The sequence below is a fragment of the Brugia malayi genome, assembly GCF_000002995.4.
Source record: "Brugia malayi strain FR3 genome assembly, contig: Bm_v4_Chr4_scaffold_001, whole genome shotgun sequence".
Classification (NCBI taxonomy): Eukaryota; Metazoa; Nematoda; class Chromadorea; order Rhabditida; family Onchocercidae; genus Brugia; species Brugia malayi.
The window spans coordinates 10456028-10508871 of record NW_025062478.1 but is presented as its reverse complement, the minus strand read 5'-3'; the positions used below and the strand labels follow the sequence as shown (position 1 = coordinate 10508871).

The window sequence follows — 52844 nt, the reverse complement described above, 5'->3', positions numbered from 1 at the left end:
TTGGTGATGCGCGTCAGAGGCTTTTAACGATCCGTCTTTCATTCTCTTTCTTTTATTAAATGAATATCAACATAGAGTGTAATAAAAATTCACTTTGCTTATTTCTGGATATATTTTTCAATTATACTAATGATTTTATGCATGATAGTTCCCTATATTATAATCAATCTATGTTACTTGTTCGAATGACGAACTATTCGTTACCAATGAAAATTCGAAATTTCCCTGAACTTAAAAATCATATAAAAATTAAACTTAGAAATCATAAAAAAGTATCTATAGATAATTTTTTTTTTAAAAAAAGAAAATGAAATTTTTGGAAAATCATTTTTTTTTTTCAAAAAAAAACTTTAGTGAATTAAAGTAAACATAATAGATTAATAGTTTTTGTTTTCTTCCAGACAAAAAAAAAAGGAGACAAAAGAAACGCCCAATAAAAGAAGATTTTTATTTCGGATACTAATGCAACAAGTAATTTTACTCAGGAACTAATGCAGCAGATCTTTTTACTTCGGGAATTAATGCATGTGAAACGGTTTTAACATCAACTGGATGAAATAACTCCCACAAAAAAAATAATATGATAATAACAATCATTGTTTAATCCTTTATACTGAATTGTTTCATTTAAGCTGATATATTGCATTGTTGAAAATAATTTATGCAAAGCATTTGTGACAATGTTTGCAATTTTATTTCATTTTGTTTCAATTTTTCCACATTTTCCAATCTTTGGGAATATTAATGAGAGGGCAAAACTACATCGCTGCATCTCTTAATATTGATTTATAAGTGCTAAATGATTTCAACAAATTTTTGTAATCTTTGGCTTCGACTTCATTTTCAAATTTGCTATGTATGCATGCAAATTAAGCTTATTAAATTTCTTTGCATCATGTAATGTGTGAAAGTAGTTGTGAAATGAGTACTAATTGATATTTCTGATACTTATCAACCTTTCAAATTTCAACCATAGTAAAATTAAAAAAGAAAAAAACGGTGGTCTTTTTTCCTAAAGTTCTAAGTCAATCATTAATTCGATGTAGCCTGTCAGTGCTACTCATTAAATATTAGTATTTTAATTGGAATTAGAATTAGCGGTTGAACCCCAGTAACAAATCGATAGATCAATTGGCTGATTGGAACAATAAAAAGCAAATGAGGAGGATGTTTGGTCTGATACAAATTCACCTGTTCACGATGAATCGGAGTGTAGCATTAGATTAATTAATGAAGCGCTTGGGAAGTTTGTGTGCAGTGCATAGCTAATCTATCTGATCGTAAATGATTTAACGAAATTAAAATTCGTCATTTTATTGATTAGTAGATTTGTAACAGTGAAATTCAAGTTAATTCAATATAAACAGATTTGAAGTATGAGGAAAAAAAGTAGCGCAAAAGCAGAAAAAACCGCAAAATTAGCCTTCGAGGTATAAATAATAGCAAATTTTATTTTTCTTCTTGTTCATTCTCATTTTGCTAGTAAATTATGAGAAAGCAAAAATGAGAAATTTTCATGTAGAATAATATATTGATATAAATTTGATATGCATACAGTTCAAATCAGACTTCAAAAATTATTCCATTACCTCAAAATTATCTCGGATCTCTAAATGGACCAAAAAGGAAAGACAATAGCTCGGTATTGATATAGATTAGATAATTTGCTTATTATTCGGCAGCGATAATGCCATGAAAGATGGTGGACGTTGGAAATGTTATCGCTTGAAAATGTTTGATTTTCGAAAATGATTTTACTGGTTACCGTGGTGTAGCGAGAAAGAAGTGAGATTGTCTCCCAATTTCAGGAGAGCATTTCACACATTTAATTTTAATGGTTTAATAAAAGCATTTTCAGAAGAAGTTGAAGATAAAAAGTTGAAGCGTTTTCATTGATTACAAGGGTTACAATTATTATATTTCTTATTATAGCTTAGTCTTCAAATCACTTTTCATTTATAATCTCTTTTTATTTTCCATTTAATTCAAGTTTATCAACTAACTTCATTTTGCAATTTACATTATATAATACTACCATAAAAGAAATAAAGCTTTTGCTAAAATGAAAAAATCTATAATAACATTAGTTAATACCCCTTTTGTATTCTTTGTTGAATCATTTACAATATTATCACTTTGTTTATTTTCTCGATGAATTACGGCTGCAGTTTTCTTCCATGTATCTTCACATATTAGATTAATAGATAACAGATTAGCGAAAACCGGATCAACTACTAATAAGAATAAACACAAAACTTTTTAATAACAAGATAATTAGTGAATGATATTCCGTTCACCAACAGTTTCTTTTTTTTTCATAGAGATAAAGATAATTCACACCAAAATGACCACGGTCTTTTTTTAGTTTCATTATGGTTGAAATTTGAAAGATTAATAAGTGTTAGAAATCATCAATTGATACTCATTTGACAGCTACCTTCATCACATTATATGTTGCAAAATATTTTAATAAGCTTAATTTATACATGTACATAGCAAATTTGACAAAACAAATTTGAAAATGAAGTCCAAACCAAAGATTAGAAAGATTTGCTGAAATCATTGAAAATGTAAAAAAATTGAAGCAGAATGGAATAAAATTGTGCAAAAAATATCACAACTGCTTTGCATAAATTATTTGCAACAATGCGATATAGCAACTGAAATGGAATTATTTAGTGTATAGGATTAAATAGTGACTGCCATTATCATATCACTGTACGCATTTTTTATATCCTATTGTTATTACTATACCTGTGTTATTATACGTGGACATAGGTTATCAATCTACGTACTTTGCCACTCCCATCTGAATAAGCATTTATACATACAATTCTCCAACAATACCTAAACAGAAGTAATCAGGTAGCCCAGTCAAACTCTCCTACAAATTTCATTCAGTAAGTTCTGTTTCACTTATTTCGATAGTTACCACTTTTCAAACTTTTGAATTATGATAGGGATTTTGGATTCGATGATAAATTTTTAATTAATCTAATATATTTAGAAAAGCATTTACTTGAAGAAATTTCTCCTTTTCGCATTTTTCAGAATTGGCAAGAAGTTATTCATTGACATGCATTTCATCTATTTTTTTTTCTTCTTAAAACTGAGCAATATTCAAACCATCGTAAGTCCATTTAAAGTTTAAAAATACAATGTAGCGCTGCGATTTAAAATTCTACACGGTATCAGATTGATAATTTCATATCATTTGAGGTAGCGCAAACGGATCAAACAGAACCGTTGGATTTATCAATATCAAAAGTGAAAGTGAAGGGGGATGGATTACAAGGCTTATCAATGGAAAGAAAGGGTGAAGAAGAAATTGGATTGCAAGTGTTGCAAACAAAGCTCTTGGATTTATCGGCTCCAAAAGCAAAAAAGGAAGGAAATAGGGCACAAAGTTTATCAGTGGAGGGAGTGAGTGATGAACGAATAAAACCACTGTTACGGCTCGTTCCAATCGAAACAGTAGTGAAACTATCAAGGCAAGAAGGAAGGGCGAGAACGAAGAAGCGTTGTGATATATGTCGAAAGGAAGTATCAAACATGAAAGAACATATGATGACTCATACAGGTGAGAAGCCGTACAGCTGTTCAATATGCAGAAAGAATTTCGCTCAGTTGTGGAATTTAAAAAGACATATGATGACTCATACCGGTGAGAAGCCGTACAGTTGTTCAATATGCAAAAAGAATTTCACTAACACCGCTAGTATGAAGCAGCACATGATAACTCATACCGGTGAGAAGCCGTACAGTTGTTCAATATGCAAGAAGAATTTCGCTCAGTCCGGGGATATGAAAAAACATATGATGACTCATACCGGCGAAAAGCCGTACAGTTGCCCGACATGCAAAAAAAATTTCACTGACTCCAGTAATATGAAAAAACATATGATGACTCATACCCGTGAGAAGCCGTACAGTTGTTCATTATGCAAAATGAATTTTACTCAGTTCAGTAATCTGAAAGAACATATGATGTTTCATGCCGATGAGAAGCCGTACAGTTGTTCAATATGCAAAAAGAATTTCACTCAGCTCGGGGATATGAAAAAACATATGATGATTCATACCGGTGAAAAGCCGTACAGTTGTCCAACATGCAGGAAAAGTTTCACACATAAACACCATTTGCAGTCTCACATGGGAACTCATGACGTGAATAGACCAGTCTATCACTGTACTGTATGCAGTAAAGATTTTCAGACTAAAGCCGGCTTGAAATTTCACATGCAGAATCATTAAACCTTACGCACTTTAAAGAAAAGAAATGCGCTTTGCTATTTCTGTTATTGTTAATTACTTATATTTTCTATTGGTCAAATTCTAGTTACATATTCCTTTTTTTGTTGACAAGTTATTGTTGGTTTCTTTGAAGCAATGTGTTGCAATACCTTTCTTTGCTTTGATTATGCTTGGAATTTAACGAGTTAATGAGTATTGGAAGTTATCAATTGATATTCATTTGACAGCTATTTTCATCACATGGTGTTATATATGATGACTGTAAGATTTTTACATTTTACACAGATAACACAACTAATTTAAAAATTATTCTAAAAATCAAGTCCAAACGAAATATTTGATGAAGCATTTAACATTTAAAAATCATTATTATCAATTATAGGAGCAGTGTAGTTTCCTCCTCTCGTTAATATTCCTAAATATTTGAAAATGTGAAAAAATTGAAGCGAAATGAAATAAAATTGCAAAAAATGTCACAATTGCTTTGCATAAATTATTTTCAATAACACAATACAGCAGCTGAAAAGAAACTATTCAGTATAAAGGACTAAACATTAACCACTGTTATCATTTTATTTTACACTACAGTATAATCTATTATTATTATGCATAGTTACTATGCATATTTTATTATAAGTTGACGCAAAAACAATACACGTAGTTTGCCACTCCCATCTGAATGAGCATTTATACAAACGATTCTCTAACAATAGCTAAGCGAACGTAATCGGGTAGTCTCTGTCAAACTCTCCTACAAATTTCATTCAGTATATTTTGTTCCATTTATTTCGATTGAAGATGTTACCACTTTTCAAACTTTTTAGTTATGATAAGGATTTTGGGATTCGATTATAAATTTATAAATAATCTAATATATTTGGAATAGCATTTACTTGATGAAATTTCTCCTTTGCGTAGTCAAATGAGTACCAATTGATATTTCTAACAATTATCAACCTTTCAAATTTAAACCAACATGTTTCCTTATATAACTCTTCAAGTGTTTCATCCATTCGAAGCATTTATTAGTTGCCAACCAATTATTCGGTCATTTCACAATAGAAATATCAGAGCTTATTTCTATTTAGCATCATTAAAAGTTACGCTTTACCTTTTATTTTAAATTAAATACGCATTGCTATTCCTGTTATTATTGATTATTTATATTTTTCATCAGCAAATTCTTCTGTCATTTGTCTTTATTTGTTAAATAATTCTCTCTCACTATTATTGTTGTTATAGTTGCGTTAATCTTGGTCATATAAATTTTTATCATTTTTCATGTCATTTTTCTTGTTAAGATCAATCAAAATCTCCTTAAAATAGCGCCCAACGTGCATGATATAATTGGCAAACTTTAATAATATAGTAGCATCACTTTAACTCAGTTTACATACAGTACATTCTTTCTGAAAAATGAACTAATCAAGTATCATCTCACAGATCTTGTATAAACGAAGCGTCTCGCTTGCTTTATTTCACTATAAAAAACATTCAGAAAATTAAGTAACCATACATAAAACAAGTACAAAATGAGAAAGAAAACAAACAATGAAAGTAATATAACGGGCGTTCATGTGAACACACGCTTGAAATCATGGCAGAAATAACAAAAGATACAAATAAATAGTAAATATAGCAGCCATCATACTTTTTTACTCATGTGAAGGAATTTTATGAACAAAAGTCTGTGTTCATAATTTTGCAGTGAATTAAACCCAGCCATGATATTGCTAATTTACTTAGCAATTATACATTAATGAACTTAATTAGTGACATAGGCTTAGGAAAAAAATATGTAATCAATAAGAGTAACAGAATTTTCTTATAGAAGAACAACAAACAATTCAAGCCAAAATTTAAATATTTACACTTACATCCAGACTAGCAACTTCTCCCAAAATAATTAAATTTACAAATCTTCTACGACAAATTTGATGCCACAAGCCAGGAAAAGGAATATAATTACAATAGCCTTTACTATTATTGATGGCTTGGAAATAAATTGAAAAGGTGTGATTCATGAAGGAAACAGTTACATGGTAAACTGCTTTATTAGCATGAGGCTCTATACTGCTGTAGCTTCGTCCTGAATAACATCATATTGTAGGCGATATGTATTTGAAATTTATAAAAGTTTGCTTTCTTTACAGGTGCATGAAATTCAGTTCTTTCTAGTTCAAGATGCTTCAAACATTTATATTTTCTGAAAGGTCCATTCTAGTGTTTAATTAACATGCAAAAATGTTTTCAGTTTTCAGTCTTCTTATATAGCAAGCAATATGCGTAAAAAAGTATATGATTTACAATAAGAAAGAGTAACCAGTCTAACAAAAAGCTTGATTAGACAGTAACAAAAAAAAAAAAAAAAAAAAAAAAAAAACTGATTAGTTTACAAGCAAATTTAATTACTAGTTGACAAACCGCAAAGGATATTATTAAGCAAAGGTTGTTAACTTCGTAGATTCAAGGATAATTCACAATTAGTGGCGACACAATAATGAGATCAACTAAATGAGCAGATACTGTGTAAACAATATGTAAAAGATTTAAGACTAAACATAGGGTTGAAAACAAAAAGAGTTATAAGCTTTATTTGCAAGATTTCATAGAACATATTACTTACTCATATAATATTTTAGAGTCTCACGATATTAAAATTACTATGAACACTTCCCTACGGGAAAGTGCCTAGTAATTTTACCAAGAATCAGGAGAATTCAACTTCAGTTCTTCTCTATCAAGTTACTGTGCTAACTGCTTCTGCTAATAAAGGAATTATTATATTTTTTTGTTACCCCAAACATTTAAATCCAACAAATCTCTTCGAGATCAGCAGCCTCTCTCAAAATAATTGAATTTATAAATCTTCCACGACAGCCAACTGTTATTGGACGGAACCAACGTTGTTCCTAACTGGTAGGACTTTACCGCCTTTTTTTTAGTTTTATTATGCTTGGAATTTGAAGGGTTAATGAATATTAGAAATCATCAAATGTAATCATTTGATTTGAAGCTATCGTCATCACATGGTGTTATATACGATGACTGTAAAAATTTTTAATATGCTTAATTTACACAGATGACACAAAGCAAATTTGAAAATAAACTTTAAAAATGAAATCCAAACGAAATATTTGATGAAAAATTTAACATTCATAAATCAATATTATCAATTACAAGAGTTGCAGCAACGTAGTTTTCCCTCTCGTTAATATTCCCAAAGACTGGAAAATGTGGAAAAATTGAAACAAAAGGAAATAATATTGCAAAAAATGTCACAATTGCTATACATAAATTATTTTCAACAGTATAATATAGCAACTGAAATGAAATTATTCAGTGTAAAGGATCAAACACTGATTGCTATTATCATATCATTATACGTAATATTTTATATTCTATTATTATTATCCCCATATTGTTTATTACACGCGGACGTAAGTTATTAATAATATACGTAGTTTGCCACCTCCATCTGAATGAGCATTTATACATGCGATTATTTAACAATATCTAACAGAAGTAACAGAAGGCCTCTGTCAAACTCTCTTCCACAAATTTCTTTCATTTATTTTGTTCTCTTTTCAGAGCTCTGATTAGAATTTTGGGACTCGATGATAATCTAGAAAAGCATTTATTTGGGCAAATTTTTCCTTCGGCATTTGTCAATGAGCAATTGCCTAGTAAATTTGAATGTTTTCAGAATTGGCAACAAATTATTCTCGTTGGCAGTTGGCATGCATTTCATCTATTTCTTCTTCTTCTTTTTGCAACTGAACAATATTCAAACAACCGTAAGCCCATTTAAAGTTTAAAAAATAGAACATAGCGTTGCGATACCATGGAGATTTAAATTTTTACCCGGTATGAGATTGATAATTGCATATCATTTGAGGTAGCGCAAACGGATCAAACAGAACCATTGGATTTATCAATATCAAAAGTGAAAGAGAAAGGCAATGCATTACAAGGCTTATCAATGGAAAGAAAGTGTGAAGAAGAAATTGGACTGCAATTGCTTCAAACAAAAACATTGTATTCAACCGCTTCAAAAGTCAGTGATGAACGAATTCCAATCGAAACAGTCATGAAAGTAATGGAAATGTCAAAGCAGGAAAGTAGAACGAAAAAGAAGCAACGCCACGATGTACACCAAAAGCAAGAACATACGATGACTCATACCGATGAGAAGCCGTACAGTTGTCCGACATGCAAAAAGAACTTTACTCAGTTCAGTAATATGAAAAAACATATGATGACTCATACCGGTGAGAAGCCGTGCAGTTGTCCAATGTGCAAAAAGAATTTTACTCAGTTCAGTAATATGAAAAAACATATGATGACTCATACCGGTGAGAAAGCGTACAGTTGTTCAATATGCAAAAAGAATTTCACTCAGTTCAGTAATATGAAAAAACATATGATGACTCATACCGGTGAGAAGCCGTACAGTTGTTCAATATGCAAAAAGAATTTCACTCAGTTCGGGGATATGAAAAAACATGTGATGACTCATACCGGTGAGAAGCCGTACAGTTGTTCAATATGCAAGAAGAATTTCACTCAATTCGGGGATATGAAAAAACATATGATGACTCATACCGGTGAAAAGCCGTACAGTTGTCCGACATGCAAAAAGAACTTCACTGAGTCCGGCAATATGAAAAGGCATGTGATGAGTCATACGGGTGAAAAACCATACAGTTGCCCGATAGAAGTTCGCACCGAATCAGTAATTTTTTTTAACCTCTGATTTGCAACTTTGGGAAATTTTTATTTTTTATATCACTTTTCCTGTTAAGATCAAGCAAAATCTCCTTAAAATAGCGTCCAACATAAATTATATAATTGATAAACTTTAATAACATGACAGCATCACATAATCCAATTCAAATATAATCAAGTATCATCTCATAGATCTTGTACAAGCGAAGCGTCTCGCTTGCTTTATTTCACTATAAAAAAATATAGGAAATTAAGGAACCATAGATGAAACAAATTCAAAGATGAAATAAAATTGCAAAAAATGTCACAATTGCTTTGCATAAATTATTTTCAGCAGTATAATATAGCAGCTGAAATGAAATTATTCAGTGTAAAGGATCAAACACTGATTGCTATTATTATATCATTAAATGTAATAATTTATATTCTATTACTATTAGCCCCATATTGTTTGTTGCACGCGGAACAAAGTTATCAATATACATAGTTGCCACCTCCATCTGAATGAGCATTTATACATGCGATTATTTAACAATATCTAACAGAAGTAACAGAAGGCCTCTGTCAAACTCTCTTCCACAAATTTCTTTCATTTATTTTGTTCTCTTTTTAGAGTTTTGACTTATGAGAAAGATTTGGAACTCGATAATAATTTAGAAAAGCATTTATTTGGGCAAATTTTTCCTTCGGCATTTGTCAATGAGCAATTGCCTAGTAAATTTGAATGTTTTCAGAATTGGCAACAAATTATTCTCGTTGGCAGTTGGCATGCATTTCATCTATTTCTTCTTCTTCTTTTTGCAACTGAACAATATTCAAACAACCGTAAGCCCATTTAAAGTTTAAAAAATAGAACATAGCGTTGCGATACCATGGAGATTTAAATTTTTACCCGGTATGAGATTGATAATTGCATATCATTTGAGGTAGCGCAAACGGATCAAACAGAACCATTGGATTTATCAATATCAAAAGTGAAAGAGAAAGGCAATGCATTACAAGGCTTATCAATGGAAAGAAAGTGTGAAGAAGAAATTGGACTGCAATTGCTTCAAACAAAAACATTGTATTCAACCGCTTCAAAAGTCAGTGATGAACGAATTCCAATCGAAACAGTCATGAAAGTAATGGAAATGTCAAAGCAGGAAAGTAGAACGAAAAAGAAGCAACGCCACGATGTACACCAAAAGCAAGAACATACGATGACTCATACCGATGAGAAGCCGTACAGTTGTCCGACATGCAAAAAGAACTTCACTGAGTCCGGCAATATGAAAAGGCATGTGATGAGTCATACGGGTGAAAAACCATACAGTTGTCCGATATGCGGGAAAAGTTCCACTCATCCCGGTAATATGAAAAAACATATGATGACTCATACCGGTGAGAAGCCGTGCAGTTGTCCGATTTGCAAGAAGAATTTCACTGATTCCAGTAATATGAAAAGACATATGATGACTCATACCGGTGAGAAGCCGTACAGTTGTTCAATATGCAAAAAGAATTTCACTCAGTTCGGGGATATGAAAAAACATATGATGACTCATACCGGTGAGAAGCCGTACAGTTGTTCAATATGCAAGAAGAATTTCACTCAATTCGGGGATATGAAAAAACATATGATGACTCATACCGGTGAAAAGCCGTACAGTTTTCCAGTATGCAAAAAGAGCTTCATTGAGTCCGGCAATAGAAAAAGGCATATGATGACACATGCCGGTAGAAAACCGTACAGTTGTTCAGTATGCAAAAAGAATTTCACTCAGTTCAGTAATATGAAAAAACATATGATGACTCATACCGGTGAGAAGCCGTACAGTTGTTCAATATGCAAAAAGAATTTCACTCAATTCGGGGATATGAAAAAGCATATGATGACTCATACCGGTGAAAAGCCGTACAGTTGTCCAGTATGCAAAAAGAGCTTCATTGAGTCCGGCAATAGAAAAAGGCATATGATGACACATGCCGGTAGAAAACCGTACAGTTGTTCAGTATGCAAAAAGAATTTCACTCAGTTCGGGGATGTGAAAAAACATATGATGACTCATACCGGTGAGAAACCATACAATTGTCCGATATGCAAAAGGAATTTCACTAACTCCGCTAATATTAAGCAACACATGCTGACTCATGCCGGTCAAAAGCCGTACAGTTGTCCAACATGCAAAAAAAATTTTACTCAGTTCAGTAATATGAAAAAACATGTGATGATTCATACCGGTGAGAAGCCGTACAGTTGTTCAATATGCAAAAAGAATTTTACTCAATTGGGAAATATGAAAATACATATGATGATTCATACCGGTGAGAAGCCGTACAGTTGTTCAATATGCAAGAAAAGTTTCACTCAGTTCGGGGATATGAAAAAACATATGCTGATTCATACCGGTGAAAAGCCGTACAATTGTCCAATATGCAGAAAAAGTTTCACACAAAAATACAATTTGCAGTCTCACATGCTAACTCATGATATAAACAGACCAGTCTACCACTGTACTGTATGCAGTAAAGATTTTCAGACTAAATGCGGATTGAAATTACACATGCGGGATCATTAAAGGTTGCGCTTTACTCTTTATTTTATTTTATAAAAAATACGCATTGCTATTTCTGCTGCTATTGATTATTTATATTTTTCATCAGTCAATTTTTCTATCACTTCTTTATTTGTTAGATAACTCTTTATCTCTCGCTGTTATTGTTGTTATAGTTCCGCGTCTTGGTCATATATGTATATTTGTTTTTGTTAGAATAAATAAGTTCCCTAACCGTTCCTACGTGGTACCTTGTATGCTATGCATGAAGAACTTGGAAATTAATATTGCTGTTGTTAAATTATTAATGAAATTAAATTGCTTACTCGATTATTGCATAAACAACATGGATACCATAAAGTTAACTACGCAATTTGCAATGAAAACTTCATCCATTCATTTCATTTGTCGATTCGCATTCAGAATTCTGTTTCAGTTACTCTATTTGCGTTCAAAATTCCATTCACTAAAAATATTTGATAATCTAACCCAGTAGTGAATCCATCAGTGAATAACAGCATTAGCTAGTAAAGTTTTTTGAATTAAACCCGACTTGAAACCACATATGCGGAATCGTTAAAGCGTGCAGGTTAAATAGAAATAAGCTCTGATATTTCTATTGTGAAATGACCGAATAATTGGTTGGCAACTAATAAATGCTTCGAATGGATGAAACACTTGAAGAGTTATATAAGGAAACATTGTGCCATAAAGATCAAATATGTCTGTGCAACTATTTCTGCTGGAGCAAAATATTCATAATGTTAATAATTCTCACATTGCATAATCCTACTAATACAAATCGTAAAAACTTTTCTTTATTAAATAATATTGGATTTCATTGAATATAACCACAAAATCCTGACTTGACATAAGTGATCTTTTGAGTTAAATTTACTTCAATTTCCATAATTGACCTTTTTTCTTTCATTCTGCATTTATGACTATCATCATTTATTGCGTGACGAAAATTTTTGTGACATAAAAAAGGAATGTAATTAAAGGAGTGATTAGCTCTATAGCGCAACAGACTTGTTTTGATGAGTAAATAAGGTTTGTGTAGGTTGAATAAAACTTGTGAAATTACTGCTAATATTTATTTCAAATTTGAGCACGAAAAAATAACTTATCGAAACATTTCAGTGAAGAAGATGAAATATCACTATTCATTTTTTCATTATCCTTTAAGTATATAATTAAAAATCTTGTTGTCATTGAGGTTGCAACGGATTAAAGATTTCTATCTTTTTAGATTGAAGTAAACTTGAACACTCTTTCGTCGATTGAATTAAAAAGAAATCTTTTTCAGAGAAAGTGCATTAAATTATATATTTTGGAAATTTTTGTATTTAAATTAACAATTTAATTAGCTTCGAATAAATGAACGAAAATTTTGAAGTAATTATTTTTTATTCTTTTCATTTCATTACCTTTAAATTTCAATGCCTTTAAACATCTTTGCATATCACATTTGACATTGAAAAAAGCAGAAAATTGCCAATTTCATTTTATAATTTATTTCTACTGGAAATATAGAAATTGTAATATCATGTTAATCATTAGAGATCATAGCTTTTTGGATATTACCAGAAGCGATAACTTTGTGCGCTTTAGTAAATTTTATGTACCTAATTATTTAAATCAAATAAAAAATAAAAAAGAAAATGGTGAATAACCTTCTTTTTTATTTATATATAAATTCATAAATAAGAATGAAATAATTGTTGTGGAAGCAAAATTTTACGGAAGATTTGATAATTTAATTTATTATTGGAAAATTTTTCTAAGAAAGAATTTAAAATATGGTTTTAAAATGAAAACACTTCTTAATAACAAATGTCAATTGGAGTCAGTAATCAAATTCATTTTATTAGTTGCTAAGAAATGTAGTGCTACTGAGTTATCAGATTATATATTTTGTTAAAGGTTAAACATTTCGCTAAGTTTTTCCAAATTTAGCAACTCTTTACATCGTTTTTCTATCAGATTAAAAGAAATGTGACTAATTCTTTAGAACTTAAAAAATAAAGAAATCATGAATGCCTACACTTTTGAAACCGGTTGGATCTGATTGGGATATGTGCGAAGGTTGTTTCGCTTACATGCCTTTTTTAGGTAAGTTTTCCTTAATATCTTCAATTTCGTCGATTCCTAAGTGAAAATTTCATTTATATTTTCATCGTTTTTTTTTTTTTTTAATAGATTTTATTATATTAATTGTTTTCTTACTAGGCATTAAATAATGGATGAATTAATTCATTTTTAAAAAGTCTGTTAAATCGCCTGTGACTGTAACGATTTACTAGCCAGCCGGTAGTCGATATTTGATAGAAAATATATGAATTACAGTTGATCGAATTAAATATCATTTTTAGTCATTAACTTATTCAATCATTGATAACGAATAGTTCGACACTCGAATAAGTAAGAAAAAAAGGAAGTTGACTGTAATGTTGCAAATTATTATGCATAAAATCACTAGTATAAAATATATTTAAAGATCAAATCCAGAAATAACTAAATTAATTTCGTGCTACACTGCATGCCAATATCAGAAAGAGGATGAAAAACGAATTGTTAAAAGCATTGTTTTGTACTTAGTTCAGGATGTGATGTTTGGATAATTATTTATACTTAACATGTCGATTGGAATAATGTTAAATCACGGTTTGAATTTGCCAAAGTGATGCTTGAAATAAACGACTGCTCACATTTGACTTATTCTTTTTTGTAAGTTATTTGAATTTGTTTAAATTTCAATTAAAGAAGATGACGAGGAAATATGCGAAATATGTATAAGTTATATCTTGTTACCATCCTTATTTATCAGAACAAATTGAAGCCTGTCCTCTCTGTACTTCTTATATATACCTTTAATTTTGAAAGAGTTTTACAATGAGGGATTTCAGATAATTCCAGTCCGAGCTTGTCGTGTGGAGCCTTTGGGCAACTCTAGTGGTTACATAGCCATGGATGGCAAACCGATTATTCCCATTCAGCATTTCAAGTGATGCAACCAGGCATTGTGGAACGTTATTGGACGGAACCGACGTTGCTGATTACTGATAGGACTTTACTATCGTCTTTTTTTTTTCAGTTGGTATTCATTTGATTGTTAAGTTTGTCACATTATATGTTATATACGATGACCGTAAAAAATTTTAATAAGCATAATTTAAGCCTAACACAAAGCAAATTTGAAAATTAAGTTTAAAAATGAAGTCCGAGCGAAAGACTGGATGAATTTGTAAATCAGTATTACCAATTATAGGAGATGCAACAAAATGTAGCAGTTTTCACTCACGCTAATATTCCCAAAGATGCAGCAGTCTTCCACTCACGTTAATATTCCCAAAGATTTGAAAATCTGGGAACATTGAAATGAAATGAAATAAAATTGCAAAAAATGTCACAAAAAATGCAACTGCTTTGCATAAATTATTTATAACAACCAATGCAGAAGCTGAAAAGAAATCATTGAGTATAAAGGATTAAACAATGACTGCTATTGTCATTTTACTATACACTAATATATATTCTATTATTATAACTATAAATATGTTATTATACGCGGACGTAAGTTATCAATACACGTATAGTTTGCCACTCCCATCTGAATGAGAACTTATACATGCGATTATCTAACAATACCCAACAGAATTGATCGGTTGGCTTCTGTCAGACTCTCCTACAGTTTTCATTCAGGATGTTCTGTTTCATTCATTTCGATAGCAGATGCTACCACTTTTCAAACTTTTGAGTTATGACAAGGATTTTGGAATTAGATGACAAATTTGTAAATAATCTAATATATTTAGAAAAGCATTTACTTGAAGAAATATCTCCTTTGCTCATTTGTCAAACAGCAGCGATATTATTCTTTAGAAGCAACCGTCAGTAAATTTAAATGTTTTTCAGAATTAACAACAAATTATTCTCATTGACATGCGTTTCATCTATTTATTCTTCTTCGTCTTCCAACTGAGCAATATTCAAACAACCGTAAGTACTTAAATTTAAAAATACAGCATAGCGCTACAATACCGTCGGGATTTAAAATTTTACACAGTGTGAAATTGATAATATCATATCATTTGAGGCAGCGCAAACGGATCAAACAGAACCATTGGATTTATCAATATCAAAAGAAAAAAGAGATGCATTACAAGGCTTATCAATGGAAAGAAAGGATGAAGAGGAAATTGAACTGCAATTGCTTCAAACAAAACCATTGGATTTAACCGCTTCAAAAGTCAGTGATGAACGAATTCCAATCGAAACAGTCATGAAAGTAATGGAACTATCAAAGGAAGAAAGAAGGGCGGGAAGGAAACAGCATTGCAATATATGTCAAAAGGAAGTAACACATATGAAAGGACATTTGATAACTCATACCGGTGAGAAGCCGTGCAGTTGTCCGATATGCAAAAAGAATTTCACTGACTCCAGTAATATGAATAAACATATGATGATTCATACCGGTGAAAAGCTGTACAGTTGCCCGACATGCAAAAAGAATTTCACTGACTCCTACAATATAAATAGACATATGATGACTCATACCCGTGAGAAGCCGTACAGTTGTTCATTATGTAAGAAGAATTTTACTCAGTTCAGTTATATGAAAAAGCATATGATGTTTCATGCCAATGAGAAGCCGTACAGTTGTTCAATATGCAAAAAGAATTTCACTCAGTTCGTGGATATGAAAAGACATATGATGATTCATACCGGTGAAAAGCCGTACAGTTGTCCGATATGCAGGAAAAGTTTCACTGAACCCGGTAATATGAAAAAACATATGATGATTCATACCGGTGAAAAGCCGTACAGTTGTCCAACATGCAGGAAAAGTTTCACTCAGTTCGGGGATATGAAAAAACATATGATGATTCATACCGGTGAAAAGCCGTACAGTTGTCCAACATGCAGGAAAAGTTTTACACAAAAACACCATCTACAGTTTCACATGGTAACTCATGACATGAATAGACCTGTTTACCACTGTACTGTATGCAGTAAAGATTTTCAGACAAAAAACGGCTTGAAATTTCACATGCAGAATCATTAAACCTTATATATATATTTTTAACCTAATTGATTATTTTATTTGCACATGAACTGCCCACATTCTGTGGTGGACATTTGACAATTTATGCAGAAAAAAAATTTTTTTTAAATTTCACTTTGGAGCAATATTTTAATGCATAAATTAACGAGGTTAAAATTAGTGATGATTTCAATTAATTTTTGACATTGAAATTAATTTTAATTACAAATTTGAATATGGATCCATATATCGAATTTGTATAATCTTTTTTAAATATGGAAAATAGGTAGTAATTGTAACATAGCTAAAAGATATGGGAGAAAAAGGTGTGGAAGTGTTTGACACATTACGAGAGAAAGTGTTTGCCGAGCTTGTAGAGGAAGGAGCTAATACCAAATTTGCCTCTCTCAAACGGTAATATAAAGATATGCACACATAGTAGTAATTATTACATACTCCGCATACTTCGAGTTTTTCTCAATTCGTTTTTGACTTCAAAATTAATTTTAATTATAAATTTATATATGGAACTTTATGAAAATTTGGCAATTTCAAATAGTTTTAGCAGATTAAATAAGGAAATAAATTTTAATTTTGCTAAATTATGCTTTAATTAAATGCCAGCAATATTAGAAAACTGTAACACACTTTAAAAAATATATGTTTTGAACTTATTTTAGTTGCATTGTACATGATCTGCTCAAATTCGGTCATGGCTTTCATCTGGTATTTAGTAGATTATAAGGGTTATTATAATTATTGTATTTTTTTATCAAAGCCTAGTCTTCAAATCACTTTTCATTTATAATCTCTTTGTATTTCCATTTAATTCAAGATTGACAACTAACTTTCTGTAGTTTTTGCAATTTACATTATATAATACTACCATAAAAGAAATAAAGCTTTTGATAAAATGAAAAAATTTGTAATAACATTAGTTAATACCTTTTTTGTATTCTTTGTTGAATCATTTACAATATTATCATTTCATAAACAATAAACAATCAGTTGTTTATTTTCGCCATGAATTACAACATCTGGTTTCCTTTGAGGTATCTTCACATATTAGATTAATAGATGACAGATTAATATGATCAAAAAAAAAAATATGATCAAATAGTCATCATTAATTTTCTTCCTCTAAACATTATTCATTATCACATTATCACTGTCATCATCACTATAGATATGTGTTAGAAATATCAATTGGTACTCATTTGACAGCTACCTTCATCACATCATATGTAGCAAAAAAATTTAATAAGCTTAATTTACACATGTACATAGCAAATTTGACAAAACAAATTTGAAAATGAAGTCCAAACCAAAGATTAGAAAGATTTGCTGAAATCATTGAAAATGTAAAAAAATTGAAGCAGAATGGAATAAAATTGTGCAAAAAATATCACAACTGCTTTGCATAAATTATTTGCAACAATGCGATATAGCAACTGAAATGGAATTATTTAGTGTATAGGATTAAATAGTGACTGCCATTATCATATCACTGTACGTATTTTTTATATCCTATTGTTATTACTATACCTGTGTTATTATACGTGGACATAGGTTATCAATCTACGTACTTTGCCACTCCCATCTGAATAAGCATTTATACATACAATTCTCCAACAATACCTAAACAGAAGTAATCAGGTAGCCCTGTCAAACTCTCCTACAAATTTCATTCAGTAAGTTCTGTTTCACTTATTTCGATAGTTACCACTTTTCAAACTTTTGAATTATGATAGGGATTTTGGATTCGATGATAAATTTTTAATTAATCTAATATATTTAGAAAAGCATTTACTTGAAGAAATTTCTCCTTTTCGCATTTTTCAGAATTGGCAAGAAGTTATTCATTGACATGCATTTCATCTATTTTTTTTTCTTCTTAAAACTGAGCAATATTCAAACCATCGTAAGTCCATTTAAAGTTTAAAAATACAATGTAGCGCTGCGATTTAAAATTTTACACGGTATCAGATTGATAATTTCATATCATTTGAGGTAGCGCAAACGGATCAAACAGAACCGTTGGATTTATCAATATCAAAAGTGAAAGTGAAGGGGGATGGATTACAAGGCTTATCAATGGAAAGAAAGGGTGAAGAAGAGATTGGATTACAAGTGCTTCAAACAAAGCCCTTGGATTTAACCGCTTCAAAAGTCAGTGATGAACGAATACCAATCGAAACAGTCATGAAAGTAATGAAAATATCAAAGCAGGAAAGTAGAACGAAAAAGAAGCAACGCCACGATGTACACCAAAAGCAAGAACATACGATGACTCATACCGATGAGAAGCCGTACAGTTGTCCGACATGCAAAAAGAACTTTACTCAGTTCAGTAATATGAATAAACATATGATGTTTCATGCCAATGAGAAGCCGTACAGTTGTTCAATATGCAAAAAGAATTTCACTCAGTTCGGGGATATGAAAAGACATATGATGATTCATACCGGTGAAAAGCCGTACAGTTGTCCGATATGCAGGAAAAGTTTCACTGAACCCGGTAATATGAAAAAACATATAATGATTCATACCGGTGAAAAGCCGTACAGTTGTCCGATATGCGGAAAAAGTTACACTCGAAGATACACTTTGCAGTCTCACATGGTAACTCATGACATGGATAGACCTGTTTACCACTGTACTGTATGCAGTAAAGATTTTCAGACTAAAACCAGTTTGAAATTTCACATGCGGAATCATTAAACCCTGCGCACTTTAAAGAAAAGAAATGCGCTTTGCTATTTCTGTTGCTGTTGATTATTTATATTTTGTATTGATCAAATTCTACTTATATATTCCTTTTTTTGTTGACAAGTTGCAGTTAGTTTTTTTAATCATTTTGTATATTATGGTCATTTCCTTCACTGTTTTGATTCCTGTAACGCATTTCTCAACATTAGCTTCATCCATTGATTTCATTTGTATATGACCATATGTGCTATGCACGAGATATTTGCAAATAAGTATCGATATTGTTAAATTACTAATAAAATGAAGTTGCTCATATGTATTCCTCCCTCGATTATAGCATAAATAAAATGGAAATAAATTTTTGGAAAGAAAAGAATCATCTTAATCACAACATATCACTTTATAAAGTTATATGATTATGCGATTTGCAGTAAATACATCAGATTCATATCATTTACATTCTTGGCTGCATCTCACTTATATATTATTTGCTTTTATTTATTCGTTGTTTGTTGCATAGTGTAAAAATTTAGTATTTTTATGTAAGATCTGCTATCAGGAAGTTCTTTTATGATTTCCAATATGCTGCAAATATATGAAATTGAGAAACAATGAATAATTTGCTTATTATTCGGCAGCGATAATGCCATGAAAGATGTCATCGCTTAAAAATGTTTGATTTTTGAAAATGATTTTACTGGTTTATTCATTCCATTACATTTCCGTTTATTCCTTTTTCCTCATATTTAGCTTCGACCACTACCAAGTCGATCGTTCAAGTAGCTAACGACTGGGTTCTTTCAAAAATGAAATACTATGACGACAGGAGTAGAAAACGTTTTGTATAAACCAGTAATATATTTCTATGCGATAGAAAAGTTAATCAGGTTATACGAAAATAAAATTATTTTAAGCTGCGATTTAAAATTTTACACGGTATCAGATTGATAATTTCATATCATTTGAGGTAGCGCAAACGGATCAAACAGAACCGTTGGATTTATCAGTATCAAAAGTGAAAGTGAAGGGGGATGGATTACAAGGCTTATCAATGGAAAGAAAGGGTGAAGAAGAAATTGGATTGCAAGTGTTGCAAACAAAGCTCTTGGATTTATCGGCTCCAAAAGCAAAAAAGGAAGGAAATAGGGCACAAAGTTTATCAGTGGAGGGAGTGAGTGATGAACGAATAAAACCACTGTTACGGCTCGTTCCAATCGAAACAGTAGTGAAACTATCAAGGCAAGAAGGAAGGGCGAGAACGAAGAAGCGTTGTGATATATGTCGAAAGGAAGTATCAAACATGAAAGAACATATGATGACTCATACAGGTGAGAAGCCGTACAGCTGTTCAATATGCAGAAAGAATTTCGCTCAGTTGTGGAATTTAAAAAGACATATGATGACTCATACCGGTGAGAAGCCGTACAGTTGTTCAATATGCAAAAAGAATTTCACTAACACCGCTAGTATGAAGCAGCACATGATAACTCATACCGGTGAGAAGCCGTACAGTTGTTCAATATGCAAGAAGAATTTCGCTCAGTCCGGGGATATGAAAAAACATATGATGACTCATACCGGCGAAAAGCCGTACAGTTGCCCGACATGCAAAAAAAAATTCACTGACTCCAGTAATATGAAAAAACATATGATGACTCATACCCGTGAGAAGCCGTACAGTTGTTCATTATGCAAAATGAATTTTACTCAGTTCAGTAATCTGAAAGAACATATGATGTTTCATGCCGATGAGAAGCCGTACAGTTGTTCAATATGCAAAAAGAATTTCACTCAGCTCGGGGATATGAAAAAACATATGATGATCCACAACGGTGAAAAGCTGCACAGTTGCCCGATATGCAGGAAAAGTTTCACACATAAACACCATTTGCAGTCTCACATGGGAACTCATGACGTGAATAGACCAGTCTATCACTGTACTGTATGCAGTAAAGATTTTCAGACTAAAGCCGGCTTGAAATTTCACATGCGGAATCATTAAACCTTGCGCACTTTAAAGAAGAGAAATTCGCTTTGCTATTTCTATTTTTGTTGATTATTTATCTTTTCTGTTGATCAAATTGTAGTTATATATTCGTTTTTTGTTGAGAAGATATTGTTGATATCTTTTATCTTATATGCATATTAAGATCATTTCCTTCACTGTTTTGTTTCCTGTAACGCATTTGTCAACATTAGCTTCATCCAATGATTTCATTTGTTTCAATTTTTCCACATTTTCAAATATTTGGGATTATTAGCAAGAATGGAAAATTACACCGCTGCATCTCTTATAATTGATAAGATTGATTTATAAATGCTAAATAATTTCAGCTTCAAATTTGCTTTGTGCTGTATGTAAATTAGGTTATTAAATTCTTTTTACGGTTATCATATTTAACACCATGTGATGTAGATAGCTGTCAAATGAATTCTAATTGATGATTTCCAGTACTTATAAACTTTTCAAATGCCAACCGTAATGAAACTATGAAGGAAAAAGGACGATGGCAAAGGTCCTATCATTTACTGATAGTAATCAGCAACGTTAGTTCCGTCCAATAACGTTGCACAATGTGGTTGGCATCATTTGAAATGCTGAACGGGATGTTATCGATTTGATATCTATGCTATGTAGCCAACAGAATTGCCTAATGGCTTTACACGAAAAAGTCGGACTGGAATTATCTGCAATTCCTCATTGTAGAATTTAAGAGAGACAGGCTTCAATTTGTTCTTATAAACAAGGATGGTGGCAAGATATATTTTATAAATTTTTATCATACGTCCTTTTCATTTCTTTAATTGAAATTTAACAAATTCAAATAACCTGCAAAAGAGAATAAGTCAAATGTAGGCAGTCGTTGATTCCAAGCATCATTTTGACAAATTCAAACCGTGATTTAACATTTTTTCTAGTCGACATATATTAAATATAGGAAGTCATCGTCCAAACGAGCACATAGAAAGTGAGGCACATCAATTCCTGAACTAAGTATAAAACAGTGCTTTTAACGATTCTTCTTTCATCCTCTTTCCGACATGGAATATCGACATATAGTGTAAACGATATATAATTCAATCAACTGAAATTTATCTGCATTATTTTGGCTAATAAATTGTTACAGTCAGTGAACAAACGATTTAGCAGACTTTTTAAAATGGTTTAATCTATCATGATTTAATGCTTAGTAAAAAAAATCTATTCCATGAAAAAATTATAAAAATACAAATGAACTTTCCATTTGGAAAACTTTTGATTTCGGAATTTGAAAATTGAAAATATTAAGGAAAAACTTACCCAAATGAGAAAGGTTTGTAAACGAAACAACTTTCGCACACATCCCAGTCAGATCCAACCGGTTTCAAAAGTGTAGGCATCCATGATTTCTTTATTTTTTAAGTTCTAAAGAATTAGTCACATTTATTTTAATCTGTTTAAAAGAAATTTTTTTTTTTTACATTTATAGTAAGCAAGCTGTTGCGTTTCCTTTTTGATCCATTTAGAGATCCGAGATAATTTTAAGGTAATAGAATAATTTTTGAAGCCTGATTTGAATAGTTCTTACCTTTCAACAAACTCTTTAACTTTGAATGATATTTGTCTCTGTGTAAATTATTTGCCACTTTGCATTTAACTGATTCCATCACTGCGTTTTAAGTAAAAAAAGAGGACAAGGAATTATTTCCATCGTACGACTTTTCTAGTTGCAACTAAGTCCACAATTTCATAAATTTACAGCATGTTGGAGATCATAAGGACCTTCCTGACAACAGATTTTGCATAAAAATACTTCTAATCAACCCTATACTATGCAGCAAACAATGAATAAATAAAAGCAAATAATGTATAAGTGAGATGCAGCCAAGAATGTAAATGATATGAATCTGATTTACTGCAAATCGCATAATCATATAACTTTATGAAGTGATATGTTGTGATTAAGATGATTCTTTTCTTTCCCAAAAATTTATTTCTATTTTATTCATACAATAATCGAGGGAGGAAAACATATGAGCAATTTCATTTTATTAGTAATGTAACAACATCGATACTTATTTGCAAATATCTCGTGCATAGCACACATGGCTACTTGCAAATGAAATCATTGGATGAAGCTAATGTTGAGAAATGCGTTACAGGAAACAAAACAGTGAAGGAAATGACCTTAATATGCATATAAGATAAAAGATACCGACAGCAACTTGTCAACAAAAAAAAGGAATATGTAACTAGAATTTGATCAATCCAAAATATAAATAATCAACGACAACAGAAATAGCAAAGCATTTCTTTTTTTAAAGGTGTGCAAGGTTTAATGATTCTGCATGTGAAATTTCAAGCCGTTTTTTGTCTGAAAATCTTTACTGCATACAGTACAGTGGTAAACAGGTCTATTCATGTCATGAGTTACCATGTGAAACTGTAGATGGTGTTTTTGTGTAAAACTTTTCCTGCATGTTGGACAACTGTACGGCTTTTCACCGGTATGAATCATCATATGTTTTTTCATATCCCCGAACTGAGTGAAACTTTTCCTGCATATCGGACAACTGTACGGCTTTTCACCGGTATGAATCATCATATGTCTTTTCATATCCCCGAACTGAGTGAAATTCTTTTTGCATATTGAACAACTGTACGGCTTCTCATTGGCATGAAACATCATATGTTTATTCATATAACTGGGGTTAGTGAAATTTTTTTTGCACATTGGACAACTGCACGGTTTCTCACCGGTATGAGTCATCATATGCCTTTTCATATTACCGGGATGAGTGGAACTTTTCCCGCATATCGGACAACTGTATGGTTTTTCACCCGTATGACTCATCACATGCCTTTTCATATTGCCGGACTCAGTGAAGTTCTTTTTGCATGTCGGACAACTGTACGGCTTCTCATCGGTATGAGTCATCGTATGTTCTTGCTTTTGGTGTACATCGTGGCGTTGCTTCTTTTTCGTTCTACTTTCCTGCTTTGATATTTTCATTACTTTCATGACTGTTTCGATTGGTATTCGTTCATCACTGACTTTTGAAGCGGTTAAATCCAAGGGCTTTGTTTGAAGCACTTGTAATCCAATCTCTTCTTCACCCTTTCTTTCCATTGATAAGCCTTGTAATCCATCCCCCTTCACTTTCACTTTTGATATTGATAAATCCAACGGTTCTGTTTGATCCGTTTGCGCTACCTCAAATGATATGAAATTATCAATCTGATACCGTGTAAAATTTTAAATCGCAGCGCTACATTGTATTTTTAAACTTTAAATGGACTTACGATGGTTTGAATATTGCTCAGTTTTAAGAAGAAAAAAAAATAGATGAAATGCATGTCAATGAATAACTTCTTTCCAATTCTGAAAAATGCGAAAAGGAGAAATTTCTTCAAGTAAATGCTTTTCTAAATATATTAGATTAATTAAAAATTTATCATCGAATCCAAAATCCCTATCATAATTCAAAAGTTTGAAAAGTGGTAACTATCGAAATAAGTGAAACAGAACTTACTGAATGAAATTTGTAGGAGAGTTTGACAGGGCTACCTGATTACTTCTGTTTAGGTATTGTTGGAGAATTGTATGTATAAATGCTTATTCAGATGGGAGTGGCAAAGTACGTAGATTGATAACCTATGTCCACGTATAATAACACAGGTATAGTAATAACAATAGGATATAAAAAATACGTACAGTGATATGATAATGGCAGTCACTATTTAATCCTATACACTAAATAATTCCATTTCAGTTGCTATATCGCATTGTTGCAAATAATTTATGCAAAGCAGTTGTGATATTTTTTGCACAATTTTATTCCATTCTGCTTCAATTTTTTTACATTTTCAATGATTTCAGCAAATCTTTCTAATCTTTGGTTTGGACTTCATTTTCAAATTTGTTTTGTCAAATTTGCTATGTACATGTGTAAATTAAGCTTATTAAATTTTTTTGCTACATATGATGTGATGAAGGTAGCTGTCAAATGAGTACCAATTGATATTTCTAACACATATCTATAGTGATGATGACAGTGATAATGTCGCGGATTTTAATATCGCGATCTAAAAATATGAGTTGCAAATTGTAGTAAAGATATCTACGTAATTTCCGCAAACAATGCTTATACTTCGGACTCTTTGTTTCCAAATTTATGCTTCTACATATTGAAACAATTTACATCGTTCTTTGTTAGCAATCCTTACAATCATGAGGATATCTACATTGTTCTTTGTTAGCTATCATAATCATGCGGTTATCTAATAAGCTCTTTATTAGCAACTGGTGCCCATGCAAGCACCTCCTCTCCTTTGTTTGGATCATTGTCTAACATCAATGTAGATTTTATAACCATACTATTGTCAATTAGATCAGTTTTAAAATCATCCAATCCTCCGAATCAGTTTATTCAATTGTTGCCCAAATATTTAGCTGGCATCCAACACATCTCCCTGACATCAAACTTCTCCCCCGAATAACAATTTAACCAAATCATAAAGGTTGTTTCCAAAAACATTTTTGCTTCCACTACAATTTTGGTGCCACGAGCCGGGACATGTCCGACAGTATAAGAAAAGGAAGCGAATTATCGAAGTCGAGAACTCTAGAACTTCTTAAAGAAGCAAGTGAACTCGATCTGACCTCCCCGTCTCAAACACTATCACGAGGGGAACTTCAGCATCAATACGAAATTAAATTGCGAATCGTCAAGGAGAAGATCGCACATCTCGAATATTATGCTGGGTTACTCGAAACAGCTAATCAAAATTGGCTGGATAATATTCAGAGCTTGACAATAGCAACGAGGAGAAAGGAAGAGGAGACGAAATACGCCAATATGGTTGACGATCCACAAGGTATTTTAAGTTTAATCACTAGAACAAGAGAAACTATTATTACCCTTAAAATACATACTGATGAATATTGCTCGGTACTACAACATTTAAAACAAGAAGAGGTCAAAGAATCATTTCCAAAGAATAGTATGATTCACACAAATCAAGCAGAAATAAAACTTCCTCAATTACCACTAATAACGTTTAGTGGGGATCCAAAATTGTGGAGGCAATTTTGGTGTAGTTTCAAGGCAGCAGTCCATGAGCAAAGCATCCCAGATATTCAAAAGTTAAACTATCTGATATCATGTCTTAAAGGAGATGCTTTGTTATCTGTAAGAGGTTATGATATAGCGCCAGAAAACTACGATGTTATAATAGGTTTACTAAAAGAGAAATATGGTAAACCTTTCCTTATAAAGAAATCACTCTACAACGAGTTGAATACCATCAAAAAAAATGACCGAGAGTGGAAAGCAACCATAGAAGCCATGGAGAGAACATTTCGACAACTGGAAGCTATAGGTGAAAATTTAGAGCATTCAAGCATCGAAATTACAATTGAAAATAAACTACCAGCGTGGATAATTGATAAATTATACCAATTGAAAGAGGATTCGACGAGTTGGTCAGTTAAGGATATCCGGCAGTACCTGACAAAACTAGTTCTAAGAAATGAAGAAGTTGCTAGAAGTCAAGCAGACACAAGGGAGAAGAAAACAAACAAAAATAATGTTAGAGGCGAAACGTCAGCTTTCGCCACAATCAACCAAACAAAGGGAGATAATACAATCAAATCAAAAAAGGTTCCAGGAAAAATTTCTATAAATGGGGAAAGGAAACCATGCGTATTTTGCAATAAGGACCACTGGAACAATGAATGTAACATCTATCCCACTCTCAAACTCCGGATGGAACGTTTGAGAGAAATCACTGCATGTTTCAAATGTTTACGAAAAGGACATGCAACAAGTGATTGTAAAAAAGGGAAACCTTTGTGTTTCCATTGTAAAAGTCCACACAATACAGCACTGTGTCCCAACAACTACAAGGAACTCACGCAAGCAGTGGATTCCAACAAAGAAAGGTTGGGTTCAGTCACAATCGCTAACTCCATTACCGAAAAAGGAAATCAATGGAAAAAGCGAACCTTACTGTTATGTAAGGAAATAAATGTAACCAATCCAAATCGCCCAAAAATCCAACAAAAGGCTTTAATTCTATTCGATATTGGTTCTCAATTATCGTTCATATCAAAGGATTTGGCTTATCGATTGAATCTACAAGAAACTAACGAGATGGAAATAAAAATTGCTTCATTTGGTGATAAGACGCCAAAAACGTGTATCACTACTAAAACTGAAATCGGAGTAAAAATTGGAAATAAAGAAATAATCCGATTAGATGTAATAACAGTTAACCACTTGACGAATGAATTGCAAGTAGTTAATCTAAACAAAAAGGAATTGTTGATGATAGACAAACGAAATCAGTTTAGTAATTTCAAAAACAAATGGAAACAACCGGACATACTCATAGGTGCGGATCACTTCTTCAAGTTTATCCAGTTTGACCAAGCAGAGAACTTAAAATCAGGATTTTCATTGATCCATACAAAGGTTGGACCTATAATAGCTGGAAGTGGGTATATAAATGAAATACACGACAGTATTTCAGAAACCACATCAGTAAGTCCGATTTCTCAAGTCAATGCCGTCAATATTCCAGACTTAGATCACTTTTGGAAACTGGAAATAATGGGTATACAAGACAAAATAAACTCTGACAATGATGAAAAAGCATTGCAGCAATTTAAACAAACTATCACTAGGGACAAGGGAAGATATCAAGTTTGTTGGCCTTGGAAAGATTCAAAGAACAAACTAAGCGATAATTTCGGACTTTGCCTTGGAAGATTAAAGTCGTTAATTAGGAGGCTTCAAATGAAACCTCAATTACTAAGTCGATACAATCAAACTATTGAAGAACAACTCAATTCCAATATAATTGAGAAAGTGTCATCGGAAATGAATGAAGTTGGTATTATTCATTATCTGCCTCATCACGAAGTAATAACACCAAATAAAACCACGACAAATCTGAGGATAGTTTATGATGCATCAGCTCATTGTAAAGGAATGAAAAGTTTAAATGATGTTTTATATCGGGGACCAATAACACTCCCTGATTTGGTTGGAGTTTTGCTACGTTTCCGTACAATGAAAAATGTAATAATAGCAGACGTAGAAAAGGCGTTCTTGCAAATAGAATTGCATCCAACAGATAGAAACTGCACTCGATTTCTTTGGTTGAAAGACATTCGAAGTCCAGTTAACGAAGAAAACGTAAGTTGTTACCGTTTCCAACGAGTTCCATTTGGAATTGTATCATCTCCATTTTTATTGTCCGCTACACTCAATTATCATTTGGAAACTTGTAAAAGCAAAATCGCACTCGAGTTAAGGAAAAATCTCTATGTCGATAACATTATAATACCAACCAAAGGAACCAACGAAGCTCTTTCCAATTATAAGGAAATTAAAATTATATTCAATGAAGCATCAATGAATGTACGGGAATTTCTCTCTAACGACCAAGAAGTCAATGAAAAACTTCCGGTACAAGATCGAGCAGAGGTAAGTTCAATTAAAAAAATTCTAGGTCTCAATTGGTACCACAAACAAGATATCATTCAAGTAACGTTAAAACCATGGTTTGGTAAGAAATTAACTAAAAGAATTGTATTGCAATTCGTAGCCTCACAATATGACCCACTAGGATTCATAGTTCCTATACTGATAAGATTCAAATTGTTTCTCCAAACTTTGTGGAAAAAGAACCTTTCATGGGATCAAACTATAAGTGAGGAAGATGAAACCACGTGGAAATTACTCACGAACGAATGGCCAAAGAAACTAAAGGATCTACCAAGATTCACAACAAATTGTTCCAAGCAAGTACAATTTCATGTTTTTACTGACGCATCAACTGCTGCATACTCAGCAGCTTTATACATTCGAACTCAAGAAAGAGAAGTATTCTTAGTGTTTGCTAAATCCCGAATTGCGCCAATTAAAGGAATGTCAATACCTCGATTAGAATTACTGGCAATACTCATCGGAGTGAGAATGGTACAATTCGTATTAAAACAAAAAGAGCTTGAGGACGTGATAACAATTTTATGGTCCGATTCTCAATGTGCGCTTCATTGGGTTCACAATAGTTCCCGTTTACTACCAACGTTCATACAAAATAGGGTAGAAGAAATACGAAAGGCGAAAATCCATTTTAGATATATCCCAAGTGAACAAAACCCAGCTGATATAGCTACAAAAGGAATCTCTCCGAATAAACTAAAAGGATATGATCTTTGGTGGAAAGGACCAAAGTGGTTAACAGAAAACGAATCAAAATGGCCACAGTGGAAATACAATTACAATGAGGATTACCAGGATGAAGAAATTGTGGCCCACATCACAGAACCAATTATCATAAACAAACATTTCGGAATCTTAGATGCTAGTCGTTTTAGCAAATGGTCAAGATTAATAAGAACAACTGGTTGGGTTCTGAAATTCATAAGATTAACAATGAAAAGGGAAATTCCTTGGCTAAAGATGGCAACGAAAGAAAAGAATATATTGACAACACAGGATTACGAGTTGTCAGAAATTGTGCTATTCAAACAAGCACAGTCAGAAGGAGTTACCAAAGATGAAATAATCAAATGGAATTTGTTCTATGATAACGAACTATGGAGATACAAAAGCCGCGTAGTTAACTCTGAAATGAAAGAGAGTAACTTACACCCAATATATCTCCCGAGACACAACACCATAACTGAACTCTTTATTCAGCAACGACATGAACAACTGTATCATGCTGGAATTGCTCATACACTCTCAAATCTGAGATCGACGATATGGATCCCAAAAGGTAGAACGGAAGTCAAACGAATCTTGAATAAGTGCATGAAGTGCAGACGCTGGACAACTAAACCATTCAAATTACCAACTATGGCTGATCTTCCAGCATCTCGGACCACAAGATCAAGACCCTTTGCGCGAGTAGGACTAGACTATTTAGGTCCTGTGAATATCAGGAGTGATAATGGGCTAACAAAAAGATGGGTAGCACTATTCACATGTTTCACAACAAGAGCTGTACATCTAGAAGTAGTAGAAACTCTTTCAGCCGAAAGCTTTTTACATGTTTTCAGAAGATTTACAGCAAGACGAGGCTTTCCAGAATTAATCTTAAGCGACAACGCTGGTCAATTCCAGTTAATTTTTAAAATCATTGTGAAACAACAATTAAATGAATTCCTAGCGGAAAGGAAAATGATCTGGAAAAATATAATACCAAAGGCGCCTTGGAACGGAGGAGTATATGAGCGACTTATTGGGTTAACAAAAAGGGCAATGAAAAGAGCCATCGGCAGAAAGTTATTATGGGAACGGGAATTGATTACGCTAGTAGCGGAAGTGGAAAGTATTTTGAATACTCGACCACTAACTTACGTAAATTTTGATGATTGTATCATATTGCGTCCAATTGACTTTATACTACCGAATGCGCATCTAATCATGCCTGCTAAAAACAAGAATGAAATGGATGATTTTATCCCTCATAAATTGGATTCGAGAGAAAAACTCATTCAATACTGGTCAAATACACTAAAGGCCCTCGATGCCTTCTGGGAAATATGGAAAGAGGAATATTTAAATACTCTTAAAGAAAGAGCACAAAGGGAACACTCTTCTCCGAGAGATGTAGTAAAAAGAACTCCCCACGAGGGAGAAATTGTGTTACTAAATGAACCAGAAATTCCCCGTGGCATGTGGAAACTAGCCAGAATAAGAGAAATCAAAACAGGAAAGGATGGAGAAGTGAGAAGTGTCTCGATAGAATTACCGAAAGGAAAAATACTCAACAGACCGGTGAATATGTTATACCCACTGGAAGTCAAAGGTGAGGAAATTGACCCTCAACCAACAATGTTTAACAAATCAGTGCAAAATGTCAATGAACAAGAACCAATTGCTCTACGAACTAGAAGCGCTATAAGGCGAAGCAATCAACCAAAGCTGTCCAACGAACTAAAGCATTTAGCTCCTTCGGTCGGGAGTGTCGCGGATTTTAATATCGCGATCTAAAAATATGAGTTGCAAATTGTAGTAAAGATATCTACGTAATTTCCGCAAACAATGCTTATACTTCGGACTCTTTGTTTCCAAATTTATGCTTCTACATATTGAAACAATTTACATCGTTCTTTGTTAGCAATCCTTACAATCATGAGGATATCTACATTGTTCTTTGTTAGCTATCATAATCATGCGGTTATCTAATAAGCTCTTTATTAGCAACTGGTGCCCATGCAAGCACCTCCTCTCCTTTGTTTGGATCATTGTCTAACATCAATGTAGATTTTATAACCATACTATTGTCAATTAGATCAGTTTTAAAATCATCCAATCCTCCGAATCAGTTTATTCAATTGTTGCCCAAATATTTAGCTGGCATCCAACACATCTCCCTGACATCAAACTTCTCCCCCGAATAACAATTTAACCAAATCATAAAGGTTGTTTCCAAAAACATTTTTGCTTCCACTACAGATAATGTGATAATGAATAATGTTTAGAGGAAGAAAATTAATGATGACTATTTGATCATATTTTTTTTTGATCATATTAATCTGTCATCTATTAATCTAATATGTGAAGATACCTCAAAGGAAACCAGATGTTGTAATTCATGGCGAAAATAAACAACTGATTGTTTATTGTTTATGAAATGATAATATTGTAAATGATTCAACAAAGAATACAAAAAAGGTATTAACTAATGTTATTACAAATTTTTTCATTTTATCAAAAGCTTTATTTCTTTTATGGTAGTATTATATAATGTAAATTGCAAAAACTACAGAAAGTTAGTTGTCAATCTTGAATTAAATGGAAATACAAAGAGATTATAAATGAAAAGTGATTTGAAGACTAGGCTTTGATAAAAAAATACAATAATTATAATAACCCTTATAATCTACTAAATACCAGATGAAAGCCATGACCGAATTTGAGCAGATCATGTACAATGCAACTAAAATAAGTTCAAAACATATATTTTTTAAAGTGTGTTACAGTTTTCTAATATTGCTGGCATTTAATTAAAGCATAATTTAGCAAAATTAAAATTTATTTCCTTATTTAATCTGCTAAAACAATTTGAAATTGCCAAATTTTCATAAAGTTCCATATATAAATTTATAATTAAAATTAATTTTGAAGTCAAAAACGAATTGAGAAAAACTCCAAGTATGCGGAGTATGTAATAATTACTACTATGTGTGCATATCTTTATATTACCGTTTGAGAGAGGCAAATTTGGTATTAGCTCCTTCCTCTACAAGCTCGGCAAACACTTTCTCTCGTAATGTGTCAAACACTTCCACACCTTTTTCTCCCATATCTTTTAGCTATGTTACAATTACTACCTATTTTCCATATTTAAAAAAGATTATACAAATTCGATATATGGATCCATATTCAAATTTGTAATTAAAATTAATTTCAATGTCAAAAATTAATTGAAATCATCACTAATTTTAACCTCGTTAATTTATGCATTAAAATATTGCTCCAAAGTGAAATTTAAAAAAAATTTTTTTTCTGCATAAATTGTCAAATGTCCACCACAGAATGTGGGCAGTTCATGTGCAAATAAAATAATCAATTAGGTTAAAAATATATTTATTTTTAAATGAATTAGCAGTTCCTAACATTGTTGGCGTTTAATTAGAGCATAATTTAGAAAAATTAAAATTTATTTCCTTATTAAATTTGCTAAAACTATTTGAAATTGCCAAATTTTCATAAAGTTCCATATATAAATTTATAATTAAAATTAATTTTGAAGTCAAAAACGAATTGAGAAATTGAAACTATACTGCAAAAAAGAGGCAGATAAATGGGAATCGACTTATCCACTACCAAAATCGCTATTACAGACATTCCCAATGAAACCAACTGTTTGTTTTCCCCCTATAGCTATATCCCGATAACAAGATTCGTAATATGTTATAAATTTGTAACCTATATTACTAATCTCTATGTGGCCATTTCCTTACATATAAAAAAGTGTAATGGATTCCCCACAACTTTCACATATCGCTGGTTTAGTGGTGAAAGGTGCTCGACAGTTCTTAATCAATCCATGAGCCCGCCAAATCCGCCACACAAAAGCCAAAACGTACGTGACAAAGATGCACACTAGTGCATAATAATTTGCAGTTGCCAGAAGATTATGGGAGACAGATAGGCATGGACAACACTGATCAATTTCTTGGCGATTATGGAAAGCTATTTTTATGATTTGCAGTAGAACTTGCAACTGATCAATATGAAGTGAAGTCTAAGCGACATCTGTAGTGAATAAAGTTAGCCATGAAGATGGTATCTTCATTGATTACAAACAAACAAAGTGATAGATGGACTGCCTGTAAAAGTAACATTTTTTTCATAACAAGAAGTTAGCAGACCACTTTTAAATTTCCACGTATAATTGAAATGATTGTCTCAATTGTTTGCAGATGCTTTTTAACCTGTCATTGACCTATTATCATGTATTTATCTCATAATCACTTTATCATTTGGTATCATTAAAGTTTCCTCATTGATATATATGCCCATTTCTTAGAAAATAGCTAAAGTGCACTGTTCATCAATTTCATCCGATGATTACCATTTGAAATTTTCTATATTTTCCAGAAAATATTATTTTGTAAATCATTATTTGAAATTCATTATCAATGAACTTCTTAGTTCTAGAAGTCTTGGAAAAATGAAGGAAACTAACAAGAACAATAAAAATGAGACTCCCTTGCAATGATTTTTGTGTTATTTCTTCCAAACTGCAAGAAACATCTCGTAATAAGCACATGTAAATCTAAAAATTATACTAGTTTAAAATAATTTTATTTTCGTATAGCCTGATTAACTTTTCTATTGCATAGAAATATATTACTGGTTTATACAAAACGTTTTCTACTCCTGTCGTCATAGTATTTCATTTTTGAAAGAACCCAGTCGTTAGCTACTTGAACGATCGACTTGGTAGTGGTCGAAGCTAAATATGAGGAAAAAGGAATAAACGGAAATGTAATGGAATGAATAAACCAGTAAAATCATTTTCAAAAATCAAACATTTTTAAGCGATGACATCTTTCATGGCATTATCGCTGCCGAATAATAAGCAAATTATCTAATCTATATCAATACCGAGCTTTGCATTTCCTTTTTGGTTCATTTAGAGATCCAAGATAATTTTGAGGTAATGGAATAATTTCTGAAGCCTGATTTGAACAGTTCTTACCTTCCAACAAATCTGTTAACTTTAATGATATTTCTCTCTGTGTAAGTTGTTTACCTCTTTGCATTTAACTGACTCCATCAAAAAGTATGCTAATCTGCAAGTTTTAAGTAAAAAAAAGAGAAAAAGGAATATTCGACTACCAAGTTCGTAAGTTAGTAGTGTCTTAAAAAACAAAATTATTTCCACCGTATGATTCTAATTGCAACTGAGTTTCTCAATTTCATAAATTTCCAGCATATTGGAAATCATAAGGGATCTTCCTGATGGCAGATTCTGCATAAAAATACTTATAATCAACCCTATACTATGCAACAAACAATGAATAAATAAAAGCAAATAATGTATAAGTGAGATGCAGCCAAGAATGTAAATGATATGAATCTGATGTTGTAAAAGCAAATTTAGAATTTCTTTCTTACTGCTCTGTTTCCTTGTGAAACAAAATAGCTTCCTTTCTTGATCGTTGACTTCTTGGTCCTCGATACTGGTAGAATCTCGAATCTGTACTGGTTCCGTTCTGTGTACGTGTACTGTGGGAGTCTTCGTGAAACATTTTATTATTCAAACCTCAAACTTGGGTAATTAAACCTTAGATTAACAATAAATATTATACAACATTACAATAATGAATTGATACGTAACATACAAATGTAACTTAATTACAAAACATTTAAAGATACAAGAAAGCTAGACATCTCGCAACCGAGCCATACCAAACAAGGAACTATAATCAGTGGCTTTGTAAGGAAGAAAATTGGGAGGGATTTTTGGGTGTTAAGGTTACGAAGTGGATGAAAATCATTTAAAACAATAGCCTTTGTTCATTAGGTTATAGCTTCGCCATTGTGGTGACATCCCGACTCGAGAAGTAGTAAACAAAATGACCGAACTTGTTATCAGTCTGCTCCTAGCTCTTTGGTATCTTTTTCCTTCCGCCGAATCGAGGACAGATGGATAATTTTTCTTCATCTTCGTCATCTTCTAGTTTGATATTTGGGTCCACGACTTGGTACTGTTTGTTTTGACTGATGCTTAGGGGTAGAGGTGGTTCAGTGGTCTTTCCCAAATGTGTCCATTGGACATTTTAAGTTGTGCCCTCGGATATTACCGGCTTGTGCTATTAACTTGGTGATGCGCGTCAGAGGCTTTTAACGATCCGTCTTTCATTCTCTTTCTTTTATTAAATGAATATCAACATAGAGTGTAATAAAAATTCACTTTGCTTATTTCTGGATATATTTTTCAATTATACTAATGATTTTATGCATGATAGTTCCCTATATTATAATCAATCTATGTTACTTGTTCGAATGACGAACTATTCGTTACCAATGAAAATTCGAAATTTCCCTGAACTTAAAAATCATATAAAAATTAAACTTAGAAATCATAAAAAAGTATCTATAGATAATTTTTTTTTTAAAAAAAGAAAATGAAATTTTTGGAAAATCATTTTTTTTTTTCAAAAAAAAACTTTAGTGAATTAAAGTAAACATAATAGATTAATAGTTTTTGTTTTCTTCCAGACAAAAAAAAAAGGAGACAAAAGAAACGCCCAATAAAAGAAGATTTTTATTTCGGATACTAATGCAACAAGTAATTTTACTCAGGAACTAATGCAGCAGATCTTTTTACTTCGGGAATTAATGCATGTGAAACGGTTTTAACATCAACTGGATGAAATAACTCCCACAAAAAAAATAATATGATAATAACAATCATTGTTTAATCCTTTATACTGAATTGTTTCATTTAAGCTGATATATTGCATTGTTGAAAATAATTTATGCAAAGCATTTGTGACAATGTTTGCAATTTTATTTCATTTTGTTTCAATTTTTCCACATTTTCCAATCTTTGGGAATATTAATGAGAGGGCAAAACTACATCGCTGCATCTCTTAATATTGATTTATAAGTGCTAAATGATTTCAACAAATTTTTGTAATCTTTGGCTTCGACTTCATTTTCAAATTTGCTATGTATGCATGCAAATTAAGCTTATTAAATTTCTTTGCATCATGTAATGTGTGAAAGTAGTTGTGAAATGAGTACTAATTGATATTTCTGATACTTATCAACCTTTCAAATTTCAACCATAGTAAAATTAAAAAAGAAAAAAACGGTGGTCTTTTTTCCTAAAGTTCTAAGTCAATCATTAATTCGATGTAGCCTGTCAGTGCTACTCATTAAATATTAGTATTTTAATTGGAATTAGAATTAGCGGTTGAACCCCAGTAACAAATCGATAGATCAATTGGCTGATTGGAACAATAAAAAGCAAATGAGGAGGATGTTTGGTCTGATACAAATTCACCTGTTCACGATGAATCGGAGTGTAGCATTAGATTAATTAATGAAGCGCTTGGGAAGTTTGTGTGCAGTGCATAGCTAATCTATCTGATCGTAAATGATTTAACGAAATTAAAATTCGTCATTTTATTGATTAGTAGATTTGTAACAGTGAAATTCAAGTTAATTCAATATAAACAGATTTGAAGTATGAGGAAAAAAAGTAGCGCAAAAGCAGAAAAAACCGCAAAATTAGCCTTCGAGGTATAAATAATAGCAAATTTTATTTTTCTTCTTGTTCATTCTCATTTTGCTAGTAAATTATGAGAAAGCAAAAATGAGAAATTTTCATGTAGAATAATATATTGATATAAATTTGATATGCATACAGTTCAAATCAGACTTCAAAAATTATTCCATTACCTCAAAATTATCTCGGATCTCTAAATGGACCAAAAAGGAAAGACAATAGCTCGGTATTGATATAGATTAGATAATTTGCTTATTATTCGGCAGCGATAATGCCATGAAAGATGGTGGACGTTGGAAATGTTATCGCTTGAAAATGTTTGATTTTCGAAAATGATTTTACTGGTTACCGTGGTGTAGCGAGAAAGAAGTGAGATTGTCTCCCAATTTCAGGAGAGCATTTCACACATTTAATTTTAATGGTTTAATAAAAGCATTTTCAGAAGAAGTTGAAGATAAAAAGTTGAAGCGTTTTCATTGATTACAAGGGTTACAATTATTATATTTCTTATTATAGCTTAGTCTTCAAATCACTTTTCATTTATAATCTCTTTTTATTTTCCATTTAATTCAAGTTTATCAACTAACTTCATTTTGCAATTTACATTATATAATACTACCATAAAAGAAATAAAGCTTTTGCTAAAATGAAAAAATCTATAATAACATTAGTTAATACCCCTTTTGTATTCTTTGTTGAATCATATACAATATTATCACTTTGTTTATTTTCTCGATGAATTACGGCTGCAGTTTTCTTCCATGTATCTTCACATATTAGATTAATAGATAACAGATTAGCGAAAACCGGATCAACTACTAATAAGAATAAACACAAAACTTTTTAATAACAAGATAATTAGTGAATGATATTCCGTTCACCAACAGTTTCTTTTTTTTTCATAGAGATAAAGATAATTCACACCAAAATGACCACGGTCTTTTTTTAGTTTCATTATGGTTGAAATTTGAAAGATTAATAAGTGTTAGAAATCATCAATTGATACTCATTTGACAGCTACCTTCATCACATTATATGTTGCAAAATATTTTAATAAGCTTAATTTATACATGTACATAGCAAATTTGACAAAACAAATTTGAAAATGAAGTCCAAACCAAAGATTAGAAATATTTGCTGAAATCATTGAAAATGTAAAAAAATTGAAGCAGAATGGAATAAAATTGTGCAAAAAATATCACAAGTGCTTTGCATAAATTATTTGCAACAATGCGATATAGCAACTGAAATGGAATTATTTAGTGTATAGGATTAAATAGTGACTGCCATTATCATATCACTGTACGTATTTTTTATATCCTATTGTTATTACTATACCTGTGTTATTATACGTGGACATAGGTTATCAATCTACGTACTTTGCCACTCCCATCTGAATAAGCACTTATACATACAATTCTCCAACAATACCTAAACAGAAGTAATCAGGTAGCCCAGTCAAACTCTCCTACAAATTTCATTCAGTAAGTTCTGTTTCACTTATTTCGATAGAAGATGTTACTGCTTTTCAAACTTCTGAATTATGATAGGGATTTTGGATTCGATGATAAATTTGTAAATAATCTAATATATTTAAAGAAGCATTTACTTGAAGAAATTTCTCCTTTTCGCATTTTTCAGAATTGGCAAGAAGTTATTCATTGACATGCATTTCATCTATATTTTCTTCTTCTTCCAACTGAACAATATTCAAACCACCGTAAGTCCATTTAAAGTATAAAAATGTAACATAGCGTTGCGATTTAAAATTTTACACGGTATCAGATTGATAATTTCATATCATTTGAGGTAGCGCAAACGGATCAAACAGAACCGTTGGATTTATCAATATCAAAAGTGAAAGTGAAGGGGGATGGATTACAAGGCTTATCAATGGAAAGAAAGGGTGAAGAAGAAATTGGATTGCAAGTGTTGCAAACAAAGCTCTTGGATTTATCGGCTCCAAAAGCAAAAAAGGAAGGAAATAGGGCACAAAGTTTATCAGTGGAGGGAGTGAGTGATGAACGAATAAAACCACTGTTACGGCTCGTTCCAATCGAAACAGTAGTGAAACTATCAAGGCAAGAAGGAAGGGCGAGAACGAAGAAGCGTTGTGATATATGTCGAAAGGAAGTATCAAACATGAAAGAACATATGATGACTCATACAGGTGAGAAGCCGTGCAGTTGTCCAATGTGCAAAAAGAATTTTACTCAGTTCAGTAATATGAAAAAACATATGATGACTCATACCGGCGAAAAGCCGTACAGTTGCCCGACATGCAAAAAAAATTTCACTGACTCCAGTAATATGAAAAAACATATGATGACTCATACCGGTGAGAAGCCGTACAGTTGTTCAATATGCAAGAAGAATTTCGCTCAGTCCGGGGATATGAAAAAACATATGATGACTCATACCGGTGAGAAGCCGTACAGTTGTTCAATATGCAAGAAGAATTTCGCTCAGTCCGGGGATATGAAAAAACATATGATGACTCATACCGGCCAAAAGCCGTACAGTTGCCCGACATGCAAAAAAAATTTCACTGACTCCAGTAATATGAAAAAACATATGATGACTCATACCCGTGAGAAGCCGTACAGTTGTTCATTATGCAAAATGAATTTTACTCAGTTCAGTAATCTGAAAGAACATATGATGTTTCATGCCGATGAGAAGCCGTACAGTTGTTCAATATGCAAAAAGAATTTCACTCAGCTCGGGGATATGAAAAAACATATGATGATCCACAACGGTGAAAAGCTGCACAGTTGCCCGATATGCAGGAAAAGTTTCACACATAAACACCATTTGCAGTCTCACATGGGAACTCATGACGTGAATAGACCAGTCTATCACTGTACTGTATGCAGTAAAGATTTTCAGACTAAAGCCGGCTTGAAATTTCACATGCAGAATCATTAAACCTTACGCACTTTAAAGAAAAGAAATGCGCTTTGCTATTTCTGTTATTGTTAATTATTTATATTTTCTATTGGTCAAATTCTAGTTACATATTCCTTTTTTTGTTGACAAGTTATTGTTGGTTTCTTTGAAGCAATGTGTTGCAATACCTTTCTTTGCTTTGATTATGCTTGGAATTTAACGAGTTAATGAGTATTGGAAGTTATCAATTGATATTCATTTGACAGCTATTTTCATCACATGGTGTTATATATGATGACTGTAAGATTTTTACATTTTACACAGATAACACAACTAATTTAAAAATTATTCTAAAAATGAAGTCCAAACGAAATATTTGATGAAGCATTTAACATTTAAAAATCATTATTATCAATTATAGGAGCAATGTAGTTTCCTCCTCTCGTTAATATTCCTAAATATTTGAAAATGTGAAAAAATTGAAGCGAAATGAAATAAAATTGCAAAAAATGTCACAATTGCTTTGCATAAATTATTTTCAATAACACAATACAGCAGCTGAAAAGAAACTATTCAGTATAAAGGACTAAACATTAACCACTGTTATCATTTTATTTTACACTACAGTATATTCTATTATTATTATGCATAGTTACTATGCATATTTTATTATAAGTTGACGCAAAAACAATACACGTAGTTTGCCACTCCCATCTGAATGAGCATTTATACAAACGATTCTCTAACAATAGCTAAGCGAACGTAATCGGGTAGTCTCTGTCAAACTCTCCTACAAATTTCATTCAGTATATTTTGTTCCATTTATTTCGATTGAAGATGTTACCACTTTTCAAACTTTTTAGTTATGATAAGGATTTTGGGATTCGATTATAAATTTTTAATTAATCTAATATATTTAGAAAAGCATTTACTTGAAGAAATTTCTCCTTTTCGCATTTTTCAGAATTGGCAAGAAGTTATTCATTGACATGCATTTCATCTATATTTTCTTCTTCTTCCAACTGAACAATATTCAAACCACCGTAAGTCCATTTAAAGTATAAAAATGTAACATAGCGTTGCGATTTAAAATTTTACACGGTATCAGATTGATAATTTCATATCATTTGAGGTAGCGCAAACGGATCAAACAGAACCGTTGGATTTATCAATATCAAAAGTGAAAGTGAAGGGGGATGGATTACAAGGCTTATCAATGGAAAGAAAGGGTGAAGAAGAAATTGGATTGCAAGTGTTGCAAACAAAGCTCTTGGATTTATCGGCTCCAAAAGCAAAAAAGGAAGGAAATAGGGCACAAAGTTTATCAGTGGAGGGAGTGAGTGATGAACGAATAAAACCACTGTTACGGCTCGTTCCAATCGAAACAGTAGTGAAACTATCAAGGCAAGAAGGAAGGGCGAGAACGAAGAAGCGTTGTGATATATGTCGAAAGGAAGTATCAAACATGAAAGAACATATGATGACTCATACAGGTGAGAAGCCGTGCAGTTGTCCAATGTGCAAAAAGAATTTTACTCAGTTCAGTAATATGAAAAAACATATGATGACTCATACCGGCGAAAAGCCGTACAGTTGCCCGACATGCAAAAAAAATTTCACTGACTCCAGTAATATGAAAAAACATATGATGACTCATACCGGTGAGAAGCCGTACAGTTGTTCAATATGCAAGAAGAATTTCGCTCAGTCCGGGGATATGAAAAAACATATGATGACTCATACCGGTGAGAAGCCGTACAGTTGTTCAATATGCAAGAAGAATTTCGCTCAGTCCGGGGATATGAAAAAACATATGATGACTCATACCGGCCAAAAGCCGTACAGTTGCCCGACATGCAAAAAAAATTTCACTGACTCCAGTAATATGAAAAAACATATGATGACTCATACCCGTGAGAAGCCGTACAGTTGTTCATTATGCAAAATGAATTTTACTCAGTTCAGTAATCTGAAAGAACATATGATGTTTCATGCCGATGAGAAGCCGTACAGTTGTTCAATATGCAAAAAGAATTTCACTCAGTCCGGGGATATGAAAAAACATATGATGACTCATACCGGCCAAAAGCCGTACAGTTGCCCGACATGCAAAAAAAATTTCACTGACTCCAGTAATATGAAAAAACATATGATGACTCATACCGGTGAGAAGCCGTACAGTTGTTCAATATGCAAGAAGAATTTCGCTCAGTCCGGGGATATGAAAAAACATATGATGACTCATACCGGTGAGAAGCCGTACAGTTGTTCAATATGCAAGAAGAATTTCGCTCAGTCCGGGGATATGAAAAAACATATGATGACTCATACCGGCCAAAAGCCGTACAGTTGCCCGACATGCAAAAAAAATTTCACTGACTCCAGTAATATGAAAAAACATATGATGACTCATACCCGTGAGAAGCCGTACAGTTGTTCATTATGCAAAATGAATTTTACTCAGTTCAGTAATCTGAAAGAACATATGATGTTTCATGCCGATGAGAAGCCGTACAGTTGTTCAATATGCAAAAAGAATTTCACTCAGCTCGGGGATATGAAAAAACATATGATGATCCACAACGGTGAAAAGCTGCACAGTTGCCCGATATGCAGGAAAAGTTTCACACATAAACACCATTTGCAGTCTCACATGGGAACTCATGACGTGAATAGACCAGTCTATCACTGTACTGTATGCAGTAAAGATTTTCAGACTAAAGCCGGCTTGAAATTTCACATGCAGAATCATTAAACCTTACGCACTTTAAAGAAAAGAAATGCGCTTTGCTATTTCTGTTATTGTTAATTATTTATATTTTCTATTGGTCAAATTCTAGTTACATATTCCTTTTTTTGTTGACAAGTTATTGTTGGTTTCTTTGAAGCAATGTGTTGCAATACCTTTCTTTGCTTTGATTATGCTTGGAATTTAACGAGTTAATGAGTATTGGAAGTTATCAATTGATATTCATTTGACAGCTATTTTCATCACATGGTGTTATATATGATGACTGTAAGATTTTTACATTTTACACAGATAACACAACTAATTTAAAAATTATTCTAAAAATGAAGTCCAAACGAAATATTTGATGAAGCATTTAACATTTAAAAATCATTATTATCAATTATAGGAGCAATGTAGTTTCCTCCTCTCGTTAATATTCCTAAATATTTGAAAATGTGAAAAAATTGAAGCGAAATGAAATAAAATTGCAAAAAATGTCACAATTGCTTTGCATAAATTATTTTCAATAACACAATACAGCAGCTGAAAAGAAACTATTCAGTATAAAGGACTAAACATTAACCACTGTTATCATTTTATTTTACACTACAGTATATTCTATTATTATTATGCATAGTTACTATGCATATTTTATTATAAGTTGACGCAAAAACAATACACGTAGTTTGCCACTCCCATCTGAATGAGCATTTATACAAACGATTCTCTAACAATAGCTAAGCGAACGTAATCGGGTAGTCTCTGTCAAACTCTCCTACAAATTTCATTCAGTATATTTTGTTCCATTTATTTCGATTGAAGATGTTACCACTTTTCAAACTTTTTAGTTATGATAAGGATTTTGGGATTCGATTATAAATTTTTAATTAATCTAATATATTTAGAAAAGCATTTACTTGAAGAAATTTCTCCTTTTCGCATTTTTCAGAATTGGCAAGAAGTTATTCATTGACATGCATTTCATCTATATTTTCTTCTTCTTCCAACTGAACAATATTCAAACCACCGTAAGTCCATTTAAAGTATAAAAATGTAACATAGCGTTGCGATTTAAAATTTTACACGGTATCAGATTGATAATTTCATATCATTTGAGGTAGCGCAAACGGATCAAACAGAACCGTTGGATTTATCAATATCAAAAGTGAAAGTGAAGGGGGATGGATTACAAGGCTTATCAATGGAAAGAAAGGGTGAAGAAGAAATTGGATTGCAAGTGTTGCAAACAAAGCTCTTGGATTTATCGGCTCCAAAAGCAAAAAAGGAAGGAAATAGGGCACAAAGTTTATCAGTGGAGGGAGTGAGTGATGAACGAATAAAACCACTGTTACGGCTCGTTCCAATCGAAACAGTAGTGAAACTATCAAGGCAAGAAGGAAGGGCGAGAACGAAGAAGCGTTGTGATATATGTCGAAAGGAAGTATCAAACATGAAAGAACATATGATGACTCATACAGGTGAGAAGCCGTGCAGTTGTCCAATGTGCAAAAAGAATTTTACTCAGTTCAGTAATATGAAAAAACATATGATGACTCATACCGGCGAAAAGCCGTACAGTTGCCCGACATGCAAAAAAAATTTCACTGACTCCAGTAATATGAAAAAACATATGATGACTCATACCGGTGAGAAGCCGTACAGTTGTTCAATATGCAAGAAGAATTTCGCTCAGTCCGGGGATATGAAAAAACATATGATGACTCATACCGGTGAGAAGCCGTACAGTTGTTCAATATGCAAGAAGAATTTCGCTCAGTCCGGGGATATGAAAAAACATATGATGACTCATACCGGCCAAAAGCCGTACAGTTGCCCGACATGCAAAAAAAATTTCACTGACTCCAGTAATATGAAAAAACATATGATGACTCATACCCGTGAGAAGCCGTACAGTTGTTCATTATGCAAAATGAATTTTACTCAGTTCAGTAATCTGAAAGAACATATGATGTTTCATGCCGATGAGAAGCCGTACAGTTGTTCAATATGCAAAAAGAATTTCACTCAGCTCGGGGATATGAAAAAACATATGATGATCCACAACGGTGAAAAGCTGCACAGTTGCCCGATATGCAGGAAAAGTTTCACACATAAACACCATTTGCAGTCTCACATGGGAACTCATGACGTGAATAGACCAGTCTATCACTGTACTGTATGCAGTAAAGATTTTCAGACTAAAGCCGGCTTGAAATTTCACATGCAGAATCATTAAACCTTACGCACTTTAAAGAAAAGAAATGCGCTTTGCTATTTCTGTTATTGTTAATTATTTATATTTTCTATTGGTCAAATTCTAGTTACATATTCCTTTTTTTGTTGACAAGTTATTGTTGGTTTCTTTGAAGCAATGTGTTGCAATACCTTTCTTTGCTTTGATTATGCTTGGAATTTAACGAGTTAATGAGTATTGGAAGTTATCAATTGATATTCATTTGACAGCTATTTTCATCACATGGTGTTATATATGATGACTGTAAGATTTTTACATTTTACACAGATAACACAACTAATTTAAAAATTATTCTAAAAATGAAGTCCAAACGAAATATTTGATGAAGCATTTAACATTTAAAAATCATTATTATCAATTATAGGAGCAATGTAGTTTCCTCCTCTCGTTAATATTCCTAAATATTTGAAAATGTGAAAAAATTGAAGCGAAATGAAATAAAATTGCAAAAAATGTCACAATTGCTTTGCATAAATTATTTTCAATAACACAATACAGCAGCTGAAAAGAAACTATTCAGTATAAAGGACTAAACATTAACCACTGTTATCATTTTATTTTACACTACAGTATATTCTATTATTATTATGCATAGTTACTATGCATATTTTATTATAAGTTGACGCAAAAACAATACACGTAGTTTGCCACTCCCATCTGAATGAGCATTTATACAAACGATTCTCTAACAATAGCTAAGCGAACGTAATCGGGTAGTCTCTGTCAAACTCTCCTACAAATTTCATTCAGTATATTTTGTTCCATTTATTTCGATTGAAGATGTTACCACTTTTCAAACTTTTTAGTTATGATAAGGATTTTGGGATTCGATTATAAATTTTTAATTAATCTAATATATTTAGAAAAGCATTTACTTGAAGAAATTTCTCCTTTTCGCATTTTTCAGAATTGGCAAGAAGTTATTCATTGACATGCATTTCATCTATATTTTCTTCTTCTTCCAACTGAACAATATTCAAACCACCGTAAGTCCATTTAAAGTATAAAAATGTAACATAGCGTTGCGATTTAAAATTTTACACGGTATCAGATTGATAATTTCATATCATTTGAGGTAGCGCAAACGGATCAAACAGAACCGTTGGATTTATCAATATCAAAAGTGAAAGTGAAGGGGGATGGATTACAAGGCTTATCAATGGAAAGAAAGGGTGAAGAAGAAATTGGATTGCAAGTGTTGCAAACAAAGCTCTTGGATTTATCGGCTCCAAAAGCAAAAAAGGAAGGAAATAGGGCACAAAGTTTATCAGTGGAGGGAGTGAGTGATGAACGAATAAAACCACTGTTACGGCTCGTTCCAATCGAAACAGTAGTGAAACTATCAAGGCAAGAAGGAAGGGCGAGAACGAAGAAGCGTTGTGATATATGTCGAAAGGAAGTATCAAACATGAAAGAACATATGATGACTCATACAGGTGAGAAGCCGTGCAGTTGTCCAATGTGCAAAAAGAATTTTACTCAGTTCAGTAATATGAAAAAACATATGATGACTCATACCGGCGAAAAGCCGTACAGTTGCCCGACATGCAAAAAAAATTTCACTGACTCCAGTAATATGAAAAAACATATGATGACTCATACCGGTGAGAAGCCGTACAGTTGTTCAATATGCAAGAAGAATTTCGCTCAGTCCGGGGATATGAAAAAACATATGATGACTCATACCGGTGAGAAGCCGTACAGTTGTTCAATATGCAAGAAGAATTTCGCTCAGTCCGGGGATATGAAAAAACATATGATGACTCATACCGGCCAAAAGCCGTACAGTTGCCCGACATGCAAAAAAAATTTCACTGACTCCAGTAATATGAAAAAACATATGATGACTCATACCCGTGAGAAGCCGTACAGTTGTTCATTATGCAAAATGAATTTTACTCAGTTCAGTAATCTGAAAGAACATATGATGTTTCATGCCGATGAGAAGCCGTACAGTTGTTCAATATGCAAAAAGAATTTCACTCAGCTCGGGGATATGAAAAAACATATGATGATCCACAACGGTGAAAAGCTGCACAGTTGCCCGATATGCAGGAAAAGTTTCACACATAAACACCATTTGCAGTCTCACATGGGAACTCATGACGTGAATAGACCAGTCTATCACTGTACTGTATGCAGTAAAGATTTTCAGACTAAAGCCGGCTTGAAATTTCACATGCAGAATCATTAAACCTTACGCACTTTAAAGAAAAGAAATGCGCTTTGCTATTTCTGTTATTGTTAATTATTTATATTTTCTATTGGTCAAATTCTAGTTACATATTCCTTTTTTTGTTGACAAGTTATTGTTGGTTTCTTTGAAGCAATGTGTTGCAATACCTTTCTTTGCTTTGATTATGCTTGGAATTTAACGAGTTAATGAGTATTGGAAGTTATCAATTGATATTCATTTGACAGCTATTTTCATCACATGGTGTTATATATGATGACTGTAAGATTTTTACATTTTACACAGATAACACAACTAATTTAAAAATTATTCTAAAAATGAAGTCCAAACGAAATATTTGATGAAGCATTTAACATTTAAAAATCATTATTATCAATTATAGGAGCAATGTAGTTTCCTCCTCTCGTTAATATTCCTAAATATTTGAAAATGTGAAAAAATTGAAGCGAAATGAAATAAAATTGCAAAAAATGTCACAATTGCTTTGCATAAATTATTTTCAATAACACAATACAGCAGCTGAAAAGAAACTATTCAGTATAAAGGACTAAACATTAACCACTGTTATCATTTTATTTTACACTACAGTATATTCTATTATTATTATGCATAGTTACTATGCATATTTTATTATAAGTTGACGCAAAAACAATACACGTAGTTTGCCACTCCCATCTGAATGAGCATTTATACAAACGATTCTCTAACAATAGCTAAGCGAACGTAATCGGGTAGTCTCTGTCAAACTCTCCTACAAATTTCATTCAGTATATTTTGTTCCATTTATTTCGATTGAAGATGTTACCACTTTTCAAACTTTTTAGTTATGATAAGGATTTTGGGATTCGATTATAAATTTTTAATTAATCTAATATATTTAGAAAAGCATTTACTTGAAGAAATTTCTCCTTTTCGCATTTTTCAGAATTGGCAAGAAGTTATTCATTGACATGCATTTCATCTATATTTTCTTCTTCTTCCAACTGAACAATATTCAAACCACCGTAAGTCCATTTAAAGTATAAAAATGTAACATAGCGTTGCGATTTAAAATTTTACACGGTATCAGATTGATAATTTCATATCATTTGAGGTAGCGCAAACGGATCAAACAGAACCGTTGGATTTATCAATATCAAAAGTGAAAGTGAAGGGGGATGGATTACAAGGCTTATCAATGGAAAGAAAGGGTGAAGAAGAAATTGGATTGCAAGTGTTGCAAACAAAGCTCTTGGATTTATCGGCTCCAAAAGCAAAAAAGGAAGGAAATAGGGCACAAAGTTTATCAGTGGAGGGAGTGAGTGATGAACGAATAAAACCACTGTTACGGCTCGTTCCAATCGAAACAGTAGTGAAACTATCAAGGCAAGAAGGAAGGGCGAGAACGAAGAAGCGTTGTGATATATGTCGAAAGGAAGTATCAAACATGAAAGAACATATGATGACTCATACAGGTGAGAAGCCGTGCAGTTGTCCAATGTGCAAAAAGAATTTTACTCAGTTCAGTAATATGAAAAAACATATGATGACTCATACCGGCGAAAAGCCGTACAGTTGCCCGACATGCAAAAAAAATTTCACTGACTCCAGTAATATGAAAAAACATATGATGACTCATACCGGTGAGAAGCCGTACAGTTGTTCAATATGCAAGAAGAATTTCGCTCAGTCCGGGGATATGAAAAAACATATGATGACTCATACCGGTGAGAAGCCGTACAGTTGTTCAATATGCAAGAAGAATTTCGCTCAGTCCGGGGATATGAAAAAACATATGATGACTCATACCGGCCAAAAGCCGTACAGTTGCCCGACATGCAAAAAAAATTTCACTGACTCCAGTAATATGAAAAAACATATGATGACTCATACCCGTGAGAAGCCGTACAGTTGTTCATTATGCAAAATGAATTTTACTCAGTTCAGTAATCTGAAAGAACATATGATGTTTCATGCCGATGAGAAGCCGTACAGTTGTTCAATATGCAAAAAGAATTTCACTCAGCTCGGGGATATGAAAAAACATATGATGATCCACAACGGTGAAAAGCTGCACAGTTGCCCGATATGCAGGAAAAGTTTCACACATAAACACCATTTGCAGTCTCACATGGGAACTCATGACGTGAATAGACCAGTCTATCACTGTACTGTATGCAGTAAAGATTTTCAGACTAAAGCCGGCTTGAAATTTCACATGCAGAATCATTAAACCTTACGCACTTTAAAGAAAAGAAATGCGCTTTGCTATTTCTGTTATTGTTAATTATTTATATTTTCTATTGGTCAAATTCTAGTTACATATTCCTTTTTTTGTTGACAAGTTATTGTTGGTTTCTTTGAAGCAATGTGTTGCAATACCTTTCTTTGCTTTGATTATGCTTGGAATTTAACGAGTTAATGAGTATTGGAAGTTATCAATTGATATTCATTTGACAGCTATTTTCATCACATGGTGTTATATATGATGACTGTAAGATTTTTACATTTTACACAGATAACACAACTAATTTAAAAATTATTCTAAAAATGAAGTCCAAACGAAATATTTGATGAAGCATTTAACATTTAAAAATCATTATTATCAATTATAGGAGCAATGTAGTTTCCTCCTCTCGTTAATATTCCTAAATATTTGAAAATGTGAAAAAATTGAAGCGAAATGAAATAAAATTGCAAAAAATGTCACAATTGCTTTGCATAAATTATTTTCAATAACACAATACAGCAGCTGAAAAGAAACTATTCAGTATAAAGGACTAAACATTAACCACTGTTATCATTTTATTTTACACTACAGTATATTCTATTATTATTATGCATAGTTACTATGCATATTTTATTATAAGTTGACGCAAAAACAATACACGTAGTTTGCCACTCCCATCTGAATGAGCATTTATACAAACGATTCTCTAACAATAGCTAAGCGAACGTAATCGGGTAGTCTCTGTCAAACTCTCCTACAAATTTCATTCAGTATATTTTGTTCCATTTATTTCGATTGAAGATGTTACCACTTTTCAAACTTTTTAGTTATGATAAGGATTTTGGGATTCGATTATAAATTTATAAATAATCTAATATATTTGGAATAGCATTTACTTGATGAAATTTCTCCTTTGCGTAGTCAAATGAGTACCAATTGATATTTCTAACAATTATCAACCTTTCAAATTTAAACCATAATAAAAAAAAGAGAAAATAAAAGCGGTAGTCTTTTTTTTAAAAATAAAAACTCCATAGTGACAATGAATAATGTTTAGAGGAAGAAATAATGAATGATGATTATTTGATCATAATCAAAATAAAATGTTTTCTTATTAAACTTTCATCATCAATAAACTTTTTTTCCCATTCAACATGATTCATGCTTTATTTAAATGGTAGAAGCGATATAACAACATGTTTCCTTATATAACTCTTCAAGTGTTTCATCCATTCGAAGCATTTATTAGTTGCCAACCAATTATTCGGTCATTTCACAATAGAAATATCAGAGCTTATTTCTATTTAGCATCATTAAAAGTTACGCTTTACCTTTTATTTTAAATTAAATACGCATTGCTATTCCTGTTATTATTGATTATTTATATTTTTCATCAGCAAATTCTTCTGTCATTTGTCTTTATTTGTTAAATAATTCTCTCTCACTATTATTGTTGTTATAGTTGCGTTAATCTTGGTCATATAAATTTTTATCATTTTTCATGTCATTTTTCTTGTTAAGATCAATCAAAATCTCCTTAAAATAGCGCCCAACGTGCATGATATAATTGGCAAACTTTAATAATATAGTAGCATCACTTTAACTCAGTTTACATACAGTACATTCTTTCTGAAAAATGAACTAATCAAGTATCATCTCACAGATCTTGTATAAACGAAGCGTCTCGCTTGCTTTATTTCACTATAAAAAACATTCAGAAAATTAAGTAACCATACATAAAACAAGTACAAAATGAGAAAGAAAACAAACAATGAAAGTAATATAACGGGCGTTCATGTGAACACACGCTTGAAATCATGGCAGAAATAACAAAAGATACAAATAAATAGTAAATATAGCAGCCATCATACTTTTTTACTCATGTGAAGGAATTTTATGAACAAAAGTCTGTGTTCATAATTTTGCAGTGAATTAAACCCAGCCATGATATTGCTAATTTACTTAGCAATTATACATTAATGAACTTAATTAGTGACATAGGCTTAGGAAAAAAATATGTAATCAATAAGAGTAACAGAATTTTCTTATAGAAGAACAACAAACAATTCAAGCCAAAATTTAAATATTTACACTTACATCCAGACTAGCAACTTCTCCCAAAATAATTAAATTTACAAATCTTCTACGACAAATTTGATGCCACAAGCCAAGAAAAGGAATATAATTACAATAGCCTTTACTATTATTGATGGCTTGGAAATAAATTGAAAAGGTGTGATTCATGAAGGAAACAGTTACATGGTAAACTGCTTTATTAGCATGAGGCTCTATACTGCTGTAGCTTCGTCCTGAATAACATCATATTGTAGGCGATATGTATTTGAAATTTATAAAAGTTTGCTTTCTTTACAGGTGCATGAAATTCAGTTCTTTCTAGTTCAAGATGCTTCAAACATTTATATTTTCTGAAAGGTCCATTCTAGTGTTTAATTAACATGCAAAAATGTTTTCAGTTTTCAGTCTTCTTATATAGCAAGCAATATGCGTAAAAAAGTATATGATTTACAATAAGAAAGAGTAACCAGTCTAACAAAAAGCTTGATTAGACAGTAACAAAAAAAAAAAAAAAAAAAAAAAAAAAACTGATTAGTTTACAAGCAAATTTAATTACTAGTTGACAAACCGCAAAGGATATTATTAAGCAAAGGTTGTTAACTTCGTAGATTCAAGGATAATTCACAATTAGTGGCGACACAATAATGAGATCAACTAAATGAGCAGATACTGTGTAAACAATATGTAAAAGATTTAAGACTAAACATAGGGTTGAAAACAAAAAGAGTTATAAGCTTTATTTGCAAGATTTCATAGAACATATTACTTACTCATATAATATTTTAGAGTCTCACGATATTAAAATTACTATGAACACTTCCCTACGGGAAAGTGCCTAGTAATTTTACCAAGAATCAGGAGAATTCAACTTCAGTTCTTCTCTATCAAGTTACTGTGCTAACTGCTTCTGCTAATAAAGGAATTATTATATTTTTTTGTTACCCCAAACATTTAAATCCAACAAATCTCTTCGAGATCAGCAGCCTCTCTAAAAATAATTGAATTTATAAATCTTCCACGACAGCCAACTGTTATTGGACGGAACCAACGTTGTTCCTAACTGGTAGGACTTTACCGCCTTTTTTTTAGTTTTATTATGCTTGGAATTTGAAGGGTTAATGAGTATTAGAAATCATCAAATGTAATCATTTGATTTGAAGCTATCGTCATCATATGGTGTTATATACGATGACTGTAAAAATTTTTAATATGCTTAATTTACACAGATAACACAAAGCAAATTTGAAAATAAACTTTAAAAATGAAATCCAAACGAAATATTTGATGAAAAATTTAACATTCATAAATCAATATTATCAATTACAAGAGTTGCAGCAACGTAGTTTTCCCTCTCGTTAATATTCCCAAAGACTGGAAAATGTGGAAAAATTGAAACAAAAGGAAATAATATTGCAAAAAATGTCACAATTGCTATACATAAATTATTTTCAACAGTAT

General features: G+C 32.1%; 3 protein-coding genes across 4 annotated transcripts; 2 read left to right on the top strand and 1 right to left on the bottom strand.

The window, feature by feature from the left end:
- Positions 1-1376: 1376 nt before the first annotated feature.
- Bm17813 (Uncharacterized protein) lies at positions 1377-11543 on the top strand (the record flags this gene model as incomplete). 2 transcript variants are annotated; one of them, XM_043082350.1, is made up of 4 exons in its annotated part: positions 1377-1430; positions 3220-4167; positions 8153-8989; positions 9909-11543. In XM_043082350.1, the coding sequence occupies 4 exons, from the start codon at positions 1377-1379 to the stop codon at positions 11541-11543; spliced, it is 3474 nt and encodes a 1157-aa protein (XP_042938284.1). The 2 variants fall into 2 exon arrangements, with proteins under 2 accessions (XP_042938284.1, XP_042938285.1); XM_043082351.1 differs by lacking the exons at positions 1377-1430; positions 3220-4167 and having other exon boundaries at positions 8666-8989.
- Positions 11544-15464: 3921 nt separating this feature from the next.
- Positions 15465-21280, top strand: Bm17812 (Uncharacterized protein; the record flags this gene model as incomplete). The annotated part of the gene is made up of 4 exons (XM_043082349.1): positions 15465-15521; positions 15619-16491; positions 18580-19191; positions 20246-21280. 4 exons carry the CDS (start codon positions 15465-15467, stop codon positions 21278-21280), a joined length of 2577 nt encoding a protein of 858 aa, XP_042938283.1.
- A 2314-nt stretch (positions 21281-23594) lies between these two features.
- Positions 23595-25635, bottom strand: Bm10584 (Serine/threonine protein phosphatase PP1-gamma catalytic subunit, putative; the record flags this gene model as incomplete). The annotated part of the gene is made up of 2 exons (XM_043082348.1): positions 23595-24473; positions 25582-25635. The coding sequence occupies 2 exons, from the start codon at positions 25633-25635 to the stop codon at positions 23595-23597; spliced, it is 933 nt and encodes a 310-aa protein (XP_042938282.1).
- Between the last annotated feature and the right edge of the window lie 27209 nt (positions 25636-52844).